Genomic DNA, 72,089 nt, shown 5'->3' with positions numbered 1-72,089 from the left:
ATGTGTCTACGATGCTCTTTTATTTAGCTTTTAGAGAGGTTTATTTTTGTTGGGTATATGATCTGAATTTTTGGGGTTAGATAGTATCAGCTTGGATTTCTTCCCCGAACACAATTATGGAATTTTCGCAATGATTTTAGAAATCGAAATTCTCGCCAGATTTTGTCCCTTTTTGTTAGTGTTCATGGAAACACTCATTTTTTTCTTAACCCTCTCGAGTACAAGGATTTTCCTGTCACCACCGTTTCTTTCTTCCTAGTACTTGCAAAGTTGATCCTCCTCCAATATTTGGGAAATCTAATTTTGTTGTGACGCTTTCAATAGGTAAATTAACATCGTCTTCATTGGACCGACCATATATTCACCCATGGACACGATGTTACAACTAATTGGATCTAGAATTTAGCTGACGCTCATGTTTGTTCAGTTGATGCTAACATCCATCAGTTGGCGACCACTGATAACTCTTTATATTTTTCCATTTTAGTAATTACAGTAACAAATTTAGGTAGGTCTCTTCCATTGTTGGTTCTCACTGTGCTTTCATAATGTCTAAACTATACAAAATCTGGCCCCTTGGGAACTTTGGCTTTGACGTCGACCATTTAAAAATATGGTGCTTGTGATACAGAGGCGCTGCGTGCAGCTGTTATAAGAAGGTGCAATTTCCCAAGCATGTGATCTCTTTAAACCATGAAATAGAACTCTACCCTGTATTCTAAAGCAGAGTTTAACCTTATTGTGTCATCGGATTATTGCGACCTCTCAATTAATGAACACGATATTGTCTGCCTTGAAGGGGAATGTTCAGAGGATGCATTGATGCATTCCGGGATGAAAATTGTGATTGAAGATTGCCCTTTGCAGCAGACATCCTTCTCATATGGTCTAATCAGGTTAGTTGTTGAATTAAATTATGCTTTGAGCTCTTTGGAAATTACTTTATTAAATTTGTATATATAATTTAGAAGATATTCAAAGATAGGTTCAATCCACTAATTATATAGTTTTCTATAAACGTATACTAAGCTACCTTGATTGCGTGCGAGATGTTAATAGTCCAAAGAATAGCTCTTTGCTTAGCAAAATATTGGTGTATAAGTTTTCCTCTGATATTATGCTTGTTTTTATTAGTAGGCTTTTGTAGGTTATATTCGTGAGTTGATTTACAGTTGGGGATAATAATGCAGAAGATACCATAAATCTCAAGCTAATTGTATCATCATTGGACTGCAGGTGACTCAAAAAAAGCTTATATATTGGTCCTTCGGAACATATGAGTGATGTTAGCAACTCGAATCAGTAGCCTGTTTAATTGAGCTTTCAATGTAATTTGTCCTTGAAATACTAAGGCTATTGGGGTTTGTTAATTTTAATTTTGGTGCAGATGATTCAAGTAACAAGAAACACATAGTTTTCTACCGCTAAATTGCTACCATTTTATTTGTATATGCATCGGGTCATGTGTGTTTCCAGAAGTATTTTATGGTGGATGATTCAAGAATTTGTTTGCATTTTGTTAAATGATTATTCTGAGTTTGAGAGTTAATTTGATTATATTTTGAAATTAAATCATATTAGATTAATGAATCCCTGATCATATAATGTGGAGAGAAATTTAGATAGGTAGATGAAAAGACTAAATAGAGATTTGAGGTGGCTTTCCATTAAAACCATAACAGACACGTAAATTTTATTTGAGCTGCTGTAGACACGTAAGCTATATCTGAGCATTGCAAAAGGTCAAACTTGCCATTGGATTTGACTTAAAAGCCAGGAAGCATCCATGTCGAGAATGAGATGTCTGAGTGATTTTCGGTCGATAGCGGTCAATGTGATTGTGAATGGAATATGGAAATTGAAGAATTAAGATAAAGGTATGATTGATCTCGAATCGGAAGGAGTAAGGTATATCTTCTGAAAGGAAAGGATTTGGATTCGAAGCAATGAGATTACTTGAGTCAGGTATAAATTATGGTGATGTTATCTTGCATCATTTGGAAGGATTGTAGTTATTAAGTATGCTTGAGCTCTTTATCTTTATATGTCATCTAAGCTTATAGTAGTTGTAGCCCCATTGCATTTGAATGCAATAGCTATATATTTGAATTCTTAAAACCAGATGAAGAAGGGGGTGTTCTCTTTTTTTTTTTTTTTTGTTGAAATACATGGGTATTCTCTTCTTTTTTATTTGTTGCACATCATATTTTCTGTCAGCCATGAATTAGTATATCTTCTAAAGGGAATTATACTATATTTCCCTCGCTTTTTTATCACCTCTTTTACTTCAATGAAGCGACTTTTAACTTGACTAGCATTTTTTTTTGTTGCGGAGCCTCCCAAATAATGTTGAAAAGAAGGAAATGGATTTTTAGCAAACTAAAAGGTGCAGATTCATGTTGCACTCTTGCAGGCACTATTAATTATAATATATTTTTTCAACTTGAGCTTTGTGTTATTATTTCATTTTACGTATCTGGGTGCATATTAATTAACATATCACATTCTAAGAAATTATTTTGCTCTCTTCAGGAAAGCCTCTGAAGACCAGATGTTTTGATAAAGCCAAAGAAACACTAATTGGTTACCTTCCTTCTGCATCAGAGAGAAGCTTTGAGGAATACTATATGAATACATATGCTCCCGATGGCAGAATATATAACACTAAATTAAAGACATACTGATGGGCAGAGAAGGACTGAGGACCAAAGTCTATTACTACTGGCAGGAGGTCACATATGTTAAATGTATCAGCAAAAGTAATGTACATCTGAGGATAGTTGTGCTTTTTCCTGGATATTTTTTTTGATGTCAACGTTCAATGTGTTTGAATGTACACAGTGTAAAAATTGATCTCTCTTTGGCACAGTAGTACATATTTTGGTGTTTCAGAAATCACAGCTATTTTCTTGTGTAATTTATTGATGTCTATGGCAATTTTATTTGGTAAAACTAAAATGTAACAATATTTTTCATGAATCAATATGTCGGGCAGGCCCGCGTGCAGCACGGGCATCGCTCATCTAGTAATATTATTAGTGTAAGAATGTTTTTTTTTGAAGAAGTATACACGTGCCTACATCCACTGCACCATCTTGTACAAGAGTTATAAGTTTGACCTGGTCAAAACTTGGCTCTGTGGACTATGCCTCTAAACCATAAGGGGTCGTTTGATTTGAACACAAGTTTTGATAGGATTAATTATGTTGGGATAAGTTATAATTGGATTATTTATGTTGGGATTAGTTATCCTGATATTATTTCTTATTGATTGTTTGGTTTGTTGCATTAAAAGTAACATGCATTGCATAACTTTTAAGAAAAAGTTGTTTGTTTACAAAAATATCCTCCACCTTATGTAGTAGAAAAAGGGTTTTGAGAACCTCAGGGCTATTTTAGTCAATTTCACTATTTTATCCTGAGATAAGTTATACCAGGATTACTATTCCACTCTCTGATGGGTATAAGTTATCCCAGTACTATTTTTAATCCTGGGATTACTTATCCCACGATTAGTATCCAAATAAAGAATAAGATGATACTAAATTTTTATTCCATCACTAGCTTTGCTTATCCATCATACCAAACCATCTCGAAATAATTCATCACTTTTGTAGAGGAAAAACATGCTGGAGATTGATTACTTGCAGAGGAAAAAGAAGTTGAAAAACTCTAATAACTTAAACTTTTAGAAAAAGGTATCCGTTATCTAAAATCTTATATTTCTGGATGAAATATAAGTTGATCTCCCCAACTCATTATTGTCAGCTTAGTAAAAGCACTTTCAATTTAACCATTTTCCTTACGAAATATTTTAAACTTTACAAAATTTTATTAAAAAAAAGAGACAGTTTAGCCATCTTATCAAACAAACAACTTATCAATACTCTTTTACCAAATATATCAACTGTTTATTATCAGTTTCAATATTTCTATCCACATATAACCGTTTATTTATAGAAATAGTTTGTAACACTTAAAAATACTCAGCTATATAGTTACGATCAGATAAATCAAATAGGCACTAAGGGTGTGTCCAGTATGAAGGAAAACATTTTCCAGAATGTTTTTTAATTTTCTCATGTTCGTTTGGTCAAATTTGGAAAACATTTTCTTTAGAAAACAAGTTCCTTAAAAATAGGGAAAATGACTTCCCTAATCAAAATCGGGAAAATAAGTCCACAATTGACATTTCACCAGCCACCCAACCCACCCCCAATCACCATACCCCAACAACTCACACAACCCTACGCACCACCCCACCCACGACCACCCCTACCCTAATTTTTTTTTTTGTTTTCTACAAAACCCTTCCCCCCCCCCCCCGCCCACCCACCCAACACCCCACCACCACCCTCCAAAAAAATTAATTTTTTAAAAAAGTTTTTGTTTAGTTTCTTACACCACCCACCCCCTCCAATTTATTTTTATTTTTAAAAAAAGTCTTGAAATTTTTTTATTTTTTTTTTTGGTTTGCTACAACTCCCACCCATCACCCATCCCTATGGGTGGGCATGGTACGGTATTTGAAACTTTGGTACGATAATTTTGATTTTCGATTTCTAAAAATATTATACCATTACCGTACCAAATTAATTCGGTTTAGTTCGATATTTTAAAGTTCGGTTTCGGTATTTTACAGTACGGTAAATTAGTACCATAGTTTGTCCGACTTCGACTTACATATACTTATTTCATGGAGAATTATGACTTCCACTACTTAAGAAACGTCTCAATTATTATGTACTAAACACCTTACACATGTAAAAATATTCAAAGGAAAGTACAAGCAATCCCCATCGTAAATCAATTACACAAAAAAGACATTTAAAACAAGATAGAGTAGTCAAAGTTCCACCATTTAAACAATTAGTTTTCTAATAATACTAGTTTATATATTTGTTAATATTATAATACTCCGTACTAAGATATATGAATTGTATATGTAATTATATATTTCAGTATGGTATTCGGTATTTCAGTATTTTCTTTATGAATATCGAATATTGCACCGAATACCAATAATTTTTAAAAATGTTTTTTCTCATTTATTATTTGTACAAAAATAAGTTTCGACCTCATGAGGTCGAAATTCAAAAAATAAAATAAAAAATAAAAAAATTCTGAAAATTTCGACCTCTTGTAGTCGATTTGTTTTCGACCAAAAAGTGAGGTCGAAATTATGCGGCCGAAAAAACCTGTTTTTTTAGTAGTGTACCATAATACCAAAACCGCGGTATAAAAAATTTCGATTTCGGTATGGTAATCGATATCTGCCATACCATGCCCATCCCTACCCCCCCCCCCCCCCCCTTTCTTTTGATGTCCCAAGATTCTCCAAAAGCGCTAGATCAAAAAGCGATAACTCCAAAATCTCCCCAAGTAGGATTCGAACCTACGACCAATCGGTTAAACACCCCTTCCAAAAAAAAATTCTTTTTAAAAAGAAAAGTTTTGAAAAGTTTTTTATTTTTTTTATTTTGGTTTTCGACAACACCCTCCACCCCACCCAAACCTCCCCTCCAAAAAATTAATTTTTTTAAAAAAGTTTTGAAAAAAATTCTCTTTTGATTTTCTACACCCACCCCCCTTACCCCCTCCCAAATTTTCTACTTCATATTTAATTTTATCTTTATAAAAATGAAAAGTTTGCGTGGTTAAATTTGGTTTCGGGTGGGGTGGGGTTGGCGTGGGTGGTGGTGTGGGGTAGGGGTGGATGAAGATGAAGTGCGTTGGAGGGTGTCGGGGGTGTGATTTGGTTGGGGGTGGGTGGGGTGGTGCTTGGGGTGGCGAGTGGTGGTGGTAGGGTTGGATTGCGGTTGGTGGGGCATGGGTGGTATTTTCGGAAAAATATTTTCTACCAATCAACCGAGCATGAGAAAATAAGTAAGAAATTCATTTATTTTTCACTACCCAATCGAACATGAGAAAATAAGTAGAAAATCACTTATTTTCCAAGAACACATTTTCCTCCGTACCGAACACATCCTAAGTAATTCAATAGGTAGCAAAATATACACAATATATAATCTTTGGGTTCATGTATACATCAACAAAATATAGCCACATACTTTTTTGTAAGAGCAAGAATTAAGCTCGTATGCAAGAGAGCATGACGGGAATCTAAATGAATAAATAAAAATGTTCAATCTCCAACAAAATATACTTTAATTTAGATAGAGAGTACATACAATTCATCAAAAAATACCGTAGAAAATGAATAGAAAAAAATCAAATAAATTAGTTAGAAATGGCATTCTTTAGATATTAAAAGAGGAGATCAATAGGCTGTAAGAGCTATATATCTCGTCATTATCATGACAATTTCTTGTAGTTATACATAGATCAATCCTATCCACATCATTCATTAAATCCCAATGGGAAAAAAGTCAAAGAAGGATGTTCATTTGTTTTGAATTCGTTGAATGAACAACCAAAAAGTGTTATGATTACAAATAAATAAGAACAAATAAATGTATGATATATATCTTCTGATGAACTAAAACGTTATGGACACATATCAACAAGGGTTGTGGTGAAGTGTGGTAAATTCTTCTTCATCCTTAACCAGAAGTTTCGGATTCTAGCCCAGCTAGGTACGCAGTCGCCATTGTTAGGAAGCGCTTTATCCGCCAATGTAAGACTTCTCGACATGAATCCATATTTAGTCGTGCTTCAATGCAGATACCAAAAGAGAAAAAGTATTAAGGACATATGACATAATCTTGATGAAAAGAAAAGTTGCTTTGATTGAAAGGATCAAGCTTGTTATGGCATGGAGATGGACCAGAAGGTGGTACTTGTCCTCTTGGAAGCTGATTTTGAAGCAAACTCTTATTATAATTCTTCTCTTGCATATCTCTTATGCTTTCAACTCTAGAAACCATTAATATTGTTGTAAGTAGAAGAAGGAGAAGAGTATAAGCTAAAGCCCTCATGAGATAATCTCCTTTTATCTTCTTGCTTTTCTTGCACACTTCTGTTGGTTTTTGAATGGGGGGAAAAATAAGAATGTGTTGAAGCTAATTATATTATTCAAGACAGGAAAAGGTTCATGGAGCTTGTGCAGACAAAGAAGAAAAAAAAAAAAATTACTGCCGTTTGTTTTAGACTAATTTATAAACATTAGTATTTTAGACTAATGTGTTGCTGTTCTTAGAAATCGTAAGTTGAATGATATGAAGTTGGTAGCGACCTTTTTGAGAAGTTTAAAAGTCGTCTATTCCTAGGTTAGGTTGGCATGTAGACTTCTATTTAATATAACAACCACTTGTATAATAACATTTCACTCCAACAAATAAATTCTTTTTTAGATTGATTTCTTATATCATATTTTTTTCTCTATAATAATTATTGTTTGCCTATAGCACTAATATTCAGCATATATATAATGGTACAATCTTTGTAAAATTATTATTTTATAATAAATTTACTCAAATATCTATGTATTTATTATTTGATATAACTAAAAAATGATCTATTAATATTTTATTAGAGATATAACTTTGATAATTTTTGCAAGTTGCGTTCCAACAAGAATATGGCACATCTCATCAAAAATTCTTGTGATTTTTTAATAGGAGAAATTAAAAGATGCAGTTAGGTACTTTTTGTATTCTATCATTTTCCACATATTCCAACTTACATTAATTCAGACAATTCTATAAAAAAATCCATTATCATTCATATCATTTTTTGGATAATTTCTGTCTATGAAAGACAAATAAAATTCAAATATCAAAAGATCTTATATGTATATACTAACAATTAATCGTTCGAACAAGCAAAAAAATCCAGAAAGACAAGATTATTATAGAGAGGTTTAACGATATTACAGCTCTCATTCAAAAATCTCTTAGGAATGGACCATTTCTATGCGTTAAAAGAAACGTGACATTTGTAGCATATCATTGAATTTTTGTATCTATATGCAATAGCTAGCTAGATGGCTGGTATATGTAGGTAAATGGGTTTGACTCTCAAAGTCTGCACCTAATTTTCGTTTTTTAGTCTAGTATCTTAATCCAAGCCATCACACGCTACTGCGACATTTCTGAAGAAGCACCACTTAGAATTAGAGTTAATTTTCTTTCTAATTTGCTCATTTTCTGCACCAACTTACATAATATGAAATAAATATATTTAACGATTTTGACAATTAGATGTTTGTTAATTAACGCACTGAGATAGTGGTGGCAAACTTAACTTGTAAAATAGATGACCCGTCCAACCTGCTCAAGTTTGGATGGGTCATTGACTCAGCCCATTTTGACCCGTCCAATTCAGCTCATCTAAAAATTACGCTTTTATATCGAACCAGATCAAAACACTCTGTTGTCGACAGACAAAGCTGGAACGCCGACCGCAAACGAAGGATGGCCAGTCCCTGGTACATGGGCTAAGGTATTCCTTGTTATGAGCCTACTCAGATCAGAACTAAACTAATTGATTGTCTTTGGTCGGCCGACTTGTTTCAACCTTCCCATTTCCGGCTAATCAAGGTTTAGAAGTCTTTTGTCTGGGAGATATAATTCCTTAGTGCATACATACAAAGATCCTATAATTTGACATGTATAGAGAGTGGAAGAATTAGAGGAAGACTCCATAATTGATAGAACCATGGACAAGGCGTGGACTGACGAGAAAGTGAAACGTTACCTGCACTATAGCTTCTTCTGTTCCATTCCTTATTGTTGCTCTGCCATTAGTTCTTAGATAAGTTTGTTTGTTTTTTAGCTCAAGGGGATAGGGGAAAACTCCAAAATTGGGTTCCAAAAACCTACCTTATATTATACTTAGAAAATTTTGAGAAAGGAGCACCCTAGTATACCCCGTAAACTAAACTCCGCTAGCTGCATTAGCGGTCTTAGCACTCCTTTTTTCGGATGAGTCAAGCTAGTCCAAGGCCTTCTTTCCTATGGGTTAGGAACCCAATAGGGATTAGATTCCTCTGTAAAGGGGAATAGGTTGGTTTGTGCACAAACAACTGAAAGAGTTTGTGGAGGAGAGTTGAGTAGTGATTTATTGAGCATAAGAAACACAACTAAAGTTTAGTGAGTACTCTAGTACTTTCTATGTCACTCCTATCAGTATAATTTAATTTCTTTGTGATGCTATTAAACTTCAGATATTCTAAATATGTAGGTTGACTTCATTATTGTATGCCTACCAACAAGTAAATAAAAAAGAAATAACTATAGGTGCAATAATTAATGACTTCAATGAATTTTCCTTGAAGAATTATTTAGAGACTGTTACTCAGTAATGCTTAAAAGTAAGACAACTAAGTGTCCTAAAATCAAAAAACACATAAAGAACAACAATACTTTCAAATAGAAGAGAAAATAAATGTCACAACTTTTAGAAATAGAGAACAAAGATGGAAGACCAATGGCAAATTAGTGAATATGAACTTGGGCTATTTATTTCCAGATAAAATGTCCAAATGAAGCTCACCAAGTCCTCAATCACAGATGAATAGGTGATGCCAAGGCTCATAATTTAATTTGAGGTATTCACAAACTTCATATTTTGACATATGATGAATAGAATTATTAAAGTAATTTTGAGGATTAATAGTGCTAATTAGAGCATCCTAAACATGATTTACGTAGGAGTTTTGGCACCTCATATTCATTCATAAAAATCTACATGGTGCAAGTCGTTCATCTTATTTTTGCAAAGTACTGCTTGGGCTTCCCGTTCATACAGCAAAGTTAGATAGTAATTTTCACTTGAAGGCACAATGTCAGCAATGAGGGACAAGAGGTAAAATATTTGAATCCATAAAATATAGGAGAAGTTACATATTTGGCCGGTTAAGCCATAATTAATTACATTCATTAATCAAATATACAAATAATATACACTATTTTGTATATAAAATATATATTTTATATGCATTATAAATTACTATAATATATATTTTCTGGCTATTATTTTAGTAGACGACTATTTATGTCAATTTTTCAAAATTTAATATATTAGGCTTTGATATCTTTCCTTCAAAGACCTAGCGGGCAGAACTCAAAAAGATTGGATATGTCCAATTCTCACTTAAGGTCACATATCCCTTTCTTTACGTATTTACTTTTTGATTTTAATATACTAAATAATGGTCTATACAATCCTCAATATTATAAATGGGCGTAATCAGAGGTGAATCTGAAATTTTTTAATATATGAAAACACTTTTCTCTTTATTGAAAAGAAAAAAGAAAAAAAAGGCATGCCATTGCCTGTTGAGTTTTGTGTTGAAATTCAAGCACACATGTAGTTCCACGTGTGGTCAAAGCATTACCACTTTCTTTGTCCATATTTCAGGTCAAAGTGACAATTTCAAGTTAGTGCACCACTGCACCTCATTTATGTACCAACTTGCAATAGCATATTCTCCATATTCCTAATAACTACTGTATACTTCCTTCATCCCAAAATAAGTGTCATTTTAGTAAAAATTACGTTCATTAAGAAATTAATAAAAATCAATGTGGAGTTTGCTAATTATTCTTGTTTATTAGATGCTTTTTGATAATTAAGTAATATTAGAAAGGGCTACATCTTTAATGCTAAGAGCATAGTTGAAAATACTTATCAATTTTTATCTTGAAATCCCAAGACAACACTTCTTGGGACAAAATTTTTTCAGACTTTAATCTCCATCAACCCTTGTTTTTTATCTTCTTTCTTATTTTTTTATTTTGATGTTTCTTTTCTCACGATCAGAAATAGAGATTTTTTTCACTGACATTCAATGAGAAATTTGTGTTATAAAATATGATTTTTCCACCTTATTCTCACCGTACAAGCTCACTGGGAAAACGCATGATGGGAAATAGGTTCCTATTGAAATGCTAAGAAATTTCTTAATACTACTATTTAGTGAAAAATAGCCACTGACATTTTTCAGTGAAAAATTTAGCGAAAAAATAGAGATTTTTTAGTAGTATCGTCTCTCTTTTTTCTGAGGATGCTACAACTTTTATTCAACTATTGAGAAATTTACCAGCTGATTGGAAAACAAATAGTTTCCCCAAAAAAAAAAAAAAAATCCCACTTTTGCAATGTCAAATCATGGAAACAAATATAGACCAACACTTACTATGATGTTTAGTGCAAAAATGAAAAGGTGAAAATAGTTGTCACAGTTCTTAACCGTTTCGATTAAAAACAAAAGAGATTAGAGGAATAATTCACGAGTGAAAGTCTTTGTCTCGATAATTAGATAGTAGAGATAGATGTCTATAAGCAAATTTTCAAGATGAGATAATTTTAATAATTCCACTTTAATAGAAATGAAACGTGTCAACTTTTCAATTAAGTAAAAAGAAAAAGGGCAAAAGACCCAAGAAAGTTATTAGAGAAATTAACTTTTCTTTCATTTTTTAATCAACTATATTCATAATAGCATCAACTAGTACAAATTATTTAAAACACCTACCCCCTAAACACCGATGTGGCAAAGAGAGCGTGTTTCACTCTCTTTGAGAGAGTGAGAAACATAAAAAAGGAAAACTTAATTTTTTTTTTCTTAAAAATCGCATTTTCTTAAAAATTTGAAAATAAATCTAGTCTTCCACATTTAGTTTTAAAAAACGGGTTTTCCACATGTTAAGAAAATAATTAATTTTTTCAAAATTTTATAAAAATTCCTTTTTTCACATTTTGGCAAGAAAAACATTTTTTTTTTTTTTTTTTTTTTTTTTAAGACATTTTAAAAAATAATCAAGTTTTCCATATTTTTAACAAATCCATTTTTCCATATTTAAAAAAAAATCATTTTTCGAGTTTTTTTTTTCTTTTTCAAAAAACGGGTTTTAAAAAAAAAAAAACAAATTTTCAATTTTTTTTTTAAAAGGGTTTTAAAAATCCTTTTTTAAAAGAAAATTCGGTTTTTTAATCCATGTTTTTAGTTTTTTTTTTTAAATGGGTTTAAAAAAAATCAAATTTTCAAATTAAAAAAAAAAGATCGGGTTTTAAAACTCATTTTTTTTAATGAAAATTCAGTTTTTATTTTTATTTTAAAAAAATTGACACGTAAGCCGAAAAAAAAAAAAAAAAAAAAAAAAAAGAAAACAAATAAATACACATGTGGCAAGGAGAGTGTATGTCACTCTCCCATATGAGAGGGCATCGGAGGGGGGTAATTATTCCGTTTTAAATAAGTTTAGGGGGTAATAGGACCACAGGAAAGGTAAGTGTGTCGTAAAATTATAGTTCGGGGTAATGGTGCCTTATCCCTTCATTTTTTAATCAACTATATTCATAATAGCATCAACTAGTACAAATTGATACACCTAACGGCGGAGGCGAATCCAAAAATTCAGGAGGATGAGTGCACCTTAGATTTTTTTTTTTTTTTTTTTTTTAAAGATACAAAAGTGCATTTAGTTGGGTTTGATCTAAACCCGTCAATCGGTTCGGTTATTTCAAACCGAGAACCGACCGGTAAAAAATAGCCGGAACCGGTAAAATCGGAATCGGACCGTTAAACCAAATGTAACCCAATTTGGACCGTTGGCCAACGTCAAATTTTTTATTTTGGCTCCCCCAACCCCCCAAACTTTTTTTTTAACACTTTAACCCATCCCCCACCCCTATATAAACCCCTCTCCATTTCTATTTTAATCCACACCAATTCACTCTTCTCTTTCTCTCAAATCTCAATCTCTCAATTATAGTTACTTTGCAACAATTAGCCACTTTAAATTTCTCTCAAATAAATATTATAAAGTCTTATTATAGTTTCAATTATTAATTTTGCAATTATAATATTGTTGGTGGAGTTGGTGATTTTGCAACAATCCGAAGTAGTTTTGGTGGATTTGCAATTCTAGCCACCTTCACTTTGTTGGAAATTAGTTCGGCAATTTGGTACCTTCGTTCCAACTCTATCTTTATTTTTCGCAATTTAATTTACGCAATTTAATTTTTTGCAATTTATTTTCTTGTGATTTATTTGAGTGTGATTTAAATTAATTCTATTTAATAATGGCGAAGAGATTTAGACGTGGTGCCGGTAGTAGTGGTATTGTTAGGGGTGGGCTTAATGAGGAAACATTTGTGGAAGAAACATCTAATTTAGGTATTGATGTTGGTAGAAATAATCCACTTTTAGGTCATGAGGCAATGCAACAACATTATACTGATACTTTTAATGAAATTGATGATGATGATGATGATGATGAAACACAAGCCCCCGAAAATCCCATAGGAGATACATGTCCTGCACAATCACATACACAAGACAAACCGCCTAGAACTCGTAAGCCAACCGCTAAAATTTGAAAATTTATGACTAAGGATAAGGAAAGCCAAACAGTTAAATGTACCATATGTGGACAAGTATTTGCTTTTAGGCAAGGAACTAGTAAGGATGGTGAAACGGGTACACTAAATGGTCATATGAGAAAGAAACATATGGATGTTTGGGGAGAGCAAACGGGTTCAAATGTGGGGGGTATTCAAATGACGATAGACCCACGAACCGGTAAAATTTTTATGTATGACAAGAAAAAAGAGCGTGTAGAAATAGCTAAAATGATAGCTTATGATTGTTTACCATTTTCCTTTCCTTCGGGTTTGGGGTTTGTTACTTACATTCAACGTTGTTATAATCCGTTATTTGAGGGTATTCCTAGAAGTACTTGTAGAGCGGATGTTATAGATTTGTACAAAAAATATAGATTTTATTTGCGCCATGTATTTAATTCTTTAAATTGTAATGTTTCTCTTACCGCCGATTTGGGTCTTAGTCTTAACAAGTTAGATTTTTTTGCTATTACATGTCATTGGTCTTCAAAAAAGAATTATAGTTTTTTCATATGATGAAGGGAAAGGTCGTCACGATGAAATTTTTTTAGCGGATTCAATGTCTACTATTATGAGATTTTTTAACATTTATAGAAAAACACTTTGTATTGCTTTAGATAATGCTTCTAATAATACAAAGGCGATTGGTCTTTTAAAAGAGAATTAAACCCTCCGCTAAAAAATATTTTTCATGTGAGATGTAGTTGTCACATTTTAAACTTAATTGTTAAAGATGGTCTTGTGTGTTTTGACGATTCTATTCAAAAAGTTAGAAATGCGGTTGCGTTTCTTTTTTGTAATGCTAATAGGGGAAGACTTAGAGATTTTAAGAATTGTTGTGTGGAAAATAACCTTAGACCTAGAAAAATTCAAGTAGAAATTGAGACTAGGTGGAACTACACTTACATTATGCTACAACAAGCATATGAGTATAGTATTCTCATACAACAAGTTCACAACAAATATAATATTAATAATGATGATTGGTTAAATTTTACACATTGGGAAGATGTTAAGGAATGTGTTGAACTCTTAGAAATTTTTTATAATGCAACTCTTGCTTTTTCTAAACAATTCTATTCCACAGTAACCGGAATTTTAGCCTACTTAGCGGAAATAGCTAGAGTTTTACAAGAGTATAAATATAAACCCGGTTATCAAGTGGCTATTTTTGATATGACAATAAAATTTAAGAAGTATTTTTTTCCCATCCCAACTTTATTTATATTGGGTTCTCTTTTAAATCCTTATTTAAAAATGTCTTATACTAGAGCATTGGTTGGTCAAATTTATACATTTTTAGAAATTGAAGAGGAGTTGAATCTTTAGGCGGTTTGAACATCTTTGATGCCGAGTTTAGAAAAAGTTTTTAACTCGCTATTGATGCCGAGTTTAGAAAAAGTTTTTACTCATTATTCTAATTTGGAAGAACATTCTAAACCCGTTGCTCCACGCCCTACTACTTCTCAAAGTAGCAAAAAGGGCTTGTCGGGTTTGTCGCATTTAAAAGTTTTACATTCACATCCAACTCCTTCTTGTAATGCAAACTTTGATGAATATAACTTTTATTTGATGCAGCCAATTGTGGATATCAAAGAACTAGATGAATTGGACGTCTTAGCATGGTGGAAGAAATACAAGGCAAGTCATCCAATACTCTCAAGAATGGCTCGAGATATCCTTACGGTTCAAGTATCAACCGTGGCTTCGAGAGTGCCTTTAGCCAAGAAGACAACAAATTGGAGACCATAGACACTCATTATCCGGCTTTAGCTTGCAAGTACTAGTGTGCATTCGCGATTGGATTAGATCGGAGCGACGCAACCAAAACTTAGAAGCGGAGGAAGGCGAAGAGGAAGAGATTGAAGATTTGATAGCAAGTGGACCGGACCAAATGAAAGACTTTGAAGATATCTCCATGGCCGAATACGATATGGGGGAAATTAACCAAATGATTGAGAATTGGTAATTTTATCATTCTACTATTTCTTTGCAACTCATGTATTATTTGCAAGTTAAAAAAAAACTACAACTTGCAAATAAATGTTATCCAAGAATGAATAAAATATATGGCCTATTGAGCTTTCTTCTATTTACTTGTGTTCATATTTTTACTTATATTAAGTTAGGAATATACCTAAAATATACTAAGAATATACTTATAATATACATCTACTTAAATTAAAAACTAGAAAGTTATATACTTGAAAAATAACTAAAATATACTAAGAATATACTTATAATATAAATATACTTAATTTATAAAATACGAATTTATAAACTTAGAAAAAAATTAAGCTATAAATAACTTAAGTTATAATATATAAGTATATATAGTATACATATAACTTAAACATATATATATAACTTAAGTATATTGATATATATAAGTATATTCTTAGTATATTTTAGGTATATGTAGTATAACTTAAGCATATAACTTAATATATATATATACATATATGTATATATATATATATATATATATATATATATATATATATATATATATATATAAGTTATATAACTTTGTATATAAGTCGGTAAATATATAAACCTTACTTATAAATAAATATAACATATGTAAATATACCTACAATATACTAATAAATACTATAATATATATATATATATATAATATACAAAAAAAAAAAAAAGAGGTTTTGGACACTTTTGAACCGGACCGGTCCGGTTTCGGTTATTTAACCGGTAAACCGGAACCGGTGGCCGGTTCCGATTTTTGAACCGGAAACCGGCCGGTTTGTTAACCGGTTACCGGTCCGGTCCGATTCAAACCGGTTAACAGGTTTATTTTGATCCCACAATCTTAAGGAATTAAACCCAGTACTTAACCAGTGCTCCACTCAGTCTAGTTGACCATGTGTTCCTTCAATTACAATTAGATAGATTTTAAGGATTATATACATAATATACCGAGTGACTCATATTTTACACATGAATTCGCCCCTGCCTAACGCCCATTAGTAGAAAACATAATTAGTAGAAAACATAATAACTTATGAATTGGATTCAAGTTGACACTTTAATGGGATTTAAAATTATGATCTTTTGGTCTCAAGATTCTGATCTTGACTTGTTAATTAGTAGGTCAAAGTTTTATCAATTATTATTTTCTTTTCTTTGTCTGATTTGGTAGAAAGTATGAAAGGAAATTGAGTAAAAATAAAAAAATAAAAAAAAACTTACTTCTAAAAAAGATTGGTTTCCCACGCGATGTAGGGTATCGGTTGTTTACGCTTGGGCTTCCCGTTCATACAGCAAAGTTAGATAGTAATTTTCACTTGAAAGCACAATGTCAGCAATGAGGTACAAGACGTTAAATATTTGAATCCATAAAATATAGGGGAAGTTACACATTTGGCCGGTCAAGCCATTATTAATTATATTCATTAGGCAAATATACAAATAATATACACTATTTTGTATAAAAAAAGTATATTTTATATACATTATAAATTAATGTATATTTTCTGGCTATTACTTTAGTAGAGGGATATTTATATCAATTTTTCAAAATTTAATATATTAGGCTTTAATATCTTTCCTTCACAGATCTAGCGGGCAGAACTCAAAAAGATTGGGTATGTCCAATTCTCACTTAAGGTCACATATCCCCTTCTTTACGTATTTACTTTTTCATTTTAATATACTAAATAATGGTCTATACAATCCTCAATATTATAAAAGGGCTTAATCAGAGTTAAATCTGAAGTTTTTTAATATATGTAAACACTTTTCTCTTTCAAAAAAAAAAAAAAAAAAAGGGCATGCCATTGCCCGTTGAGTTTTATTGAAATTCAAGCACACATGTAGTTCCACGTGTGATCAAAGCATTACCACTTTCTTTGTCCATATTTCAGATCATAGTGTCAATTTCAAGTTGGTGCACCTCATTTATGTTGACCAACTTGCAGTAGCATATACTCCATATCTTACTAACTACTGTATACCCCCCCCCCCCCCCCGGTCCCAAAATAAGTGTGTTAAGAAATTAATAAAAATCAATGTGGAGATTACTAATCATTCTTGCTTATTAGATGCTTTTTGATAATTAAGTAATATTAGAAAGGGCTATTTCTTTAATGCTAAGAGCATAGTTGGAAATACTTATCAATTTTTGTCTTGAAATCTCAAGGCAACACTTCTTGGGACAAATATTTTTCAGACTTTAATCTACATCAACCCTTTTTTTTTTTTTGGTGTTTCTTTTCTCACTATCAGAAATAGGTGTTTTTCCCATTGACATTTAGTGAGAAATTTGTGTTATAGAATACGATTTTCCCACCTTATTCTCATCATACCAGCTCACTGGAAAAACGCATGGTGGGAAATAGGTTCTCATTGAAACGTTAGGAAATTTCTTAATACTACTATTTAGTGGGAAACAGCCACTGACTTTTTCAGTGAAAAATTCAGCGGAAAAATAGAGATTTTTTAGTAGTACCGCCTCTCTTTTTTCTGAGGATGCTAACAACTTTTATTCAACAATTGAGATATTTACAAGCTAATTGGAAAACAAATAGTTTTCCCAAAAAAAAAAAAAGGCAATTCCCACTTTTGCAATGTCAAATCATGGAAACAAATATAGACCAACACTCACCATAATGTTTAGTGCAACAATGAAAAGGTGAAAATAGTTTTCACAGTTCTTAACCCTTTCGATTAAGAACAAAATAAATTAGAGGAATAATTCACGAGTGAAAGTCTTTATCTTGATAATTAGAGAGTAGAGATAGATGTCTATAAGCAAATTTTCAAGATGAGATATTTTTAATAATTCCACTTTAATAGAAATGAAACGTGTCGACTTTTCAATTAAGTAGAAAGAAAAAGGGTAAAAGAACCAAGAAAGTTGAGAAAGTTAATAGAGAAATCAACTTTTCTTTCCTTTTTTAATCAACTATATTCATAATAGCATCAACTAGTACAAATTGATACACCTAACGCACATTAGTAGAAAACATAATAACTTATGAATTGGATAGAAGTTGACACTTTAATGGGATTTAAAATTATGACCTTTTGGTCCCAAGATGCTGATCTTGACTTGTTAATTAGTAGGTCAAAGTTTTATCTAGTATTATTTTCTTTTCTTTGTCTGATTTTGTAGAAAGTATGAAAGGAAATTGAGTGAAAAAAACCTTCCTTCTAAAAACAATTGGTTTCCTACGCGTTGTAGGGTATCGGTTATTTACGCAAATGTACCTTTTTAGGTTATCATTTCAATTTTGTCTCTATTTTTAAAAGTTGTGCAAATATAGTCCTTAAAATCGACAAAATATTAGCGGGGGCAGCTCAATAAGACCAGTGGCCGACAACCAACTTTAACGGGAGGCCTTATTTGCTTAATAATTTTTAAAAGAAAAATTAACCTATAAATCTATTATAGATAAAAATTAGGCTTCATTCTCCCTTAACTAGAGGTCTTGGGTTTGAGTCTCAGAATGATTTTCTTTTTTTCTAGGAAGCGCTTCCCTCTTTAATCGGCCTCGCGTTTCTCGAAATCGAATTAATGGGGAAATTCAATGCATGTACCGAATATCGAATGAAAAAAAAAATTTTAGGGCCCCTAAACTTTGGGGCCTAAAGCCCCAGCTTTAGTGGCTTGGCCCTCTGGCCGGCCCTGAATATTAGATTGTCGTCTAACCATTATAAAATTTTAGAACGTGCCGCAACGTTTTCTCATAAAAATTTCAATTTGCTCAAAAGAATCCTTGGACTGTGGTCTAAAAGGTCCGTAAGTTACAAAGATAGATAAAAAGAAACAGAAAACTGACAATCTGATATCCTCTTTAGGGTACCAACTAATTCGATTCGCGCCATGTAAGACAAATTAAACAGGAAAACATTTCCTATTTCTATCTCCCAAACTCAAATCTGAGTCCTTTAATTAACAATGGAGCAATCCTATTTATTTCACTGTAACCTTAATGGTACAAAAAAACATAATTGTTCATTATTTACAACACAATCATAGCAGCATTAATTAATTATCATCCCATGGCAACTAATATTGACAATACGACAAATGATTCCTAAATTAAAGGAATCCCAGTAGAAGTAAACACGTATAACTACCTCCAAGCTTTTCTATCCTATTTTTTAGCTCAAAACTTTAATCTTCTAATAACCTGTTTGGCCAAACTTATTTTTCCCCCAAAAGTACTTATTTTTTCAATAAGTGCTTATTTTAAAAAAAGTGAGTTGTTTGGCCAAGCTTTTGGGAGAAAATAAGTGCTTCTGGAGAGTTGCAGAAGCAGTTTTTTAGAAGCTAAAAAAAAATAGCTTTTGCCCAAAAGCACTTTTTTGAAAATTACTTTTGAGAAAAATACACATAGAAGCACTTTTTAAAAGCTTAGCCAAACACTAATTGCTGCTCAAAAGTACTTTTTAAATTAATTGGCCAAAACACTTTTAGCCAAAAAGTTTTTTTGAAAAGTACTTTTGAAAAAAATACTTTTTAAAATAAGCTGTTTTTAGAAGCTTGACCAAACAGGCTATAAATCTGTAAGCTTGACCAAACAGGCTATAAATCTGTTCACAAACATAATACATCTAAAAATGGGATAATACATTCTAAAAAAGTTAATTTACAATTTACATCCCCGTAGAGGCAGTTAGCTGAAGAAATTCAACAAATCAAAGCCAGAAGAAGGTAAAAGATCATATTGAATATACATATAACATTTATACCAATTATAATAAATTTTATAACATAAATATATCTTGAATATGTATGTGTAAAATTTATATGTAATGAGTATAAATTTTATACAAGAAATATACTACAAATATATATATAATACGTTTAGACAAGAAATATACTAAAAATATAACATGAATCTTTATTTATTCTATAAATATATTATGAATATGCAAGTGTTATTTTCGAATGCAATAGAAGACAAAAGTAATATTCATATGAATTTGTTACACCTTTTATAATAAATTAGATATATCTCGTATAATTTTATTATACATTGTATAATAAATTATAAATACAAAGTATAATTTTGAGGATAAACTAAATAATATTTGTTTTAGTTTCATAGTGATTAAGAGAATTAAGGGAGTTATGAGTTAAAGAGGAGAGAGGAAAGATGATAAACAGTTGGAGAATATAACTGAATCCTTAGTTTAGTGGGATATTAACTTTTACATCTTCTAATTACCCATACGTTTTACTTTCTAATATTTTTAAAAAGGTATTAAACACTGCTATTTTTGAGGAACTTTAAGGAGTCCGCAACTTAAATGACCCAAAAAGTGGTCGGAGGTACCAAAATAACCCAGTAAAAAAAAAGTTACATAACTAACCTTTGCACACTAATTTAGTGCGCAACAGGACCAAAATGTAAATTTACAGTTAAGTCTTATTGCGCACTAAATTAGTGCGCAATAGGTCTTTAATAAAATGACCTTTTGTTCATTACCCAAAGTTTTGAAATTCACGTTTTTTTACGTACTTTGACCAAAGATTAGTCATGTTTCAAAACGCCGGAATATCAATATTTCATATAGAACTACGATATCTTTTTCTGCGAACAATAATGTAGGCTCAACATTTGGATTGTCATTTTAGGGGTTGTAAAGTGCCCCGAAGTAATTTTTGTTTGTTTGGAAACTTGTTATCTTTAGGTTTAAGTGTTTTATTTTATAGGATTTTGATTAATTTAGGACGTCCCAGGAGTTATTATTAAATGACAATAAAAACTAAGATAACTAATTATTATTAAGAAAATAATACCAAAAAAAAAAATTAACATAAAATGTACATTTTATTTACAAATACACAATCTCCATCCCCCCTAGGTCCCATATGTGGAAGCCTTTAGAATAACCGTAGGCCTAAGGCGAACCCCACCACTCTCACCATAATCTTCATTCCCTTCCTTGGGGGCTTGTTCAAAATATGCTTCTTATGAGAGACGACGATGGCCGAAATGTGAGCTTTAGGAGATGACCCAATCTCAGCAGGAGTCGGATCCACAGGTGCAGAAGAATGAACCTGAAATAACACATAAACAATTTTATTTAGATTTATTCTAAACTAGATATGGAATAACATATAAACAATAATTACTACATTGTTTTATTGTAAAAAATCAAACCTGTGTGTCGACGGGCTCTTGGGATGGCTAGTGAGAGGGCCTCCTCAGCTGTCTCCTGAGCGGGCCCCAGAGCCAGAGATGTAGATGGTGCCGGAGCTGGAGCTGGAATCTAAGAAGTAAAAAATTATATAATAATTATTAAAAATATTTTAATTTGTTAAAATAATTATTTTAAACACTTACATCTTGGCTCTCAAACATGTCGAAGTCCTCGAATAAGGACTCGAAGTTCAGCTCCGTGCCACCCTGTAGATCACGAACTGGCCGCTCACCCTGTGGATGACAAACTGGCGGCTGTACCCTAGAACGTGTGATCTGAAAATAAATCAGGCGGATATAGAGGTGTTGACGGTCGTCCTGAAGTCAACAGTCGGTAAGAAGTCGACGGGATCTCTGAAGTCGACGGAAGCTGCTGCGTTGGAGCAGGAACTGGAGCATGCTCGTCAGGCTCATCTACTAGACCACCAACCCCTTTGGCCCCACCCCTTCTGTGACTAGCCCCTCTGTCCCTACTACCCCGGCCACCAGCCTGTCTGTCCCTATCACCTCGACCACCGGCCCCGTACGCGTCCCCACCTCTCGCCCACCACCCCTCTCGTCACCCCCGCCTAACACCACCACCTCCGGCATGACCACGGCCACGACCACCTCGTTGCCTGATGCGGGACCTCTGGAGCAAGGGCGGTCGAGACGTCCGAGCTTCTGTGCCGGTAGCATACCACCCTCGGCTAGCTGAACCATCCGTGTTGCATATCCCGCTGTCTCGGGGGCCTCTATATGGGCCAAGCTCTCCCAGCGCATCCTCTGTACGATCCGTAGCTGCATTTGTTTGCAAATATTAAAGATTGAATAAATTTATAACGTAACACGTAACACGATTAATTAAGATTGAGACTAAGAAAACTTATCAACGTCTCATATTGTCCTGCGAGTGTTGCATATCCTCGGCCATCAGTACGAGGCCTCGCAGGGTTGCCAATCAAGATGCGAGTGATCCGCGTGTACCACTCCATTTACCTCTGGACCGGAGTCGAATGTTCGACCACTGCTAGCGTCCCCATCCTCTGATCCCAACGCTGGACCTGGAGCTGCATAAAGGCCCCCCATGCATCAATGTCGACCGCATGCTCGTCCCACGAATAATGGTCGTGCTCCCAAGTAACTGCCTCAGGTATATTCTGTACATGGCCGAACTGTCATAATACGCGTACGGTGTTACACCCCGTACTTGCAGAGAAGCACTTATCAAATTTGAGCGTAAGTATGTTGAACTATGGATAAGTAAAACAACTTTGGAGTATAAGGGACGAAGCATTGTTAAGTACATTTTATGAGTAAAGAATGCATATGAGGAATTTCAGAAGATCTTATAAGGAAATGAGTGGAAGAAGTTGAGTTAGTATAACTTTGGAAGAAGATGAGCACTACTTTGAACGACAAGAATGAGCCAACTTGGGGAAAGAATATCTTTTAATATATGAGGAGTTTTGAAGTAAAGCAAAAGCCTAAATTGAAGTTCATGAAGTCTAGTTTCCAACGCAACAAATTGCTCGTCGATACAATATCGGAGTAGAGAATTATGGACATTACAAGTCAGGCTGGCAGAGCAGAAACACGCAGCTATAGTGCGCGACACGCGCAGCTACAGTGTGCGACAAGCGCGCTACTGCACCCGAAAATTCTAGGTCGGTGCCAAGCGACCCTAGAACATTATAAAAGGGGTTTTACCCCTTATTTTTTCATCCAAACACCCCCAAAACCTTCCCTAACCCCCTAGAACATTCTCTCAACTTCCTATATAGAATTTTAGCCCAAATCAAGTGAAACCCCGGGATTTAGGCTCGGGAAGCGTACAAGGTCTTGTAGTTCTTGTTCTAAATAACGAATCTCGACGAATCAAAGGAGGCCGCAGAAGACAAATAAGATTTCAAGCCCTACCAACCTTGATTGAGGTAAGAATATTCTTTACTATGGGTATTATGAATTGTACTAAGGAAATTTAGTTGTTAAAGCTTCGTAAAGCCTAGTGATTGGTTGAGACATTGGGGAAACATCGTGTGGGATGTCTTATTGAGCATATTGATGTTGATGATGATGTTGCTGATATTGGTGTTGCTATTTTTGTTGTTTTGTTAGTATTGTGATTTCGGGCTAGGGATATAAACAGAGGAGAAGCTGCCCGAATTTCGGCAGATTTCAAGAGAATTTAATTTGAAGGCTTAAGACAAGCATATGATGATGAGCCTAACAATAGTATGAATGATTTTATATATAGATTACGAGACTACAAATGGTCTTAAGTAGATCGCAAGACAGGAGGTAGGTTGGAAAGTCGAGAAGTAAGTATCCAGGTATGTTAAGGTTGTTCCTTCTTTTCTTGGCATGATTCCATATACGGTAGAAGTGTAAAGAATCTTATGACTAGATATTTGTCAAGTAAAGCTTGTCATATTGTTGCATAGTTTCCGAGTGTTATGTTATTCTTTCTGAGGGGCTATGTCCCCTCCCTATGTCCTTGAGTTTATAGAAAAATAGGAGACACATGTTACAATATCAGTATTTTTCAGCATATGCATGAGATACTGCATGATATACATATATATTTTCTTTCGCTTGGCCACTTGGTCAGTGAGACTTTTTCTTTAGCTTTGGCCACTTGGTCGGGAGACGATATGCCGCTGCGGATCGGTGAGATGATTGCACGGCCGACGGGTCGGTGAGATTTTACGATTGCACCGGCCACTTGGTCGATGAGATACATAATAGTATTTTATTGCATTTCATATGAGACAGGTCAGGTGAGATATTCAGGGTATTCTTTGGCCTCCAGATTGTATTGTTTTCAGTTCAGTTTCAGTTATCGTTTGCCTTACATACTCAGTACATTGTTTCGTACTGACGTCCCTTTTGCCGCCGAGGGGGGGGAGGGAGGCGTTGCGTTCATGCCCGCAGGTTTAGGTAGCCGGACGAGCGATCCGGCTCGGTGGGTCTTCCACTTAGGCGCGAACGGTGCGTGCGCTCCACTTGGCTCGGAGCTACAGTCCTTTTTGGTATGCTATTTTGACATGTAGATATATGGGTATGACAGGGCCTTGTCCTGTCTTTTCTACAGTTCGTGTTTCATAGAGGTTTGCAGACAGTCGTATATAGTTGGGATGTTGTGTAGCCTTGTCGGCTCTTATTTTTGTTGTACAACATCTGTAGCGACCTAGTCGGCTTGCATTGTTATCCTCGGCACGTATGTATATATATATATATATGCTGGTTGTGAGTTCTTGATGCAGAGTCTATTGTGTTAATCTTACAGGAGTTAGTATAGCTCAGTTATAAACTATATATGGGCCACCCTGTCGCTCAGTGAGATTCAGGTACGAGTTTAGGAGTGCTTGGTCAGTAGAGGTCGGGCACTCGTCACGACTTATCTACTTGGGTCGTGACAGTCAGGCGCGTGATCCTCAACGATATCCATATGTATCAAAGGACACCACGCCCTCACGTGTGCATACTAGCCCAACAAAACGCCGGCAGCTAATCAAAAGTCTGATCATACGGCGTCCATATAAAAGATTGTAAAAAGAATTGAATGAGTTAACAATAAAAGACTAAAATAGTAAAAATAAAATAACATACTAATGTTAAATAAAAAAAACTTACCGTGTCCGCCGTCATACGATCTAACTGATCCCTGAACCGGAGAACTCTGTGGTGCTTATCCACATCTCGGATTACGCCTCGTGTCCATCTCCGTGCGTAGGGAACTGCCTCAACAATATAATCAAGCAGAGGGTGAACAACTATGGGCTGAAAAAGTCTCCTCCTAGTCCTCGCCCATATCTGATAGGGTCATTAAAAAAATGTTTCATTAGTCATCGTAATCTATATTTAGAATAAAATTACACACACTTAAATATATTACATGGAGAAGCGGGCAAAATGCAGCGACATCGGTCCTCGAGCCCATAAACGCTCGACAGAATCCTCGATACATGTAAGCCAGAATAGCAGCGCCCCAGCTGTAACATCCCAACTTGCCTAAATGCTCCAGAAATGGCAGATACCTCAAGCTCACATGGGAACCCGATGTGTTGGGGAACAGGATGCCCCTGAATATGAAGAGAAGGTACAGACGAGCACGTCGATCAACATTCATCTGAGGTGTGTCCTCTGTAATCGGATGCTCCATGTCTATGAGGCGCAAGTGAGTAGAGAGGGAATATGTAGACATCCTACTCTGTCCCCACATATCACCCTGCGAAGCACGAAACTAGTGAGCCTAGTCAACTCCTCCCGATATGACGACATTTGCTGAGGCTCCTCAATAGACAACGCGTGTCCATCTCTACCTGTAGACCGTAAATGATCTCCACATCCTGAAGGGTGATGGTGGCCTCACCAGTGCAGAGATGAAATGTATAGGTCTTCGGTCGCCATCGCTCAATCATGGCCGTCACAAGAGGCCTATCATGTTGTATCCTAGCAGGAACGACACAACGGTAGATATTGCCCTGATATAGTATATCTAAGACGCGACGATGTGGGGGCCAAGCGTCTAAAATATCCCATGCTTGTTCCATCAACCGGGGAAGGAACAAGAGGCTGGCAGCTACATCCACATCCCATACTAGCTGGGACCTATGATGTTGCTGTAGGTGAAGTACCTCTGGCTCGAAGGGCCCCGGATGAAGGGGGTCGAGATCCATGGAGGTGTCGTATCTCTTTTACGTATTTTAAATTAATCATTAACATGTAATATTAACTATGTAATCTTTTATCGAAAAATTATACTAAGGATGTTCAATTCTAAACTAAATATGTTCAATCCTAAACTAAAAATTTTCAAACCTAAACTAAGGATGTTCAATCCTAAACTAAAGATGTTCGATTTCTAATTAGAACTAATCAAACAATTAAAAAATAAATAAATAAATTAACAAATAAAGATATAAAGATTAACAATTCATTATCAAATATTAAAAATTAGCTAGCAAATAATTAACAAATAGTTAACAAATAATTAAAAAATAAACAATTAACTAGTCAAACTATTAACAAATAAACAATTAGCTAATCCGACAAGTAACAAATACTAAATAAATAATCAACAAATAAACAATTAGCTAACAAATAATTAACTATTAATTTATAAAAAATTAACAAATAAACAATTACCTAACAAATAATTAACAATTAATTAATAAAAAATTTAAAAAAAAAAACGAAAAAGGGACAGTGGACAGCCCCATTTGCCCAAAAAAAAGTGCTTAATATTTTTTTTTTCGAAATCTGCAACTATTACACAATAATCATGTTTAGGATAGTAATATATTTAACAATGTAATAGAAAATTCTTAGTGAAATACCTAGATTGAAGGTTGTTTTAGTTTTTGAAATCGAGTTCTACGCCGCTTTATTCCGAAATCAAAGCTTTGAAACTTATTTCTTGCCTTGAATATACCAAGAATATTGACTTTCGGGTTAAAAAAACACGAAAACGACGTATTTGGAATGTGGGACCTCGGGTGTTGAACTTTAATGGAGTTTGTTTAAAAGTAAAGGAAAAGGAGGGACCGATCAGTGGGGAAGATGGAGGGCCGATTATTAAAGGCCAATTGCGCACTAATTTAGTGCTCAATAGAACTTAACTGTAAATTTACAATTTGGTCCTATTGCACACTAAATTAGTGAGCAAAGGTTAGCTATGTATTTTTTTTTTAACTGGGTTATTTTGGTACCTCCGACTACTTTTTGAGTCATTTAAGTTGCGGACTCAAAACTTTAAGAGTTATGCTAAATATGTGCAAACCCTTAGAAGTGTGACAAGCGACGTAAATTTCTCAAGTTAATTAAAGTGTGAGTTCGTGAAAATGAGAGTTACGTTTTTGTCTTTCTTCAATTTCCCAAAAACATAGGATAGTTTTAACCCTATTGCTTTCCAGGAAGGAATCATTTCATTAGATGATAAAAAGAAAGTTTTGCTTCCAATAAATTCAAAGGACCACTCGTAAGAAACCCACCGCAACCAATCGATTTAACTATTTTATTTTTAATACTAATATAGTCAAAAAGTAAAATGCTGGCTACAATACGAGAAAAATAGTCTCACACTTTCATTGGTGGTCAGAGAACATTCACTCTATTAGATACCTTTCTATTATTTTTTCATCTGTACTACAGAATTAAAATTAATTAACCAAACTTAAGTGGAATATTTCTTGGGAACAATGTGAACTTTCCCCAGAAAGAAAGTATCACAAACAATAACATCATTTTAGGGTAAAAAAGAATCATCTTTAGTCTTAATTTTTTTTAAAAAAATTATATAAGTAATGAGGTTTGTTTATGAAGGAATTTCGCATCTCATTCAAGGTACTCACATATGTAGCCATAAACTGATACTCCCTTCGTTTCTTTTACTTTTAAGATATACTAAAAATAAATTTGCTTTTGATTTGTTCAATTAACAAATTATATTAGTTGATTGTTTTTTTAAAATATTACCCTTATTATTAAGTAGCTATTTCTCAAACTAATGAGAGTATTAGTAGATAAATTTAAATTTTAAACTACCATTAATAAGGATAATTTAATAAAATAAACTCTTAAATAAAACTTCCTCCGTTCACTTTTACTTGTCCACTATGGACTTTACACACCTCTTAAGAAATAATAAATTAAGTGCCTAATTTATCATGATACCCATATTAATTAGTGCATATTTTTAATGTAAAAGATGATTTGAAATGAGTAATTAATACTATGGGTAAAACAGATTTTTTTTTTTTTTTGCCTTATTTTGATATGTTAAAAGTGATGAGTAATAGCTGCTGTTTAGTAGAAACTTATTTTTCCTCAAAAGATTGTTTTTGAATAAATGCTTATTTTAAAAAAAGTGAAGTGTTTGACAACTTTTGGGAGAAAATAAATACTTTTGAGGAAATAGCGAGACGATTTTAGAAGCTAAAAAAAATGTTTTTGCCCAAAAGCACTTTTTTGAAAAGTACTTTTGAGAAAAATACACATAAAAATACTTTTTAAAAGCTTGGTCAAACACTAATTGATGCTCAAAAGTACTTTTTAAATTAATTGGCTAAATACAAACTGCTTTTAACCAAAAAATCTTTTGAAAAAAGTACTTTTTAAAATAAACTGTTTTTATAGGCTTGGCTAAACAGGCTATAAAAGTGGACGGAGGGAGTAGTATATTTTTTACGAAGAGTCAAGGTTACTTTCTCCTTATCCCTCGATGTTATAGCCCCTCATTAAATATAGATCTATGTTTTAAATGTTGGCGCTAATTTGTACTAGTGGCCAGCCTATGGATCCAATAATTTAATGACTACGGGTCCCAAAAAAGTCATCTCATTGCTATATCAGATGTGATTAGATATTGAAATATTAGTCTGAAACTCACTTTTCTATAGGGTTACAAATTGAGCAAAAAAATAATGCAAAGTAAAAACAGCGAAATGAATATTGAAGAAATAGCAACGTTATAAACAATTGAGTACGTACCAAATAACCCCAAATGGTTGAAAAAAAACAAATGACAAATGCATTATCCTGCAGAAAATAAGAAGTTATGAATTCCCCTCTTTATAAAATGACAATATCTTCCACCCGGTGATGAGTCATGAGGGATGATGATAATAGAGAAAAATAATCCCCTAATCAAAAGGTTTAAAAATGGGTCATCAAAGTCTTTCCTCGTCCTTCAATTTAATTTTCTTATCTGTAAATGACATAAAATTGTGAAGAAATGACGTGTAACTTTTTTTTTGTTTGAATAAGACTTTCGTGGGGTACACCTAAACAAAGGCTAAAAACCCTAAAAAGTTTGATTAAACCTATCATAATTTGAATCACGTCTAAATAAGTCTATCAGAGAGTATCTAAGATCTTTTATTTCACAATGATACCGTTGTCGATTGATATCTCTTTTAGTTCATCGCTACGAAAAGCAATTATATATATATATAAGCTAAGAGACAGATTTTAAACTACTCCACATGACGCATGATTGGCATGCATTCTGGCCAAATTCGGAGGTCAAAGAGTTTTAGAAAACATTCTTGGCGGAAATAATATGATTGAAGTATTCCATTGAATTGAATTGAGTCCATGAATCTAGAAAATGATGAGATTATTTTTTTATCTCTCATCAATGTAAAACGTTATCTGTCAAGAAATTTTTCTTCGATAGCTTGACTTCTAAAACTCAAGTGAATGATGAAGAATTTAATCCCAACCGACCTATCACACCTCTTGGTAGGTCCTCCTAAAACAATTTCTTTAACACTAAAAAAAGCTCTTTAAGACCACTTGAATGATATCGGAGACAAATTTGAGAATCTCTGAGGTGTTAATTCAAGTAAACGACAAGAAGAAAACGAGTAAACAAAAGGGGTCGAATCCTTCAATTAACTGTGTCATAAAAACATTGGAAATTGAGGAACTTTTATGAATTATTAATTCAAGAAAAAGGCCAACAAGAAAAAGAGAGTAGTATAACAAAAGAGGGGTGCAAATTTAGGAAAAAGACAGACAAATCTTTCGGCAAAAATACATGAGGCATTTTGGCAAAAAGCATAACATAATTGACAATTCACACATGGATATTGTCTTCTTAACAAATCCTAAGTTTAAAGGCATCCTAGAAAGAATAGCGTTTTCTATGTTCCACACTCCTCACCAAAAACTTGTTTTGCTTTTTCTAGACAATAAATATGGATCATTGATACGCTATATCATGTCATTCAAGATTTTCTTGCGTGCCCATTTACTTGGAATTTTGATTCAACGGGTAGAATTATTATGTATTAATCCTCCGTTTTAATTAATGTAATCATCCATTTTCTAAATTTAGAAGAAAGTAATTCGAACTTCCCATTTTGTTCTTACAGAGAAATTTTTATAGCCACACAAATGTTATGACATATTTAAGACTATAAGTTTAAAAAATATTCATTCGTTTAACTTCATCCAATAAAAAAATTCACATAAATTAAAATGGAGGAAGTATTTCTTAAAGTAAGATGGAGATTATTCCCTTTTCCTCAAATGGAAGTAGTTATATACACAACATTTTTTTTTTTTGGGTATGGTAGTACACGACATTCTGATGGCTGCTACTCCTACTTGACAAACACTTCTGTAGTTCTGTTTTCTTTTGGTGGTGTCGTGTTTCTCGGTTAATAATGTATTTACATGAAGTGAAAAGAAATAGGGAAAAACGTGTAAAAAGAGCACTTTAGAAAAATTGATGTTCCATTATATTATAGTACTAAGTTAGGAAAACCATATAGATGAGATGGTATATGTATATACTTACCGTGCAAACATATTAGCTAAATACATCAACAATTCCTTAAATTCGCTACTTTTAAATTTTATTTAGACACTCGAAGTACGACATATTTCGACTGATTAGAGTATCTAAACACATGATAAAATATTCCAACTGAGCCTAACATGTGTAATAAAAAGAGATAACATATTTTAAGTGGTTAACTTATATACATAATGAACACTTGATAACACACATAAACTTTTCCAAAATTTGAGCTTGAAATGTCTAATAGAAATACTATCATGTGTTCCAGTTCAATTGAAACGTGTTGTAATTCGATTTCTAAATGAAATTTACTGACACATTTAAGAGCTTGTTGATTTAGTCAGGGTTGGTTGTATTATCATTCTGAACGCTTGTACTGTTATAATGATAGATATTGTTTTTAAAGATAAAAAAATTTTTATAAAAAATAAAATTTACATAAAGATCAGTTAAAAAGATTGCTTGTTAGGTTGTTACAGTGAAATGTGCTATAAAGAGGTCGACTATACGGTCTTATCTAATAAAGTTGAAGGTAAAAAAATAATCCTCTTCACGCCTTCTCTCTAGGCGCACCTTAGAGTTCACTAACGTGCGCCCTTACCTATGGGATGGGGTCGAGCAAAGAGGAATGTTACAAAGGGAACAATCGGTGACGCTATGCCGGGGGTGAGTACAAAACAACCTTTGATTTCGCCGGCCCAGGTGAAAACACCAGTAGAACAGTGGCCGCCACTGCCAACTCCACGAGTTTCTACAAAATCTACTGAGATTCAACATATATCTAGCAATATAATCGAAACACAAGGGAATCCAGAAAATACTGCGCCAAATGATGAATGCCCAATTTCAATTGAGATGGGGGAACTTGCTGTACCTGCGATAGGAGGATCCGAGTCACACGGCCCGGGTCAGGACTCGAATGGAACTCAACGACAACGGGAGCTATTTCCTGAAATTCCAACTGCGGTACCTGAGAAGAAGGAGTGGACAAAGCTGTTTCAGGAGAATAGGATGGCAAAGAAGGGTATGAGCTTGACATTCATTCCTCCAACAATTAAGAATGGAGAGCCAGTGGTTACTTTATGCAAGGAAGAGATAGAACAGGAGACAGTACATTGGAGCCAGGCCTTAATCATCTATGTGGTAGGAGCTGATCCTTCCAGTGGAGCTATGGAACGCTTTATTGCGGGTCAATGGAATTTTGCAAGCAAACCAAAGGTATTCTATCATAATGATGGCTATTTCTTAGCTCGTTTCACTTGTATGGATGATCGTGATAAGGTGTTATAATAGGGACCCCTTATGTTAAACAATAGGCCCCTAGTAATAAAAAAATGGACAACACACTTTGATCTCAACAAAGAAGTCCTGCAAACTATACCTGTATGGGTCAAATTCCCTCATCTACCTTTGAACTGCTGGGGAATGAGAACGTTGAGTAGAATAAGTATTCGACTGGGGGTACCATTATATGCAGATGAGTGCACCTCACAGATTGAACGCATATCATATGCACGAGTACTCATTGAGATAGATATCACTAGACACCTTCCAACCATTATCAAAGTGGAAGATCCTAATGGAAAGGAGTTTATGCAGGAGGTTGAGTATGACTGGGTACCACAATTTTGTCCAACATGCTTTGTTATAGGCCATAAATGTAAACCAGTTGAATACAAACCAGGGCCTAAACCAGATGAACTGAAAGAAGGAGGGGTAAAGAAGGTACAACATAGAGCACCAGGGGCTAAACATAAGCAGTGCGTCCCTAACACTGCTTGGCAACATAAAAATCAGGCCCCAGGTAAGCCAGAGATGAGCAAGATGGTATAGGGTGATGGACAGACCAAGGAAGGTGAGGAGTGGGCTCAAGCCAAAGGCAAGGTAGCTGCCAAGAGCCCACAAAACACATTAGTAGGTGTTCAGGTTGTCAGGACTCAAAATGAATTTACTATATTGGGAACCCAGCCTGCAGAACCAATTATAGTTGGAGCTCAAGAATGTACTACTAGTCAACCAGGAGGGCTGGTGAGTGGACAAGGAAGCTTGGTAGGGAGCACTGGTATGCCTAATCCCTCTGTTTCCTTATGAAGTTGATCACTTGGAATATTAGGGGCTTGAATAAGCTGCATAGGCAAAAGGAAGTCAAGATGTTTATTAGAACAAATAAAGTGAGCTTGCTTGCTGTTATAGAGCACAAGCTTAAAGAGCATAATATTATTATGGTAATGAAAAGAATAAATTCTACTTGGTCATGGGTAGCAAATCATGCATACAGTCCTAGAGGCAGAATTTAATCATGTGGGACAAAGACTGTGGTGGATTATGAGACCATTACCATGGCTGAACAGTTTATACATGGAATAGTCAGTGTGAGAACATTGAATATGAAGTTTGCATTCATTGCTGTATATGGGCTCCATACCACAGAGGCTAGGAGAACCTTATGGGTTGATCTCACTCAGATACAATCTACAATGCAAGCTCCTTGGCTAGCAATAGGAGACTATAATGCTATCCTATCTGAAGATGATAGACAAATTGGAAGTCCTGTACAAAAGGTTGAAGTTAGAGATTTTAGTAATTTCTTAGATGACACTGGGTTGACAATAATAAGAGCCACTGGTAGAGATTATACTTGGACAAATGGACACACATATAGAACACTGGATAGGGGACTAGTTAATGCAGAATGGATGTTGCAACTGCATCACGTGGAAATCTTGATTATGGAACCTGGTTGCTCAGATCATGCTCCCCTAAGTATCATATGTGTGGAAGAGGAGGAGACCAAGCCTAAACCTTTCAGATTCTTGAACCATCTAGCAGGGCATACTGATTTCTTGGCTATAGTGCATGATATATGGGGTGAAGAATCCGCTACCTATAATATGAAGACAGTTTGGCATAAAATGAAATTTATAAAGCAAGGAATGAAACAACTTAACTCAACTCATTATGTGGAGGGGGAGGGGTTGAAGGAAAGATCAAGCACTACAGAGAGAAACTTCAACACATACAAGAGCACATGAATACTGCAAGGCAACCTGAGGAGATAGTGCAATATGAGAAGCTAACTAGATAGCAGCTAGAAAAGTGGATGAACATAAAAGAGAGCATTCTCCAGCAAAAATCTAGAATCTAGTGGCTTAAGTTGGGAGATACAAATACAGCTTATTTTTTTGCAAGCATGAAGAATAAATGTGCTTTGGACAGAATTAACAGGCTGGAGAATGATAATAGTGGAATACTAATGAGCAGACAGGAGATTGCAGATGAGGTGATTGGGTACTATAAATAGTTGTTGGGTTCTTCAGCTAATCAGTTACTAGCTATCAATACTATCACCATGAAAAAGGGGCCAGTATTGAACAGAAAGCAACAAATGATGTTGATTGTTACACCTCAGAATTTCGGGATGTTGTGCGATGAATAGACTAATGCAAGTCAAGGTGTATATGATGCCCTACAAGTAAGAAGGGATACTTAATGATTCTAATTAAGATTCCAAAGACATTTGAGGAGAGAAGGAAGCTCGTTGGAGAAAGTTAAGGTAGAAAGTGCCTTACTCTGTGTACAAATGTACCAGCAGGTATTCCTGGCAATTTACGGGTTTAGAAGTTGAACGAATCAAATCGATGGAATCGAACCGAATCGGGGAAACCACGCAGGACACCGGGCGCGCCGCGTCGACGGACCGTCAAAACGCCTCGTCAATAGGTTTCTACAAGCTGAAATTTGCAGGCGCAATTCGACGGGCAAGTCGACCGACCGTCAACACGTCGACGGGACTGTTGGCCCTGCCGTCGAATCGCCTCTCTGGAATATTCCAGTCCCAGCTATAAATATTCGGCCTTTGGTTATAATTTTCAGATTTCACCTCTCTCCAAGTCCTGAAAATTCTAGAATACTCTCCATATCATATTATTATAAATCCAAAAGGAATTGAAGAGTAAGCACCAAGAAATTATTAGAATCAAGTGCAAGGATGTTCAATAGGGCTTGTGGAAACCAAGAATCTCTTTGGTATTGAAGTAGGGTTTTCTCTCAAGTGGAGTATTTTCATCTAAAGCCCATTCCTATGTGATCGAAGGTGAGTTTCACATTTAATTCATGTCACTAAGAATATTGGGTAGTTAAAAGGCTTGGATTATGGAAGAAAGTAGAGTATGAAGTTCAAATATGGAAATAGTGGAATTCTTGAATGGTAACTTGACTTGAGTCATAGTTCTTGACATACCATGAGTGTAATCTTGTTGTGAATGATGCAAATGATGTTAAAGGAGTGTTATATGAGAATGAATATGAAGTTGTGTTGCAATTATGATTATGAGTAACTTTGAAAGGGAATGTTGGGAATTGAATAATGTTTAACTTAATGAAGTTTATCGATTGTAATATAGTGGGTGTTATTATCGACGTTTAGGAGTTGTTATATTATATGGAGAAGTTGTATAAACAAAGGAGATGATGCCCAATTTTCATTAGCCTTAGCTTAAGCTTAAGTGTGTTTTCGATTATCTAATCCTATTACGAATTCTCTTGAATGTAGAATCGTGAACATTGGAGGAAAGCGTTTAATTGATAAAGTTGGAGAGATGTAAAGGTATGTAAGGCTAGTCCCTTCTTTTCTAAAGCATGATTCCTGTGATATGACTTCCTTTATCTTTCCATGACCTTCTTACATTCCGAAAAATATGAGTCAATGTTTATAAAGAGCTTCTTACGAGATAGAGATAAGAGATATGTTATGAATATGACAATGATGATGATGAGTCTAAGTCTAGAAATTCCAAAGCGTATGATATGATATTTCCACGAAGCTAATGATCCTTATACGATTCTTTGATGTTATTCATTATTGCTAGACCCACCTTATGATGCTAGTTCCTTCAAGGTGAGGTATGATGATTATGATTACTCCATAATGGAAATTGGGTGTTCTCGACCATACGTCACCCCAATAGAGTTGTAGTATTTAATTGATTTCTTATGCATACTTTATGAGATGTGTATGATGATGAGATTACACACGTGCCTATATGGCGGACATGTCACCGCGAAGGCGGGCTGCATACGATTCCACCGTGCGGCTGATTACACCGTGCCCTGGCCGGACACGACACCGCTAAGGCGGGCGGCTTACGATTACGCGTGCCTAGTTGGCACCGGGCGGGCGGCTTATGATTACGCCGGACATGACACCGCTAAGGCGGGCGGCTTATGATTACACCGTGCCTATGTGGCCGGACATGACACCACTAGTGGGCGGCGTGCGATAGTTACCCGGACGCGGGTTAACGATGACGGTATATTTGATATGCATAATATGTGTTTTCCTTTAAAAGTTAAGTAGGCATAGTATTCGCCCTAAGAGGCAATTGACGTTCAGGTTATATCTTCGCCTCATGGTTGATTATTTCTTTATTATGCTAGTATTATTCATGCATTACATACTCAGTACATTTTTCGTACTGACGTCATTTTCTTTTTGGACGCTGTGTTCATGCCCACAGGTAGGCTGGGAGGCGGCCCAGATTTATAGGAGCTACTCAGTATATTTATAGGAGCATTCCACTACTCCGGAGGTGCTACTTATGGTCATATTATTTTGTGTATATATTTGGGTATGACGGGATCCTGTCCCGTCCTTATGTCCCAGTACTCTAGTAGAGGCTCGTAGATACGGATGCGTGGGTAGTTGTTATCTTATGGATGCTTCAGTGTATATTCTTGTATATCTTTTTGCAGCCGTGAGGGCTTACGTATGTTTATGTATTGCCTTGGGAATTACATGTATCCAGGATGATTATGATGACTAGCGTAATGAGTGGTGCTTGGTAGTCAGCTCCGGGTGCCCGTCATGGCCCCTAGACGGGTCGTGACATTGATAGCACCAGTCACAAGGGAAGAGGTATACCAAGCACTTAGTGATATAAGTGATCTTAAAGCACCTGGATGTGATGGCTTTAATGCCCTATTTTTCAAGAAGGCTTGCCCTACTATTGGAACAGATATTGCCACTGTAGTGTTGGGATTCTTTTCAACAAGTTATATGTATCAGGCCATAAATTGCACTACAGTTACTCTGATTCCTAAAGCGACAAACCCTTCAAAGATTACTCAGTTTAAACCAATCTCTTGTTGCACAATATTATATAAGCTGATCTCAAAGGTACTCACAACCAGACTACCGGGTGTAATGGACTATTTAGTGGATAGAAACTAGTCTGCATTTGTTCCAGGGAGATTCATTAGTGATAATATTCTGCTAAGTCATGAATTAGTAAAAGGTTATGGTAGGAAACACATCTCACCTAGATGTATGCTCAAAGTGGACATGAAGAAAGCCTACGATTCAGTTGAATGGCCCTATTTAGAACAAGTCCTGATTGCATTCAGTTCCCTGATCAGTTTGTCCAATGGATCATGACTCGCATTAAAACTGTCTCATACTCTATTATCATTGATGGGCAGCCTAGTTCCTTATTTCCTGCTAAGAAGGGACTGAGGCAAGGGGACCCTATCACCATTCTTGTTTGTACTGGTGATGGAGTACCTCACTAGAATCTTGAAGAGACTGAAGAACAACCCAAATTTCAACTACCACCCAAAATGCTCAAGAATGCACTTGGTGCAATTGAGCTTTGCTGATGATCTTTTACTGTTTTGCAGGGGTGATACTGGTTCAGTACTATTGCTTAATGAGTGCTTCCAAGAATTTTATCAAGCATCTGGCCTTGTGGAAAATGTGGAGAAGAGTTCTATCTACTTTGGAGAGGTAAAGGAAGACATACAAACAGAAATCTTACACAATCTTGGTTACTCAAAGGGCACCCTACCATTTAGATACTTAGGTGTCTATCTGAGAACCAAAAGAACGTCCTTAATACAATGTAAACCTTCGATTGATAAAATGCTGGAAAGGATACAATCCTGGGCTACTAAATTTCTATCCTACTCTGGAAGGGTACAACTCATTAAATCTGTGCTTTTCTCTATTCAAGTGTTTTGGTCCCAGGTATTTGTATTACCAAAGAAACTGATTAAGGTGATAGAGGCCACCTGTAGGAGCTTTCTATGGACTGGAGGGTCAGAGGTGTCAAAAGAAGCCTTGGTCGCTTGGGAAACATTATGTCAACCACAGAGTGCAGGGGGACTCAATTTTCTGGATATGCAAACATGGAATCAGGCTGCTATATGTAAGCTCCTTTGGAATTTATGTAGGAAAAAAAGATAAAATGTGGGTGCAATGGGTACACATATATTATAGCAAACAGGGTTCTATATGGGGTGTCCAACCTGGCCAAGCATCATGGGTAATCAAGAAGATTCTGAAAGCCACAAAGCATATGGAGCATATTGGACAACTTGAAGCTGACTTGGTGGCATGGGAACAATTCTCCATCAAAGCAGTTTACATGAAGCTTAGAGGAGACTTCCAAGGAGTACCATGGAAGAGATTAGTGTGCAATAACAGAGGTACACCTAGGTGGATATTCATCCTATTCTTAGCAATATGGGGCAGACTGCTAACTCGAGATAGGCTTGCTAATTGGGGTTGTACTGAAGATACCAGCTGTGCATTGTGCGATGATTCTGAGGAAAGTTGTGAGCATTTGTTTTTCACTTGTTCTTTTTCTGTACAAGTGTGGAATAAGTTGCTGTTATGGCAAGGAATTCCTAGAACTGCACTAGCTTGGCAACAAGAATTGGCATGGGCTCTATCACATTGTAGAGGAAGGAATTCGAAGGCGGAGATATACTATCAGATGACTTTGGCAGGATGTATTTATTATGTTTGGCAGGAGAGGAATAATAGGATTTTCCAAGGTAGAAGGAGAACTGTGCATACACTGATTCGAACTATAATTCAAGAAGTACATTGTAGAGGCTCCAAGTGGACTAGGCTGTCTGGGCAACTACACGATCTAAACTACTATCCAGGTGACTAAGTAGAAGTTTAGTTTAGTATATGTTTAGAAGTTAAAGATGTCTGATAAGCAAGGTAAGGCTGGGACCTTGTCCAGTTCTGCTTATTTGGACTTTGTGCTTTGTAATTATTACTTGGTAAATAAAATCAGTTACTTAACAAAAAAAAAAAGTTGAAGGTCGACCATACGGTCTTTTTAATACTAGGATTTAAGGACTCATAACGTAATGATAATTTTCTATGCCTATCATTACAGTTTAACTTATAATGCTAAATTAATTACTCCTATTATTTTTTATCATATTATCAAGTAATTAATATTTACCACAAAGATTAAAATGTGTTCATCATGCAAATGACATAAATTATTTTTATATTATCAAGATACATAATTTAAACTCTTTTTTAGTATTGTAATTCCGTGTGTTTCGATCAGCAATGCAATGTCCCTTTAGCTTTTCAAATAATAGCATAATAATGCTTCTCTGTACTTGTTTGTGTATAACATAATAAAAGTGATCACCCAGTGGGAAGGCATTGCCGTTGCATTATGTGAAAACCCAAATAAATAATTTTTCTTGAGAATTACCTTTCAATTACTTTTCAAAATTTTAGTGTTAAGAATTAAACCAAAATTAAATTGAAATTCCAATATAGTGAACCAATATATATGCATAACACATATATTATTCTCACTTAATCATGTTAATTTAACCAATATATGTATATTATTCTCACTTAACTATGTTAAGTTAAATTATCTGTTATATCTGTATTCAAAATTTTTATACTGAATGCACCATTTCCCCTAGACTATATTGAATGCACCATTTCCCCCAGACTATGTTACGTCCAATTACTTGTTATTCATGTATTCAAATTTATATACTAAATGCACCATTTCCCCATAGATCTGAACTCGAGCCGAGCTATGACGACGGCGTGAGACGAGACTCTTTTATCAACTCTTTCAAATGCACCATTTCCAATGAGGGACGAAACTTTATTCAAATTTAATTTTTCTCCATTTTATTTCCCGTCATTTTCTCAATTCACACTACACCCCATCTTTAAAAATTATCATTACTTAACTATAATACTTTGATATAAACATCCATCCAATGCTCAGTAAGTTTTAACACTCCAAATACTATCATGAGAATAACAAAGAAAATGATTAAGAAAGCAAATATCCGACATTGGTTAGTGGGTCGAATAAAGAGTATGCTTTAGAAGAGCATCCACAATTTATTTATATTTGGGTGCAAACCCACTAAATGATTGAGCATACAACGTAGCATTTCTAATGTCCGTTGTTCTTAAATAAGGAGGACAAAAAATAATTGGAATAGTCTAAAAAGAAACTATATTAAGAAGTATTTTAATCCTATTAAAATGAATTCGTCATGTACCTCAAAAAATGCCAACTTCAAGCTTATTGTAGAATTTATCAACATTGGAATAATCATAAAACACTTCTTAAACACTTCCACTTATTCATTAGATGTTATCAACAGCACTATGATACTGGTTTTGACTTTTGTTTCTGAAAATCAATTAGCAGATTTGAAGAATTCTTATTCAAGCCACTGAATGAGAGAAATGAAAATTTTATGCTAAAGCTCAACTTCAAAATGTCCCAAAAATGGGGTGGGGGAATACACTAATGATGCTCATCATACGTGACAGTATTACATTTGTATTATTTTAGGAATTGATTAGTTCTTTCTTTGATATATTTTCAGCTATTATATAAGAATCTCATGTTTTACTTTGCATGATCTGCAATATCATTTAATCATTATTGGGATTGAATTGTCTATTATGTTAGAATGATATCAAGATTCAAGGCCAGGCACAACCTTGATGTTGAATTACCAAATGTTGAGCCACCTGGGGAGGAGTCTCCTCATATTATTTTTGACAATCTTTACCACTTAAACTAAATTTTAGTATTAAGTTAGATTTAATGTCTATTTTATCATAAGCTTGAAACTAAACTTAAGTGATTTTGACTATAGCATTTTTCATTTTATTGGTTTTTTTTTTTTCCAAAAGGAAAGGAATATCTTTTTTCTCTAATTAGCATCGAGAAAAATAACAAAAATAGTCCCTTATATTTGAGGTAGGCTCAAAGTAATTTCTTAAATGAACTCTCGAGTGATTTGGGTCCTCTAAGTTTATTAAAAGTAAATACTTTTGGTTTATTCCAAATATTTAACAAACTCTCTGTTAGATTTGATGAAAATTGTGAAGAACGAACACCAGTTAACGGGAACTCAAATTCAAAGGTTCAATTTTTGCGATTTTTGTTCCATTCGTTAGAATGTGACGCAATTTTTTTGAGGTGCACCTTTTGCTATTTTTTGTGTTTAGTGTAATTTTTTTATCGAGGTTTCTATGATTTGATAAGACTCCTTTGATGCTTCTAATTAAATCGTTTTATCCACAATTTCCCTTAAAGTCAGATAAATTATATTTAATTTTGACAAATTTAAACGATCAGAATTGCATAAAAATATAGGACATTTTTGCCATTTCCTTACTAACGTCGAAAGAAAAATTCACCAACCAAAAGAGGGAAAAGAAAAATAAATTACTCGTGCACCACGCAAGCAGAGTGAGATGGTGACAATATTCCAACGTAATATTTTATTTTTTAAAAAAAGCCAAAATCTTTGGCAACTTGCATAATACTGCAGCTGACATAGCAGACAGAATATTTACTTCCATAATCTATTTCTGACCAATAGCAGCTCAAATACTTCAATACCCTTTAAAGGAAGAACAAAAGATTCAATCTTATATTAGTATAGCTTAATAATAAATCCCAATGCTAACCAATGACTGAGAAAAGAATATAGAACAGTTTGAGAGGAATTTAATAACCAAGAAAAAAAAAAACAACTAATAATGCTAACCAAACAAAAAAGAAACAGTTAAAGAACCAAGAAAGAAGAATACTTGTAACCTGTTTGGACGGCCTAATTACTTATGGTTTATAATTCAAAAGTGGCTTAAATATAAGTGTTTATAAGTATTTTTCATTTTATTTTACTCAAACACTATCAAAGTATTTAAAAACTATTATGGCTTAAAATCACCTTAAATAAGCCAATCCAAACAGGCTCTTAATTCCATACACGTAAGTACTCTTTCATCCTTAATTACATTTACATGTTTTAGATTCGAGCTCTGTTGGATACGAAATTGTCTTTGTCACGAAACACTTTACCCCTGATACGAGACTTTTCGATAGGAATTCAAATTTAATCGAGGCCTAATACGAATATCAGACTCAGAGTGGAAAACCCAAAAGAAAAGAATACAGAACAGTTTAATAGAATTTAATGACCAAGAAAAGAAAACAACTAAAATAATATGTTAGCCAAACCAGAAACAGTTAAATAACCAAGAAAATTAAAAAGAATATACAATAGGTTGAAAAGGGTGTCATTTTCTTGACATAGACCATAAGAAAGATAAAGTGGATAGTGATAGAAACCAAATCAAGAAAGACTAAGATAAATACTACTCCTACTAGTAGTTTTGTATATGCATGTGGTTTTATATTAGCTAAAAGCTGCATGTTATACAATATACAAAGTTGTATTATAATGGATTATTTTAAATGTAGTTGAAGAAGTGTTAATAAAAATGAAAGCAAAAGCCACGCCGTTAGAAATGGAAAAGATTATGGTTATTATTATGTTCATGGAGATACGAGCTAGTAGAAAAGGAAACTTCAGTATACTCTTCCGTTTTCTACTTTTCATTCTTATACTCTTTCTTCATTGAAACTATTTACAATCTATAGTACTAAATAATTCAACTTTTTCATTTTTGTAACATACACTTACATCCTTTTTTTTGTGTTTTCTTGATCTGGTTTCTTGTTTTTGACACTTTTTTCTTGTGGGGTTATGTTTTCTTATGGTTTTGGTAAGTTTAACTGTTTGATTAACTAGAATACTAATGAAAGAATTAAACTTTTTCATTTTTTAACATACACCTACATCCTTTTCTTGATCTGGGATTTTATTTGACACTTTTTTCCTTGTGGGGTTCTGTTTTTTTTATGGTTTTGGTAAGTTAGACTGTTTGATTAACTTGAATTTTAATGAAAAATTGGATCTTGGGAACTATTGTTGAAGATTCTGGGATTGGTTGAGTTTGGTGTTTAGGTTTGAATCTAAAAATTGGTCAAAAAGACTTTAATTTTACTCCTTATTTGTTCAGATTTTATACTTCTTGAAATAATAGTTATGCCATTGGTGTAAATACAATCTAATTACTGTAATCTGTTTCCCCCTTTCCAATATTTAGTGATTTTTGGGGGGAGTTTTCTTTTTTTCTCTACTTTGTTTCTGTTGTCCTTGTGAACCCTTACATATTCTTTAAACAAAATAAAAATAAAAATACTAGTATGTGTAGATTGCAAAAAGGAAAAGAAGAACCCACCATTTTTACTGTGGGTTCTTACTGATTAGGAGAAAAAGTTATAAAGAGGCAGAATTGGTGTCATTCTTGTTGGGGTTACTTGATAGTTCAATACTGGATTTGATTGAGAAAGTCATAAACTTTGATCACTTTGAGGCAAGAATTGGTATCATTTCTTGGTGGGGTTACTGCCAGTCTATGGGAGTGCCTGATAGTTCAATTCTTGGTTTGATTGAGAAAGTTAAGTCTTGGATTTCGTGGCGAAAAAGTGGTCCAATTCCCTTGGATTGTACAAGAAAAATGGATGTTGACAGTGGCAAAACTTGTTGGGAATGTAAGATGAAATTTACTGATTCTTGCAAAAAGTACAATTGCCAAAGTTGCAATGGAGTTTTCTGTGGTAATTGTTTGAATGTTGTTGCATCTGGATCAGAGGGGACAGTGGTTGATATAAGGTCTTGCAAGTTTTGTTCTGAGTTAAGGACTTGGAAAAATAAAGGTGTTTACAGAGACAAAATTTATCCTTCTGAGTCTCCTAGAGAAGGCCAAGAATCAACATCACCAAATTTCAATAGTGACAGATTTAATGGTTATTCTCCAGTATCGCTACGTCATTCGCCAAGCAGGTACCGAGAATTTTCTCTCTCTTTTTGTATCAACTTTGTTATTAAGGTTGATGTGCTTTTCAAATATGTTAATGTATTGAATGGTAGCTCATATATCCTACATAACCATAAAATCATCTTATTGTTGGTTTACCTTTTTTAGCCTCTTAACATTGTTAGTATTAGAGCTTGGCATTAATTATGTTTTCTCAAGATTTGTTTTGATTGGTAAACCTAGAGTTGTTTTGTCTTGAAGTAGCAGATGGTGCAAATATCTGATGTATCATATCTAAGCTCCCTTCCGGAACATTCAACTTATGATCATAAACTATATAATTCTTTTGGTCATTAACTTATTTGCCTATTAAACAATACTCACATTTGTTTCAGTTGATTGCGGAGTTCAATCGGATTTGTACTTATAAGCTGCTTTTGGGACTAAGAATTTGTTACTTTTTTCCTAATAATTTCAGGAGTGATGAAGACGAAGGAGGGGATTCAACAAGTCAATTCTTTAGTCCGTCGAGTAGCTATTTTCATGATACTTCAGATATAGATTTGAGTAGTGTTAGTACTAGACATGAATTTTACAGTTTAAGGTCTGCTGGATCAAGTCCATCGGACAGCCCCTCTAGGATTCGTTTTACTTCCAATAGAGTTGGGCATTCTGTACAGCAAGATCAAAATGATGAGACCCCAAAGTCTCAGAATGATGGTCCCTTTGATCAAGAAGCCTCGTATGTTTTAAGTAGGCTTGAGAAAGGGACCAAGGATCCAGAAAAGCAGCAAAAGCCATTCAATCTTAGAAATAGTGATCTCATATGGTTTCCTCCTCCACCTGATGAAGATGACGAGGCAGAAAATAATTTCTTCGCATATGATGATGAGGACGATGAAATTGGAGAGTCGGCTGCGATATTTTCTTCAAAGGAGACAGAACATGTGGAAAACAAGGAACCTTTAAAAGCTGTTGTACAGGGCCATTTTAGGGCTCTAGTCTTACAGCTATTGCAAGGTGAAGGAATAAAGTCGGGGAAAGAAAACGGTGCTGATGACTGGGTTGACGTAGTTACATCACTAGCATGGCAAGCTGCGAATTTCGTGAAGCCAGATACCAGTGAAGGAGGCAGCATGGATCCCGGTTATTATGTAAAGGTTAAATGTGTAGCTTCTGGAAGCCCAAGGGAGAGGTAAATACTACTTTTCTTAAACATTTTGGTCTTAGGCTTTGTTACTCATGTCTCATTATTCAGTTTCGTTTCAATTGCAGCACCCTTGTTAAAGGAGTAGTCTGTACGAAGAATATTAAACACAAGCGCATGACTTCACGCTGCAAAAATGCTAGATTGCTTTTATTAGGAGGAGCACTTGAGTACCAAAGAGTTCCCAATCAGTTGGCATCTTTTAACACATTATTGCAACAGGTTTTTGGTTGATTTGTCTATCTTTCTATGATTGAGATAAGATTAATTAGAGGACAAGTTTATGACTTGTATTATCCTAACAGGAAAGGGAGCATCTGAAGATGATTGTTTCAAAAATTGAGGCTCACCATCCTAATGTGCTACTTGTGGAGAAAAGTGTATCTTCTCATGCTCAGGAGTATCTACTGGCAAAAGAGATCTCTTTGGTGTTAAATGTTAAGAGGCCACTGCTGGAGCGGATAGCCAAGTGCACTGGTGCTCTTATAACCCCGTCCATCGATAACATGGCCATGGCAAGATTGGGATATTGTGAGCTCTTTCACTTAGAAAAAGTTTCTGAAGAGCATGAACCTCCAAACCAGTTCAACAAGAAGCCATCAAAAACTTTGATGTTTTTTGATGGTTGCCCTAGGCGTTTAGGTTGCACGGTAATTTTCTCTGCCTCAGACTCCAATGCTTGTTTTTCTTCTGCTGAAACTTTTAAATGTTTGAGCTCTAATTGAGACATATAATGCATATCTTGTGAGTACATTGGATCTAAAAAGTACCTTGTGCTAGAATAGTAAAATTCTATGACTCAGCTCTTCAGTATTCTCTTAGTTATTACCTGTGTCTAGTATTTATGCAGAATACCCTCTCTTACTTCTTCCCACACTTTTGAATCCACAATATATAATAGTGGTTCTAGTTGTGCTTGAAATTCAAAAGTGATCTGAATTCACAGATAAACTTTCAGACCCTGGACATCATAATGCCAATTCTGTGGTTTCATGTTCCTAAGCAAAAGCTATAATAACAAATGTCCGAGAAATAGTTATTTGCTTAATGTCATTTTGGGCATCTTAATGACATTATTGAAAAGGATCAGTGGACCTACTATTCATGGTAAACCGTGACATATTGTGCCAGGCTGCCAGCTATATAATGGAAAGTAAGTTTTTCCTAGGAGGAAAGACAAGCTTTCTCCTTGGGACCAACGATAAAAGAGGGGAAACAGAAGACAGTATAAGCCAAAGTAAACCATTGATAGACATTGATCAGTTTTTGTGCATTCATGTTTGTCTAGTGTAAGAAAGCAATGCAATCCAAGTGATTCACTTGAGCAACATCAACCTGTTGTGTCTATGAATACGAAAAAGACCTACGCCACACCAAAAATACCTATACTTTATAATATCAATTCCGGTGTAACGTTAGACTCCCTTGCCTCTACACAAACTTTAATATTATTGATCAATTTTCTTCATATAATCCCCAGATCCCACTTGTGGGATTACACTGGGTATGTTGTTTTTTTATTTTCTTCATATAATACTTATGGTGGGCCGCATTTGATGATCTCTTTCGTATCACCTATACATTCTCAATTCCAAGTAGTGGACATTTTACAAGAACTTGGTGAAATAGAGTGATCAGTTATAACATACACCATCTGCTATAGTGGATTATCTCTCTACTAAAACTTTGTAATCAGCTGAAGCTAATCATCAGGTACCAGTGCACAATGATGTACTGATTTTGAATGCTTAGTGAACTTTCATCCTTCCCATTAATGCTCCGTGATTTAAAAAAAAAATTAACGAAGGAAAAAAAATCTCCCAACTGTAATGCATTGTCATAAAGAATCAGCAGTTATATCTTAGTTTAACTATCAAGAGGTTGAAGTTCATTTGACATTTTTTAGGTCTTGCTGAGGGGTTTGTGTTGTGAAGAGCTGAAGAAGGTGAAGAAGGTCTTCCAGTATGCTGTCTTTGCCGCATATCATCTGTCCCTTGAGACGTCTTTCCTTGCTGATGAGGGTGCTAGTCTACCTAAAGTTTCTGTAACACCCTCAATGGCCATACCAGAGATGACATCTTCTGATAATGCTATTTCAATGATTTCTCATACTGCTGAGCATCATTCCCCTCCTTTTAGTGATCCACCCACCCTAGATGATTCTGGAGACAGAGATGTTCTCTCTACTGCATGCCTTGAAAATTTACCATTGTATCATGCACATGATAAAAGACCTGTTGAATCTGTTGAAATAAAAAATCATGCCAGTGAAGGATCACTAGTAACTTTAGGTCAAGGGGAGAGTCAATCAAGAGAATTACCAGAGCTGTCGCAGGTTGAGAGATCAGATGAACTTGAACCCTCTAATGAATTATATTCAGCTGCTGACAGTCATCAAAGCATATTAGTATCATTTTCTAGTCGATGTGTTCTAGATGGAAGTGTATGTGAACGTTCTCGCGTTCTTCGCATAAAGTTTTATGGCTCTTTTGACAAGCCACTTGGGCGATATCTTCAGGATGATCTTTTTGGTCAGGTAAAAGTTGCTAGATATCATCTTGATACGTCCAAATTTTAGTATGTTCAAGCTATTTATGTATTGCACTTCATATTCCAGATACCTTCCTGTCAATCATGCAAGGAACCAGCTGAGGACCATGTCATTTGTTATACACACCAGCAAGCGAACCTTACTATAAATGTTAGACGGCTACCCTCAGAGAAGCTGCCTGGTGAATGGGACAACAAGATATGGATGTGGCATCGGTGCCTCAAGTGTGCGCAAATAGAGGGGGTCCCACCAGCAACTCGCAGAGTAGTAATGTCAGATGCTGCTTGGGGACTCTCATTTGGGAAGTTCTTGGAACTTAGTTTTTCAAATAATGCAACTGCCAACCGTGTTGCTAGCTGTGGTCATTCTCTTCAAAGGGACTGTCTCCGGTTTTATGGGTGCGTACTATCCCTTAAGAATGTAGTTTGTTGTCTGCCAGTATTGTGCAATCACTCTGATCATTCAATTGTTGATTTAGAGAATAAAATTTTCCATTTGCCTTTACAGGTGTGGAAGTATGATTGCATTCTTCCGCTATTCTCCTATTGATATTCTGTCAGTTCGTCTACCCCCATCAATTCTTGAGTTCAGTAACTACAAAGAGCAGGAGTGGTTGCGGAAAGAAACAGATGAGGTGCCATAAGTTCTAAAACCATTTTCCATTGATGCTGCGTGTTTGAAATTTTTCTGGTTCTTTTTTTTTTATTTTTTTTTATTTTTTTTATTTCTAGTTTTAGCTTTCAATAGCTCTTATTAATACTATCTTGTGTTTCCGGTAGCTATTGTGCAAAGCCAAAGCCTTGTATGCAGAGATATCCAGTGCTTTTCGCAGGATTGAAGAGAAATGTTCCTCTTTAGAACATGAACCATCAGATAAAACTGAACTGGATGACTGCATCATGGAGTTAAAAAACTTACTTATGAAAGAAAGGATCGATTACCATGTAAGCACCAATTGGAGACTAATGTCTAATACTTCCGCATGTTCCTTCATGTAGGATAAATGTGCTATTCTTCCTTATATCTGCTGCTTCTGTTTGTTTCTTCAACAGTACTTGCTTGCAACTGGTGATGCAGAAACTTCAGAAGGAGAGCAGGCAGCGGTTGACATTCTTGAACTTAATCGGTTGAGGCATTCCCTCGTGATTGCTTCACATGTTTGGGATCGTCGACTTTTATCTGTGGAGTCTCTCTTCCAAGAGAGCTCTGGTTCAGTGGGTTCAGAGGATGGTGGATCTTGTAGTGAGCTGATAGATTGGAGAAATGACATGTTTCTGAAGAATGACCCTCTTGAGCATGTTTATGAAGAGACCGGACCTGAATTCTCAAACTCAAATGAATATGATGAGAAACCTTTTCAGCCTGAACAGGAGGAGACTCGTGGGTCACCTTTTGGGCTGGAAGACTCCATGTTTTCCTCATGTGAGTTCGAGAAAGCGCAGATGGAAGGAGAGAATGGAACATCCTTGGAACGAGTTCCTTCAGGTGGTTCTGTTCTTTCTGATAAGATAGATTCTGCATGGACTGGTACCGATCGATCTCCCCAGAAAGCTCAGTTACAACAAAATGGATCTGAAGCTGCTCCTTTCAGGCAACTTGATATTCCTCCTATTGCAAGGCTAAAATCACCAGCAAGAGTTAACTCCTTCGACTCTGCACTGAGACTTCAAGATAGAATCAAGAAAGGATTGCCGCCTTCTTCAATGCATTTATCAGCAATTAGATCTTTTCATGCTTCTGGAGACTATAGAAATATGATCAGAGATCCTGTTTCCAGTGTTCAGAGAACTTATTCTCAAATGTCACCCAATGAGGCTCACAAGTTTAATCTCCTAATGAGTTCATCACCCTCGTTTATTTCTCATGCATCTCTTATACACGACGGAGCCAGGTTAATGGTTCCACAAAATGGCTACAATGACATTGTAATAGCTGTTTATGACAGTGAACCTACTAGCATAATATCTTATGCTCTTAGTTCCAAAGAGTATAAAGACCGCGTAACTGATAAGCCAAATGTGCCTGAAAGGAGTTGGAACATGAACGACATTAGGAAGGAGAATCGAGTGGCCTCTAATCATTTAAGGTGGCAGTCTTTTGGCTCTTTAGACATGGATTATATCAATTACGGAGGCTACGGTTCTGAAGATACTTCCGGAACAATTAATTTCCTCTTTGCAGATTCAAAGACTTCGCCTCACCTAAGGATCTCTTTTGAGGACGAATCTTCAAATGCTGGGGGAAAGGTAAAGTTTTCTGTCACTTGTTACTTTGCTAAGCAGTTTGATGCTCTCAGGAAGAAATACTGTTGTGATGAACTGGACTTTATACGGTCTTTAAGCCGTTGCAAGAGATGGACTGCTCAAGGCGGAAAGAGCAATGTTTATTTCGCTAAGTCATTGGATGAAAGATTCATAATAAAACAAGTTCAGAAAACTGAGTTAGATTCTTTTGAAGAATTTGGACCCGACTACTTCAAATATCTAACAGATTCTGTTAGCTCAAGAAGTCCAACTTGCCTTGCTAAAATTCTGGGAATATATCAGGTTGGACTCCCTTTTTTCTCTTTCTGTTGACTCTACAAGTACTTCTCCTTTTATTTTGAAAATGTTAACCTTGTTGCAGAATCATATTTTAATTTATGTTGTATATGCTAGGTTTCAGTCAAACACCTGAAAGGAGGCAAGGAGACAAAAATGGATTTGATTGTGATGGAGAATATCTTTTTTGGAAGAACAATATCTAAGGTCTATGATCTCAAGGGTTCTCTTCGATCCCGTTACAATGCAGATAAAACTGGGGCAAACAATGTGTTGTTGGACATGAATCTTCTAGAAACATTGCGTACCAAACCTATATTTCTTGGAAGTAAACCAAAAAGAAGCCTGGAGAGAGCTGTTTGGAATGATACATCTTTTTTGGCGGTAAGCTGCTTAACTTCCAACTTTGTGTCTCAAGATTTCCTTTTATATATAACAAGTACTACTATTGTGCACTCACAAACAAGTTGGGGTTGGCCATATGAATCCTCTGACCATGTTTCTCCATTAAATCTTCTGAGGCCAACATTAGACAAATTTTCTCTATATCTCCTACTGGCATAAGAATGTCTAATAGGACTAAAAGACTCCTAGAAAGCATAGTATCTTACAATTCTTAAGTACTATGACAAAAGACTCCTAGAAAGCATAGTATCTTACAATTCTTAAGTACTATGACAGAAATCTGATAATCGATGGTAACTTAATCCTTTGGTTTGGTGAGCACTTTATGAAGGAATACTTTAATTATTTGTGTCTAATTAATTAGAAAGCAGAACTTAGGATGTCCAGTGCTTATTTCAGTTATATCTTCTGTTAATGGATGTGCAAATACGAATCCGTGTGTATGTAAGTATGTAGAGACTGCTGGGATTTTAGCAGGGATTGGAGACCATATGTATGTGGCTTTGCCGTGTGAGAGAAGCGTAGCAAGGAGTAAATGTCTTATCAATCACATTAAGGAAATCCAGTAGAAATTATCCACCCTATTGAATTGAGCTTTGAACTGCAAGGAGGAAGGAGAAATAACTAGATTTTGGAGGCTTGATATTATTAGATATTTTATCTTACTTGAACTATGAAAATTTAATTTTAACATTAATTTTCTTGTGTACCTGACATAATATATCTAGAAATGCTCTGACTTCAGTCTATCAGTTGCCATGAATAGTATCCGAAAACCTAAGTGTTGCTGTTTTGACCAAGGATGTTTGATTTGCATGGCCATATACAAGTACCTGACTCATCTGAATCACTCTTTGTACCTGGGGATGTATGATTTACTACTAAAAGTTCATTCTCAAAAATGATTTATTTCTAAAAGTTGATGCACTGTGATAGCGATTCTATTGTCTGACAGTGTTGTATGTTCATAGGAAATTTTCCTAAAAGGTATTTTCTCTAGCCTAAGTAATGTTTACTATATGACAAAACTTTTGTCGGACTAGAAGGCGCTAAATTGATTGATCACGTTCTCTTAGCTAGTTTCTAGTTGTTTATGTTGGAAAATCGGGGAGGAGAGGACACTCAAATTACTCAAATTCTCTCTTGAAGACAAGTGAGGCAACGATTCTTCTTTTGTTCCACTCGACTTACAAATTCAATCATTCTCTTGAAGAGAAGTGGGGAATATATTCTTCCACCAACTTAACTTACATTTAGGCTTCACTTTTTTTCTTCTCATCAAACGACTATAATAATTAGGTATTTATAGGACTATCCTAGCATGTACCTAATCTAGTACATGTATCATCATTTAATTCTATTCATCCTCCTTTTTTCTCAAATACATGTATTCAACCATTCATGTATCCTTACACTAATATCCAAATACATGATCTAACTAAATTCATGTATCACATAAATCAAATAGTCTTTTTCTTCTTCCAAGGCAAGGTTCACATTTCAACATTTTATCAGTGCTGAAGTTAAATGCTTTGTACTTGAAACCTGCTCCATGGAGTTTGGTCGCCTCTTTTTCTCTTCTTTACCTATATAATTCGAGTGATGACTAATAAAGATTCTCTTGTTGGCAGTCAGTTGATGTGATGGATTACTCTTTGCTAGTTGGAGTGGACGAAGAGCGCAAGGAGTTAGTCTTAGGGATCATTGATTTCATGAGGCAATATACTTGGGACAAGCATTTGGAGACATGGGTTAAGGCATCCGGCATACTTGGGGGACTAAAGAATGCATCACCAACTATTATATCTCCGATACAATACAAGAAAAGATTCAGGAAGGCGATGACAAGCTATTTTCTCACCGTGCCTGATCAATGGTCATCTTGAATATGTTATATTCATTACATTCATTACAAGAACTTTCTGCCAATAAACAAACCAAAATGGTATTTGCAAAGAACAGCAGGAAGGAAAGTTGATAAATTCAATTGGTCCATTATGTTCTTTTGTAGTTTAGGATAGAAATGGCCCCTTGAAAAAGGTAGAGAAATAGCTAGGGAACTGTTGTCTTGTGTGTTGAGAAATCTGGCAAAGTGTACATTTGATTTAACCATCTGTACATTTATACAAGCTTCATCCACAATGTTGATCAAGTTTCTTTTGCAAACCACTTTGAAGTACTTCTCCCTATTATTTGCAACTTTCTTTTGATATTGTTGTTATTAGTCATTGTATTATCAGTGTTAACATTGTGTATTTGGACTTTGATTTAGAATAAGGTATTCTTAAATGACCTACTCTGCGCTGCGCGGGGGACATTATGTCACCTAGTTGTGGCTTTGATGTGGATGTTTTAAAGTTTTATACACCGTTAGTGTACATAATACACTATCAGGTCATCCAAAGGATATCTACAGATTAGGCTCCTTAAAATGTGGGATTTGAAATCTTGAAAATAAGATCTATTACTTGCCCCAACAGGTAAATATGATCTGATAGTGGAAAAATTGTTTAAACTGACGGTGTATAGTACTTAAACTCGAGGTGTTTTTAAGTTTAAACTCTTTCCTTCCACTTTTGTGTTTGGGTTTGAGTTAAGTCAGAGTGATGAGCCACCATAAAAAGCAAGCAGGCTAAGTATATCGCGGAGATGTCTGCTGAATTTGTACATTTTGTTGAATCAACACCAACTTAGCTACCCAATTCTCTTCTTTCTTGAAATGTACTTAATTTATTAGAAAGCGACTGTTCACTCAAAAAATGAGTTCAACGGTCTGGAGGGGGACTACATGTGGAATACCCACGTCTCGTTGTAAGGCTCATTTTTAATTGTGGGTCATAAGACGGGTAACTTTATGTGATCAATATCGGATACAAGGGCCCTGATACTATCCAGGTGGGAAGAACCTCATCGTGAAGGTATGGTGTAAGGGGAAAAAAGTGAAAGAAAGGAAAAAGGGCAGTCTTTTGATGCTTTTGTGCAATCTAAAAGGTACTATCTTTTTTCAAGCAATAGTCTTTTCCTCTCCCATTTCCTTTTTAGGTCAGTTGGAAATTTTATTTATTTGGTGTTGGAGCCTTGTAAGGCAACTATTAGCTTAATCTTGAACATGTGACAATCAATTCCATCTCATATTCCCTTTAGTTAAAGCAATTTTAAGAGCAACTTTCTCAGCCAATCAAGAAAAGAATCCTATGGTTGTTTATTCCCCTTAGTTATCCTGTCCCTTTTCTTCACATATAAAATATATATAAAGAGGAGAGGGGAATTTAAGAACCCTGTGAAAATGTAATAAATGATGACTTCAAGTATAAGAGTATTTGTCTAAATCGTCTTTTATTTCTTCTTTAAACGTCTTACGTATTTAACACTAGCCAATTAGAGCATTAATGGTAGATCTGATGAATAAATAAGTAATAAATAACTTTTTGTTCTTCTAAAAGTCCACTATTTTGAAACAAATTCTGTTTTCTAAAAAGGCTAATATTTGGAATCAAAAGAAGTAACAAAGTTGAAGAAATGACACGTAAGGAAGATCATTAATTAAAACTACAGTTTAAATAATGTAGTATTGTTTTTAAAATATAATTTGCATCAATTAACCATCTATAAGTTTGTCAATTTATTTTTTTCTTTCTTTAGTGATATATGTTGTCATGCATGTGAAAGAGAACTTAGTTTCAAAGCATTGACAATTGTAACAACCTTTTATTTATATGTGAATCATATTATTTGTAAAACACGTGTGATCCTACTGGATACTGACACCACAACTAAGTTGAAAAAATGTATTGACAACTCAAATAGAAGAGAGGGTGGAGGGCCAAAGGCTGGATAAGGCAGCAAGCTAATATTGAAAACAAAAAACATAACGTTATGTACTGGCTTTTACTTGGATTATGAAGATAGAGATTAAAATATTTATCTTAGTATGAGTTTAAGTTTTATGCGCGGGAATTATATAAATTTTATAAATTATTGAATAAATCCATATATAATAACGGGTAACTCTTCATAGCAAATCATTATTAGAATTTCGTCTTTTTTCGACGGACTTTACTTCTCACAAATTCGTCGAGAGAATCCATCGATGGCTTATGAATCTTTTTTAAAAAGAAACTTTTGCATTTTCTCTTGGATATTCTGTCGAAAATTTTCAAATATTCTTTTTCACACGAAACTCCATCAGTGAATTAGGTGGGAAGAAAAAAAATCTAAGTAACAATTTTGTCACGGGCTCTGTAACCTGTAGGCTCTAGGTAATTAAAAAATTATTTTTAAGTAATCCGTTTAATATTTATTGGTAGAGCATGTAATGTTAGAAGAGTATTGAATTGAACTACTAGGATTAATCCAATCATAAAGAGCCCCATTTATTACAGGAAGCAGATGATTCTCATGCCATATCTTCTGATAAAAGAAATGGAAAGAAAAGTTATTTTTCTAAAGTGGAGACAAAGCTGTTACAAAAAGATTTAGAGTAGGTGCATGTCATATAATATTTTGTGGAATATAATAGGTTTAGACTATTTTATTTATAATAATAATAAGTTCGGGATCAAAGGAGTATTTACTTTAAAAGTGAGTTTAGTAACATTTCTGTTTGATCGTGTAAAAATAATGTTAAATGTATTGTGGAACAAACCAAACATTATTTCTAGGGGTAAGAACTTGTTTTTTCCTTAATAATATGAACAAAAAGAACCGTATTGTAAGTCCTTGTGATCGAGAATAGGTAATCTTGATCTCATCTCATATAATATCATATCAAAAATGAAATAAGCAAGAAAATTAAGAGAGAACAAAAAGTAGAGAAAACTCGTGAATTACGGGGTATGTAATTTGCAAAGAGGTAGTATATCATTTGTTAATTACAGTCCTACTAATTAGGATTGCTAATTAAATTGAATTACGCAAATCACGGTATGGATCCGTGAATTGGTGAGAGATTCCATTCCATCATCATCATGTTCTTTTGTTTTTTTGACTATCGTTATTTTGCGTTAGAAATGAGCAAAACAATTACTATCAACATGGACTTTTATGAAATTGTATAACTGGTTACGATGAAACGTACGCAAATACACAAATCAATGTTGTTTATTATTCAACACACGTGAATTGCCGACCCCAACTTATTTGGATTTGAGTCATGCTAAGTGTTGTTGCTATATGTAACGCACCAAATGGAGACATAGTAATTGTCGTTATTGTATTTAGTGGCTTAATGCACCTAGATTTTTTTTCTTGTGATAAGCAAGAAATGGTCGAGGGTCAGTGTAACACGGTTTAAAGCTGATAAAGAAATAATTTGGACCCAACTCAATTCCAAAAGTTAACTTATGAGGTGAGGATTGTCCAAAACCATATATATAAGGAGACAAAGGAATCCACGCTCCACTAATGTCGGACTCAACAAAAACTCGGTAAATAATTGGGTCAGCAAATCTACCTTTATCGACTTAAATATTAGACTTTTATGTTCAACGGGATTTGAGACTGTAACGTGCTCTTACAATTAGATCAAGACCCTAGGAAACTTTAATGAAAGAAGAAATTATTATACATTTAAGATCAATATTGTGATATTCTCTAAGTAGAGTAAAGAATGGTGAACTTCTCGAATCATGTGTTTTTCTCCTAGTAAGACTGAGAGAAATGAATAAATATGAAATAATAATAAATAAATAAATAAATAAAAGAATCAGGAAATTTCCTTGCTTGCTAAACAAAAAGCTGGCTTTTCTTTTCCATTACTATGGTCTAAGCATCAAAGCTTGGACAAAGAAAAGCTTTGCCAGCCAATTTCCTCTTATTTTTGTTTTGCATTGATACTAATAATGAAGCTTTGCGTGGTTTCTCATTTAATATGCAAGGTATTAGCTTTCGTATTGGAGTTATCCCTTTGAAACAGATGCAGTGTGAATAATATATTTGGGATCAAAGTATTGCACCAAAGGAAAATAATTTAAGAAAAAAGGATTTTGAACATAAATTACAAAACTTGTAGAAACTTAATCAATTCAAAAAGGGTTTAAAATAATCCAACTCTGAGATGTTTATTTATTTAAAAAGTTTGAAGCCTCTCGGGGCTCGTTATTTTTCAAGGAAAAAGATTGTAGGAGTACAACCTTATAACATTACTCATAAAATTCAAAACTGTCCACAATTAGTCAATAAGTATATAGTAAAAGGAAAAATGAAGAAGAAACGGAGTGTAGGGATCTAGTAGCTCAGTTGGTTGGCTACCTGAACTCTCACCTTATTGGTGAGGGTTCGAATCCCCACATTGTAATCCCCTTCTCCCATTTCCCCTTCCCCTACCCCCTATGTAATAAAAAATAATAATAATAGACCTTTAAAAAAAGAAGAAGAAGAAACAGAGTACAATAATGCTGATTTTAATTAGTCTAATGCGAACACCAAGTCACCAAATATAGGTAACTAATTAAAGGTGTGAACACTTAAACTAAAAAGGGTACGTTATTGAAAGAACACAATCAAGAGTTGTGGTGGGATGAAGAAAATGTCGATAAGAAACAACGAATTCCGCCAGGACCAATAGTTAATAGTACAACCAATTTAGCTGAAATTTGTAATTTGGAAAGAGGAAGGACCTAACTTTCCAATGTTTTAATTTTACTTGGTAAGTTACAAATCATAATAATAATAATAATAATAATAATAATAATAATAATTACCGGGTGACTTTTCTCATATTTCTGTGAATTTCTTTCTTTACTACAATAAACAAAGTCACGAAACAATTCACGTGCGTTGAAGTGATCAACTATGCACAATGTAATAACCTATTAAAAATTACGTACCATATATCAGTTTAAAATTTAAACCTGTCAAGTGAAAGTAGTCCCTTTGCAACATCCAGCTAAGGGACGTATCTTTGCAACAGTGAAAAATGGCTGTTCCTAATGCAGGCAGCTAAAATGTTTTTGGTTTCTTCTCAATTTTTCCACACATTTCCCTACTTTAACATAAATGTGGTATAAAAATTGGTCCTGCAGACTGGATCAAATGACAGTTTTCTATAACATCCCAGGCAAATCCACGTTTGATAAAACACGAGAGATGTTGAATATACAAAGAAATATGCATTAGACCTTATTAATGTGTCTTAAAGTTGTGCATGTCTAGACTCAAGTCAAATAATATCACTAGTGAACTGGACTAGTACACTAGTGATAGGCTAGAAGGTAGTTGAGTGTTTTCTCACTCTCATGTGGGATACGCTTGGTGGTAGATAGTATCAGCATTATTCACATAGTTTCTGGCTTTGGATTATGCTACTATATATAGTTTATTTTTTTGTGCTTCAGTTATCGCTTTATTTTGCGCAGGATGCTAGGTTGCTTTCTGTATTGTTGGTTATGTCTTACTTGCTATGCTTTTTTAATTCTGCATTATTTTTTCTAACTTCCTTGTTATGTGTCATTTGAGCCGGGATCTTCCGGAAATGGCCTCTCTACCTCCCCGAGGTAGAGGGGTAAGGTTGGGGTATACTCTACCCTCGTAAGTTGTGGGAATATATTGGGTATGTTATTGTTGTTGTTGAGCTGGACTTGTACACTTTCTTGGAGGTTACTCAAGTTGGATAATATCACTAGTGATAGGGAGTGGCTCGTTTATGGCTATCGAACCCCACTAGTCCTCATGCACAAGGGGTGCAACTTGTTACTGTACTGCTCTTGGAAATGACTGCTCATTGATTGAGAGATCAAAGAGAAAGGAGAATTATTGGAGATATTGGATAGCCCTGATATTTTGAAGAACATGCCAATGGAGTCATGAAGAAAGTCATACTCAACACTTATCTAGAAGATGAATCAAGGATTGTGAAGAGATTGAGACAAACCTGTGGGCTGTTGCCAGAAAAGCATGAAGACTTTTTTTCCTCGTCTTCTAAGGCTGCTGACAGTTCTCCCAGAATCATAAACAATGGATAGTAAAACAATTACACAACCACAATTTCAATAGTGAAACTGCTATTGGTTTCATCTTGTATTCTTGCTCTGACCATCAGATAGCATCAGTCCATGCCATTAGTACTATGGGAATGAAGAAGGATCTGAGTAATATCCAAGGTTCATCCAGCCACATTGTTCATTTATAGTTTCGAGAGAAAGGAAAATAATCTTTAGAAGCCAAAATTATTACATAGATCTATGGAAGACATCACAAGCAGAAGGCTAGCATAAGGGAAAAGAAAGTGCAATTCTCCACATATCAGAATGTTTCATTTTATACAGAGTTGATAATTTTCGTCACACCTTAGCGTGGGCCTTGACAAACATCAAATTGATCAATTAGTAACAAATAATGAAAAGAAACAGGTCAAATGAATCAGAGTCTCACTCAAAAACAGACTAAATAGATACACAGAGCAATGAGAATGACTTATTTTCTCATGCTCGTTTTCTCAGATTTTATCACACTATAAATGGAATCGTGTAATTCACGGTCAGATAAGAATGAAAGAAGCAATTAATAAATATTCCTTCAAGCCTGCAGAGATTTTTTAAGTTGCTCCAACAATGAAGCAGCCTTCCTCTTGGCCCTCTCTGTGCCGCTGTTAACAAGCTCGGAAAGAGGTATAAGTGCACCGAGCCTACGAAGGCAAGATAAATTCTCAGTATCCCTCTTACACAAGGATAACAAGATAGCAGCTGCATTTTCCTTAGTACGTGGTAGACCTGTCCTTAATAGATCTATCAATACAGGGATTGTGCTAGCTTTTGCTATGGCAGCTTTAGCCTCTTGGTGGCTAGCAAGAACTGAAAGAATAGTCAAAGCTTCATCAACCATCGTTAAATCCGTCATCATCGTTAACAGTGCCGGTATAATTCCTGCCCGAACTGCACGACCCTTATTTCCTTGATATATGCATAAGTTAAACAAAGCTGTTGCAGCATCTTTTTTCCCTCTGGTGCTTCCGGACTGAAGCAATTCTACCAGAGCTGGTATGGCTCCCGATGCACCTATTATTATTTTATTCTCATCTCCAAGTGATAAACTAAAGATGGTCGCTGCTGCATTTTCTTTTGCTTCCATGCTTCCAGCTCTGAGAACTTGAACAATTGAAGGCACAGCACCGGCAAGCATGATAAGGCCCTTGTTGTTATCGAATATAGAAAGGTTAAGAATAGAAGTGACGGCATTTTCTTGGATTTGACTGTCTTCAGATGTCAACAAGTTAACCAACACCGGGATTGCTCCAGCTTTTGCAATCAAAACTCTGTTGTCCGTGCTTCTTTTGGATAGAGATCGGATCTCCGCTACTGCAGCCCTCCGATCCTCGGTGGACCTACTTGAAAGTTTACGTACAATTGCCTCAATAGCTGCTATATCTCCACTAACATAACGAAACGATCCATCACTTCTCTTTATTCTCCCATTTTTTGTTAATGCAGTTGGCTGCTCTATATTGTTCTTTGTACACCAATCAGAAATGAGACTACGTAAAGCAATATTGGGTGTCAGTGTAAGATCTTGGAGTATTTGCTGAGTTTTTGGGCATCTTGTGTTGCCACCGTCTATCCATCTTTGTATGAAAGATCTCTCGTAAGTCTGTTAGAATAAGAAAAGCGTATGTTAAGCATTACTTCTAGCATGCTACATTTGAAGATTTTCCACTCAAAAGATAAATAACAAGGGCTTTTTTCAGTTTTGGCCCGCCGGGGCCGAAATTAATTAGGGGCGGCAGCCAAAATATACAAAATTTATACACTAGTTATGTAAATTATATGTATATTTTGTGTACATTATGTATATTTTCTGTATACAATATGCATATTATATTTATATTTATACTTAATATACAAAACCTATACATTTGCTGGCTATTATTCTTTTGAGCGGTCCAAAAATGTAATTATCCCAAAAAACAATTCTGAGAGAAGTTTCCATCTAAAAGACAAAAAGAGAAGCACATATGCAGTCAAATGATAATGCATCTGACTAATGAGAACAATACCTGTCCTGTGGCCACAATTACAGGATCCCTCAGGAGCTCGAGGGATATAGGGCAAAGATACTCTTCAGGAATTGTAGGAGAATTAGGCTTCTTACTCTCCACAAGATTCTTGCTCGGTGAGTCATCTTCCCTGGCCGAACCAGGAATGTTTAGGGAAGTAACCTCAGAAAAATTGGATGAATTCCTTAGATTTTCTGGTTCCTGAACTAGTTTTGATCTAACTTCGTGATCAATATTGCCAACATTCTCTAGATGTAAACTTCCAACTCCCCTACTGCCCGATTGAAGTGGATCAATTTCCTTATCTAATGGTTGGGACAGTGCTCGAGATAATATATTTGAAGTCACAGGTCCACCATACCTCTCTTTGGCTCGTTTCAACTGTGTTACGACCAATTCAACCTGGAAAAGTAGAAATATTAGGGGGGGTAATCCATCGGAGAAAGAAACATATGCAGGAAAAAAGTAAAAGCTCAAAACTAACCTGCTCTTGTACTTCTTCTGATATGTCGAAGTGGTCATATGGTAAGCTGCCAAGGGATTTCACCAATTTCCATGTCACACATTGAAATTGAAAAACAATTTTCTTCCTTGCCTCATCCTTAAATCAAGAGAAAAAACACTTTGAGAAAGGTGCAGAATATTTGCTTGAATGAAAATTGCTAACAAAGAACTTCAGTGAACTCTCAGAAATTGAAGATTTCAATTAGAAAAGTTTCTTTTTATTGATCATAAACTATGTTCCTCGGACTGTCCAAAAATATTGCTGAAAATGTTGCACCTGTGTCGGATCCACCAAAAAATGCACTATGTTTGGAGGATCCGACACGCACCTGTCAGCATTTTTTAAGCAACATAGATCATAAATGATTGGTCTTTAACAAACCAGCTCCTTAAGGGTCTGTGTTTAACTGTGGATTTTGCATAATGTGGTAAATAAATCTGAATTCCTAATTGATCAACTATCTCTTTCCAACTCTAAATATACCCCAAAAGGACCATTGATTTTTTCTCTTGAACCTTCAAATAGAACTTGATCAACACAGCAAATTATCATAGATTTCACAATTGTCAATTAAAACAAAAAATGTCAAATGTATTATTTAGACCCTTGATTCTTTAAGAGAAATTGACATAAATAGCCAACTAAAATAATAGCCAAAATGTATTTTTTTCATACACATCATAAAACAAAAAACAAGTACATTGTTGGATTTCACAATTTTCAACTAAAAACCTAGTAAATGCAATAGTGTACATTTTTGTATTCATATGTATTTTTTGGTCGATTTGTGTAACTTTGCCTCAAATTTACCCTTCCCCAAACCCATAAATGACAACTTACATGTCAAGTTTACAAATTTACAGCCCCCCCCAACCCCCACAGAAATGCAAAACAAACCAAAAAAAAAAATTTCTATACACTTACAGCCAATCAAAGTCATTTGCAAAAATACAAGACACAGATTTCAAATTTTCAAAAAAACTTTTAAAGCAAATTCACATGTAATTTTCCCCCCCACACACAAAAAAAAAAAAAAAAAACTAACCAATTGCAAAAAAACCAAGTAACTATAGACTTACAGGTGAGATGTTGGGATCAAAGTCATTAGCTGCTAAAAGTAATCTTTTTGCAGCTTTGAGAGCTATGGAGAGATCAACCAAACAAGAATTGTGGGAAGAATCCAAAAGGGTGTTGTTTGAATCCCTTATTTCTTCAAGCAAATGAGCTAAAAGGGAAACTCTTCTTGATAAATCAGTACAGTCTTTCTTGAAGAAACCACCAAATCCAGTACTGGAAATTTGAGATACATCGTGAATAACTTGGAGTGGGATCTTTGTGAGTTCTCCACCGGCCATGGTTGTTGTGTTGGGGTGGGGGTGGAGTTGGATTGTTGTATTGACAACCAACAATGCACAGGGACAATTATGTGGTACCAAATGGGCTTTATGAATGCTTGGCTTAAAAGTGTTTTTTTTTTTGTGGGGGTGGGGGGTGAGGGGTCGGGGGTGGGCGAGGGTGTTAGATTATTAGTCATCCGTCTCAATTTATGTGATATATAATTTGACTAGATACAAATTTAAGGAAAAGATGAATCCCTGCCTCCTTTAACATTGAGCGGTCATTTAGGGGCCTTAGCTGGTGATCCGGGCTCGTTCCCTCTCGATGATGAAGTTGATCCCCATCATCTCACCGGCCAACCTTGTTCCCTGTTATTTTGAGGTCATATCTAGTATTCAGAGTGACTTTTGAAATTTATGGTCTAAAATAAGTAATAGATATTTGTGTGATTGTAAATCATTTCATTAAAGGTAAAGGGAAAAATTTTAAATTAAATTATTTCTAAATATAGAATTGTATCACATTAATTGGGATAGAGGACTAGTAATTACTTGCTACTATTTTTTATAGAGGAAGAGGAAATTATGAAACCTTGTGTTAAAAGGGTTTTATTTTTATTTTTTAGGGGGTTGGGGGGAGGCTGTTAGATTATTAATTATTTATTTTTTATAGAGATAGAAGAAATGTAGGAAATAAATCATTTTAGGGAGAGGAAATTAAGGGGCAAATTAACTCCCATTTGGTCATAGATTTTGGGAAGCTTTAAAAAAAAAAGTGAAAATACTGTTTGTCAATGGAATTTGATTAGTTTTTTAAAAATTAAAAAAAAAAATTCAAGTTTCAAAAACTGATTTGGTGGGTGAAAAATGTAGGAAATAAATCATTTTGGGAAGAGGATATCAAGGGGCAACATAGTCAGGCCGTTATAAATGTATCTCTCTCCATATATACTACCTTGGTATCAAATATAATTCTTTGACTGAATTGAAAACCTTTAAACTTGTCGGTAACTTTTATTTAAGTATTCGAATTACCATATGTTTTAGTTAAAGTATTGATTGAAAGTGTCTCTCAATGATTTTATTAAGCATATGTTAATTTTAAATAGCCAATTTAACAACACGAAATCTGCATAAAATTTGCAGAATAATTTCAAAAGCTTAAAAAAGCTCAACAATCGCCTAAAAAGCTCAACAATCTAATCTTTATTTAAAATTTAAATTCAAATAAAATAAATTCATCTTAAAATTAATCTCAACAACCTAATCTTTATTTAAAATTTAAATTCCAATAAAGTAGAATCATCTTAAAATTAATATACTTATTATTCTAAAAAGAAAATTACTGCAGTAATTGAAAGCAATTTTCAACACCCCTCTTTTGTTGCTACAATTTTAAAAAAATTACTCCCCAAGTTTTGCTTTGGCGGTTTGTGTTGAGTTCTTTTGATTGGTGTTGAACTTGCACACTTTTCTAATATGACTCTTTTTCTTTTTCTTCTTCTTCTTTTGATTTTGTGCATGAAAAGTACCTTCAATAACCTTGTTTTGTTTAAAAGCTCTTTTGAAAGTGCTTTAATTTTAAAATTATAGAATTTGCAAAAAATTGTTGTAACAAATTTTCTTCCATTACAACATCCTATAAGTCATAGATTTCAAAATATGATTTTATTTTCACCGACCAATTCAAGGAGTTGTGAGGCTCTAGTACCATTGTTGGTTTTTTAAAAGATGGTGCAGCAAAACAAGGTTGAAAGTATTGATTGAAAATGTCTCTCAATGATTTTATTAAGCATAGAGGGGTTTTAAATAGCCAATTTATGTTAGATACTTTGACTCAAAATTTTGAAAATGTTTTTACGCGTGTTTTCAAGCGCTCATTATGTAGATAGGTTAACCAATTAAAATATGTCATCTTTTTTAATTATGCGCATTAACCTTAATGAGACATAAAACTCATGCATGTTCCAATTGATGTTGATGTGTATTATTAAACAGGAGACATATTTTATGTGATTAACTTGTCTACGTAGTTAACTGTTAATTGGAATATGTCATAGTTCAAGTGTTTAAATGAAATTTACTATCAAATTTAAAGGGTTTTCGTATTGCCGATGTATTGAGCCTTATTCTTTCTAAACAAACTAATTTTATTTCAAAATATTTGATATTTTAAAAATATTTACTATTTATTTTTCTAATTTCAATTAGTGGAGTGTCAATTTTTTTTCTTATTACAACTAAAATGGAGTATCAATTAAGTGACAACATTTAAGAATAGATAAAAAAAATTATTAGATAAATATTTAATGATCAATGCTCGTGATTGTCTTTCTTAAGAGATCTACAAAAAACCTCAAAAGATAAATAATATGGATCGAGCAGAATATATGATACATAGCTACATCTATGTTTGAAAAGGTAGGGGATTTGGGAATTGATCATGTTACAATAATTCTTTTACATCTCCAAAATATTTGACTTAAAAGCATGATACCTTATAATTAAACAGGACCACACAAAACTAATAGTAATTCGTTAAGAGGAAATTTACATGTAGGAGAACCAAAAAGTTATTTACCAAAAAATATTTACATACTTTGTGAGCAAAAATTCTTTTGTTAATTTGATTATGCAGTGAGACTCCAAACTAGGCTTTGAAAGTGTCATTAATTTATGCTTTCTTGTTTATTTCTACATTTTTAACTTTATGGCTGGACCATAGCTATTTCCTAATCTTTTCCAAGTTCGTGCCAGACAGTGTCACACTCCATGTATGTTTTCTCTTTGGGTTTCCTATACAGTGTTTGGTATTCTTATTGACATTCGATTAAATTTAAATTAGCATTTGGAGTCCCGCCAAAGGCAACTCCATATTCACCAGGGGTCGAACTCGAAATCTCTGATTAAATACGAATAAATATTTATCACCCCACTACGATCTTTTTATTGATCACACACCATGTATGTTATCCAACAATAAGACACTTATTGCAAATTGTAAGATTATATCAATCTTGGAAAAGAAAGGCAACCAAAGTCTTTTTTCTTGATCTCTATTTTTTGGGAGATCACACTAGTGTCTTTATTTGTTCATAGAATTCATACTTGCTATACTTTCTTAAATAAAAAGGTAATTTAAAAATAAGATCAATAAGCAGCCAGAAGAATCAAGACTGCGGTCAAGTGATACTGATAGTTGATAAGCACACTAATGTGTGAGTTCGACTTCCGCAATCCTTTTTCTTATTTTTTTTGTTATACTTATGCGGTAAATAATATTAATGAAAATTTACATGACATAATTAACTCTACGAGGTATTTATGGTTAATAACTATTATTTAAGTTAATTACATTTCGTAGCTACAATTTTCATTTCGTAGCTATATGCAGTTGTATTTATGTATTTGAATGTATTTGATTTACGTACTGCAAAAGCTGAATACAATTATATGTATATATACATACATATGTATATGGCTAAGTACATATCTTGACTGTATTATGACTATATGTTTGCTAAATGAATTGAATTTCTGATTTTTTGTGCTGTTTGCTTCATTTATATACATATGTATATGGTTGAGCAGTCAATTCAAATACACGCGGGGATATCTAAAACCTAGCTACGAATACAATTGAAAAGTGTATTCAAATTCACGCGAATACACCTAAAAACCAGCTACAAAATGTAAATATACAAAACATAGCTACAGGTTGTTAACAGCTCTAATTATATAGTCATTTTGTAAGTTTTCCATAATTAATCCCGTTCGATTTTACTGGACACAAAATGTATAAATATAATAAAAACTTTTAAACCGTGTGATAATTAGAGTTGTGTATAACACATGTCAAAAATATAATTTAAATCTTGTGATATTAACATCTTGTTGTTGATGATAAAATGATTATATATAAAGAGATATTTTTTAATAAAACAGATAAAAAAAAGTAAAGCATATAAATTGAGATGAATGAATTTAAAAAAGAAAGAAATAGCGAAAAGAAGATAATGTAAGTAAAATGAAAAACCAAGAAAAAGAATACTATAATTTTGGTTGTAAAGCAAGCGGTGGAGAGATAGAGAGAGTATTTGTGGAGGTAGAGGAAAAATACAAAAGAATACAGTTGGAACTAGAATATTTGATGGTTCATTGTTAGCTCATAAGAAGCTGTAAAGATATAACCAAAACTCTATTTTTTAATCATTTTAAGCTAATGATTGATCCAACTTTTTTTTTGCAAAAAAATATTTTGGGGATTGGAAGTCTTTGGCTTTCTGTTAGAGTCCTTTTTCCTCGTGGAATCTGGGGGTAATAACACAATGGGCGAATTGGATGATAGCTGGAGAAGTCTCATTTGTCAATAAGAATTTGGGGTCCTAATTTGAGCCACGGAATTTCTCATGGTAGGTCCAAAAGATTTTGTTGTAAAATTAAATACATTTTAATATATTTTAAATTGGTACATTGGTTTGCCCCCATTCATATATATTTAATTGAAGTCTAGGTAGCTTTCAACAAGTATATGCAATCTTCAATAATAGTTCTCAGGGGTGAAGCAACAAAAGTCGGGTTTTTCAATCTCGGATTTTCTCAATTTTTTCGGGTTTTTTGAGTTTTTTCCGGGCAAAGTCTTCATACTAAACATATAACTTGGACTTCAAATATTTTTTTAGTACTAGTAAGATACGACTATCTAATTAAGACATATTTAAGAAAATAACACAAAATGTGAGATAAGAGATGACATTGTACCAAAATATTCAACAAAAAAAGTAATGAAATTGAATAAATAAAATGATCATAATCTAAAAGTTCTAAGTCATGCTGTAATAAGTACGCCTTATTTATAAGGCATATAGAAAATGATCTTAATCTAAAAGTACTAAGTCATGCTAAAATAAGTACGGCTAATAAGTATTAATTACATGACTAAATATTAAAGAAAAAAATAAAATTAAGTTATGTATTTTCACTTTCTAAACCAATACAAACTAAAGAATAGATTTTCAAAATTATTGTCATTCCTAGTGTTAGAATTGAATTTCTTTTGTTAGCATTAATATTGATTTGATTTTTGTTGAGTTTTATTTGAGTTACTAATATCTATGGGCTATAAAACTTATTGGACCATTCAAAATTTTAATTCCAAGTGAAATAATATGTTAAAAGACAAAAAACTATGAAAAAGTTTAAGAAAACATTTATTTAAAAAATGTAATGACAGGTTGGTTTGATTCGGTTTGACTTTTTTTTTTTTAAGTTAAAAACAAACCAAACCAATAGTGGTCGGATTTTTCTTTTTAAAGTCAAACCAAACCACTAGTCATGTTTTTTTCTCGTTTGATTCGGATTATCGATTTGGTGCGGTTTGTCGGTTTCCTTTGTACACCCTACTCATTGATATATATGTTTGACTGCAAGAAGGTAGTCTGTTTCTGCTTTTAAATCTTTGTATCCCGATTCTTTTACTAATTTTGACCCTTGTTTTATGCTCCATAGTTCTGTAAGGAGGCTTCAAGTAGATTTCACTTACCTAAGTATCACAACGTTTTCCTAGATCATTTCTGAAGATCCCTAATGAAGCAATATCTCCAAATCACATCTTGATATTGTTATTAATGTTCAGTTTAATTTATTTTTCCTGCACACGATAAAAACCAAGTTATTAGTTTCACTAGTTTGAGAATAGGAGCTTGCTCAAGTGATCTTTACTCTACTCTACTAACTCTTTAGAATTCCTTTCTACCTAATATATTATACATGTTACTACAAGAAACCATTAATTTCTTTTTCTTTTTTTTCATAAAGAGAAGGAGAAGAATAGAAAAAAAGAACTTAAACTACTTCAACCAAGAAAATGTTACTCTACTTGGTGGTCTGGTGACCACCAAAACTTGTAACTTAATAGTATCCGCGAGAGTCTTTTGCACAATAGGTGTAAGTTCAATTCTCATTATCTTCTTACCAAAAAATGTTACTAGGATGTGGTAGGCAAGCTTATGGGCGTGGGTGAGTGGTGCGACGATTTTATTTTATTTTTTAAAATAGTTTATCCCCTGTTTATTATAAGTTAAAGAACCACTTCTATATGTCCTTTTTTAGAGGCAGAGAACTAATCTTTTTTCTTTGTTAACTTTTATTTGGTCAGATGACTTATTCTTGAGTTAGATTCTAACATGATAATGTTGACAGTCTGGATATATTTTGGCAGAAATTGTTGTTCAGTTCTCTTTGGTTCTTCTTTTTGGTATAAAGACAGTATATAATGTAATTTATTTTCTTATTACTAGTTGAATTTTATTTTATTTTCAACTATAAAAGTTTGTTAGGATTCCAAGTTTTGGCAGGAGGACATTATCTCTGGTAGTTATATATAATGTAATAAGAAACTAAAACGTGGCATCGACAAACTTGCCAGCAAATAGCAACTATGGACGGCCATTGGTCATGGCGGAATTTGTGGATGTGATATACTATTAGCTTTCATGGGACCATTTCAATGAAATTATACAAGTCCAACAACTTATGTTAGTTTTTTTTTTCTTCATATAAGTCAAATTAACCCTTATCTACAATGAAGAAGATAAAAAGAAGGATAAATACAAGCCTATGTTTGTATCGAATGGAAAGGGATGGAAAACTAAGATAAAGAAAAGGATTATAGTGCATTTTTCTAATACAAAATATTCCACATTGATTAAAATGAAACATAGTAATAAGTTTATACATTGAATGAGCTCTCTCGCCGAATAGATTAATCTTTTAGGCTAAGTTTCTATTTAATCTAAAACAACTGGTACTAAAATAGATCAACGCTTGAGAGTTGAGACCTCAACCCCAAGTGGTGGCCTGGTAAAATTCAAGACTAGTGGCCTGGATCCAATGGTAATATATATATATATATTTTTTTTTTTATTTTTATTTTTTGCTTTCATATAAGTCAGATTAATCCTTATCTCCAAAAAAGAAGATAAAAAGAAGGATAAGTACAAAACCCATGTTTGTGTCGAATGGAAAGAGAAGGAAAAGTACGACAAGGTTTATCGTGCACTTCTAATACAATTTAATGTTTTCTTTGTCTCTTGTAAAATACTATGTCTAAGCAATGTATTTTGTAAATAGGGGCTGAGCATATCCTTGTACTTTTAATCAAAACCTAACTCATGCCTGTACAAAGGGTTCATAATATCTCACTGGATGGAATATCTAGGCTACTTTTAGCAATAAAAGTCTACATAATCTTCAAATTTTTCTGGCATATATGTAGTAACAAGAGCTCGAAAAGAGAAGTCCTCAAGATCAATCCCAAAGTGTTAAATGTTGTTGAAAAATTCTAATTAGGACTTCAACACATCACAAGGACTCAGTCTTTCGTTCTGAAAAGACGCTACTTCCAACTTTTGAATGAATGAAAATGAATTATAGACCAGAATAAGAAGATAAGCAAGTTATAATACTCACATAATGATTACTAAATTTATTTTACTTAATTTACTTATTGATCTCCGATAGTTTGAATTATTATAATTTTGTGGCTAATAGTCAAATAACTGAATTTTGTATGAAATCATCTTTAATCAAGGTAGTTAAGATACAATAAGAAGATTTAAATGTCTTCTTACGTATCATTTCTAGGCTGTTCTTTGAGATTAAACAATTACAGACCATTTTATATATGCAAGAAACCATTTAAAGAGACTTTCGAACATAAGACCCTTTAAACTAAAATCTGAATTTAACACCCTTAAGTCGATTTCTGTAAGCTGTAACATTAGCTTTGTCAATCAATAAGTTATGATATTATATGTGTAATCGTGCTATTTTCGTGGTGACATAGAAAATACAAATTATTGTACATAGGCAATAACGTTACTCACAATCTCTGTAAAGTACGATAGACATAATTTTAAATAGAGCAATCAAGAGTTGAATATTTTATTTGGTAAAGTGTCATCCTTCTAGCTCAATAATATGCACATCATTGTAATCCAATCATAGGTAGCTTCAATTTTTGTGATTTCGTTGATTTCACTTCTCTCTAATTAGGTTGGACTTTCCCAAATATTAGTTGCAACTATAACTTTGCGTTCTGGTATCTTTTACTGCACTTTTATGTGTCACTCTCTGATATATGTAAATAAAATGACATGTGAGTAATTTTAAAGGCTTAATGCACATGCGGCCCCCTAAACTTGTTCTTTTTTTCCATTTTGGCACCTCAACTAAGTGTTGTTCCTATTAAACTCCTGAACTCGTCCTCACGTGTGTCTACTAAGACATGAGCTTTAAAGATGAATATAGTGTGAATTGGGAAACGGTGGGAAAATAAAATGGAGGGAAATGGAATTCAAATTGTACAAAGGCACTTTGTGATACTTTGTCCCTCATTGGTGGGGGAAAGCACTTCTTGTGTGCTTATAGATAGAATCACCTCTTCTAGCTCTTAAAGAGTTGAGAAAAGGGACTCCCCTCACGCTGTTGTCGTCGTCCCTCGGCTTTTGGATTTGGATTTGGTCAAATGATTTATTTTCTAAATGCCATTATTTATTTTCCTAAATTCTGATATTTTTCGCGATAATTTAATTTTAAAAAAATAGCGAAAATTAATTTTTTTTCCAAACGGTAATATTATCGAATAGACACTACCGAATAGACACTGCCATTGATGAACAAGCATGTCTTTCCCAAACCTCTGGCTATAAATTCCGAGGCTCTGCCTCAATTTTCACCACTGAAAAATTTCGAACAACTGAAACGTTGCGTTTCTTCTCCCCTCTCCGATCTTCTGCATTCTGCATATTTTTCAAACTAAAAACGTAAGTGTCCAGTGTGATTTGCTGCCGACATTTGAGTTCATCGAAGTTTTGCAATTTGTATTACCGTTATTGCAGAATAGTTTTCCCTTCTATCCTAGGAGAAATTAATCCATTAACCTTGGCAATTGTGAGGGGATTAGATTTCTTAAGGACACACAAGAAACTTGTGGGCTCAGAATTTTTCTGTTTCATCTAATTTCTATCTTTAACGTTTTCTTGGTTTTTACAAAACAGAAACTGGTTTTAGGAAATTACTGGAAAGTTACTGATTTTCGTAAATTACTGGTTTTAGTAAATTACTCGTAACTTACTGGTTTCAGTAAATTACTGCTTTGAGCACTTAGATATAACAAGCTTAAGAAATCTAATTTTATTGTTTAATCTTTTGTGTTCTGTTTATGCTGGAAACTAAAATCTTCGAATTTTCTACTCCGCTTTTGAGATTGAAATTTTCGTAACTTTCTACTCATTTGTCCACTCGATTTGAAGAATATAAAAACTTCATCGAGTAATTATCGTTTGGCTTTCAGTTCGAAGATATAAAAACTTCATTGATTTATTAACATTTGGCTTTCGGTTTGAAGATATAAAACCTTCACCGATTTTTTAAATTCTGCTTGTGTTTGTGAACAGAAATGGGAGACCAAACTCCAAATCGGAATGCTGCTGCTACTGCCTCACCAACCCCCACGGTTGGCTCTACAAGCAATGCTGCCTCCTCTAGTCGGGCTGCCCCGGCACCGGCTCCGACAGAGAAGCCCGAAAAGTTTAGCGGGATTGATTTCAAAAGGTGGCAACAAAAGATATTCTTTTACTTGACGACCTTAAGTCTACAAAAGTACATTAAGGAAGAAGTTCCGATTCCACCCGAATCAACTCCTGAAAATGAACGTTTCATTGTGATCGAGGCTTGGAAGCACTCGGATTTTTTATGTAAGAACTATATACTTAGCGGATTGGATGATGATCTTTACAACGTCTATA

General features: G+C 34.3%; 4 protein-coding genes and 1 long non-coding RNA gene across 5 annotated transcripts in view; 3 read left to right on the top strand and 2 right to left on the bottom strand.

The window, feature by feature from the left end:
- Nucleotides 1–1,310, top strand: part of LOC132059969 (uncharacterized) — a 2,096-nt gene extending 786 nt beyond the window's left edge. Inside the window, exons 2-3 of the long non-coding RNA XR_009415832.1 lie at nt 325–896; nt 1,237–1,310. This is a non-coding gene — a long non-coding RNA (uncharacterized LOC132059969). The remainder of the gene's footprint in view (nt 1–324; nt 897–1,236) is intronic.
- A 19,992-nt stretch (nt 1,311–21,302) lies between these two features.
- On the bottom strand, nt 21,303–26,143 carry LOC132061498 (protein MAIN-LIKE 2-like). Its single transcript, XM_059454300.1, has 6 exons — nt 25,787–26,143; nt 25,360–25,692; nt 25,098–25,277; nt 21,627–21,758; nt 21,444–21,552; nt 21,303–21,340 (listed from the first exon to the last, which is right to left on the bottom strand). The coding sequence occupies exons 1-6, from the start codon at nt 26,141–26,143 to the stop codon at nt 21,303–21,305; spliced, it is 1,149 nt and encodes a 382-aa protein (XP_059310283.1).
- A 6,970-nt stretch (nt 26,144–33,113) lies between these two features.
- Nucleotides 33,114–33,806, top strand: LOC132061497 (uncharacterized). The gene has a single exon (XM_059454299.1). The coding sequence runs from the start codon at nt 33,114–33,116 to the stop codon at nt 33,804–33,806; it is 693 nt and encodes a 230-aa protein (XP_059310282.1).
- Nucleotides 33,807–42,257: 8,451 nt separating this feature from the next.
- On the top strand, nt 42,258–52,744 carry LOC132059967 (putative 1-phosphatidylinositol-3-phosphate 5-kinase FAB1C). The gene is made up of 11 exons (XM_059452810.1): nt 42,258–43,773; nt 44,226–44,942; nt 45,023–45,176; nt 45,260–45,604; nt 46,861–47,490; nt 47,572–47,903; nt 48,013–48,139; nt 48,285–48,449; nt 48,558–50,051; nt 50,163–50,429; nt 52,082–52,744. The coding sequence occupies exons 1-11, from the start codon at nt 43,346–43,348 to the stop codon at nt 52,334–52,336; spliced, it is 4,914 nt and encodes a 1,637-aa protein (XP_059308793.1). The 5' UTR covers nt 42,258–43,345; the 3' UTR covers nt 52,337–52,744.
- A 5,916-nt stretch (nt 52,745–58,660) lies between these two features.
- On the bottom strand, nt 58,661–62,345 carry LOC132059966 (U-box domain-containing protein 10-like). Its single transcript, XM_059452809.1, has 4 exons — nt 62,023–62,345; nt 60,923–61,039; nt 60,439–60,840; nt 58,661–60,032 (listed from the first exon to the last, which is right to left on the bottom strand). Exons 1-4 carry the CDS (start codon nt 62,296–62,298, stop codon nt 58,965–58,967), a joined length of 1,863 nt encoding a protein of 620 aa, XP_059308792.1. The 5' UTR covers nt 62,299–62,345; the 3' UTR covers nt 58,661–58,964.
- Between the last annotated feature and the right edge of the window lie 9,744 nt (nt 62,346–72,089).

This window comes from Lycium ferocissimum, chromosome 6 (genome assembly GCF_029784015.1).
Source record: "Lycium ferocissimum isolate CSIRO_LF1 chromosome 6, AGI_CSIRO_Lferr_CH_V1, whole genome shotgun sequence".
NCBI classification, from domain to species: Eukaryota; Viridiplantae; Streptophyta; class Magnoliopsida; order Solanales; family Solanaceae; genus Lycium; species Lycium ferocissimum.
This window is presented reverse-complemented; position numbering and strand designations above follow the sequence as displayed.

Excerpts from the sequence above, each read along its gene's own strand:
- LOC132061498 (XM_059454300.1), bottom strand. The coding sequence starts at position 26,143 with ATGGATCTCGACCCCCTTCATCCGGGGCCCTTCGAGCCAGAGGTACTT. Across the intron at positions 25,278-25,359 it reads CATTTTGCCCGCTTCTCCAT|ATATGGGCGAGGACTAGGAG; the intron begins GTAATATATTTA and ends TGACCCTATCAG. Across the intron at positions 21,759-25,097 it reads ATCGTATGACGGCGGACACG|ATCACACGTTCTAGGGTACA; the intron begins GTAAGTTTTTTT and ends ATTTATTTTCAG.
- LOC132061497 (XM_059454299.1), top strand. The coding sequence starts at position 33,114 with ATGGCTGAACAGTTTATACATGGAATAGTCAGTGTGAGAACATTGAAT.
- LOC132059967 (XM_059452810.1), top strand. The coding sequence starts at position 43,346 with ATGGGAGTGCCTGATAGTTCAATTCTTGGTTTGATTGAGAAAGTTAAG. Across the intron at positions 45,177-45,259 it reads TTAACACATTATTGCAACAG|GAAAGGGAGCATCTGAAGAT; the intron begins GTTTTTGGTTGA and ends TTATCCTAACAG. Across the intron at positions 45,605-46,860 it reads CTAGGCGTTTAGGTTGCACG|GTCTTGCTGAGGGGTTTGTG; the intron begins GTAATTTTCTCT and ends GACATTTTTTAG.
- LOC132059966 (XM_059452809.1), bottom strand. The coding sequence starts at position 62,298 with ATGGCCGGTGGAGAACTCACAAAGATCCCACTCCAAGTTATTCACGAT. Across the intron at positions 60,841-60,922 it reads CAGAAGAAGTACAAGAGCAG|GTTGAATTGGTCGTAACACA; the intron begins GTTAGTTTTGAG and ends CTACTTTTCCAG. Across the intron at positions 60,033-60,438 it reads TAATTGTGGCCACAGGACAG|ACTTACGAGAGATCTTTCAT; the intron begins GTATTGTTCTCA and ends TTATTCTAACAG.